The 72,089-nt window shown below is 43.2% G+C and overlaps 1 protein-coding gene across 1 annotated transcript; it reads left to right on the top strand.

Annotated features, from left to right (window-relative positions):
- Nucleotides 1-26,299: 26,299 nt before the first annotated feature.
- LOC124046531 (estrogen receptor beta-like) lies at nucleotides 26,300-61,988 on the top strand. The gene is made up of 9 exons (XM_046366990.1): nucleotides 26,300-26,709; nucleotides 26,912-27,042; nucleotides 27,292-27,408; nucleotides 27,560-27,883; nucleotides 49,326-49,464; nucleotides 53,769-53,902; nucleotides 60,271-60,454; nucleotides 60,647-60,897; nucleotides 61,021-61,988. Exons 1-8 carry the CDS (start codon nucleotides 26,300-26,302, stop codon nucleotides 60,870-60,872), a joined length of 1,665 nt encoding a protein of 554 aa, XP_046222946.1. The 3' UTR covers nucleotides 60,873-60,897; nucleotides 61,021-61,988.
- The last annotated feature ends 10,101 nt before the right edge of the window (nucleotides 61,989-72,089 follow it).

The raw sequence follows: 72,089 nt of genomic DNA, 5'->3' as shown, positions 1-72,089 counted from the left end.
GCATTAAGTCGTTTGGCAGAACGGATGTACTCAAGGTTCTTATGGTCTGTCCAAACGACAAAAGGAACGGTCGCCCCCTCCAACCACTGTCGCCATTCGCCTAGGGCTAAGCGGATGGCGAGCAGTTCGCGGTTACCCACATCATAGTTGCGTTCAGATGGCGACAGGCGATGAGAAAAATAAGCGCAAGGATGAACCTTATCGTCAGACTGGAAGCGCTGGGATAGAATGGCTCCCACGCCTACCTCTGAAGCGTCAACCTCGACAATGAATTGTCTAGTGACGTCAGGAGTAACGAGGATAGGAGCGGACGTAAAACATTCTTTTAGAAGATCAAAAGCTCCCTGGGCGGAACCGGACCACTTAAAACACGTCTTGACAGAAGTAAGAGCTGTGAGAGGGGCAGCAACTTGACCGAAATTACGAATGAAACGCCGATAGAAATTAGCGAAACCTAGAAAGCGCTGCAACTCGACACGTGACCTTGGAACGGGCCACTCACTGACAGCTTGGACCTTAGCGGAATCCATCTGAATGCCTTCAGCGGAAATAACGGAACCGAGAAAAGTAACGGAGGAGACATGAAAAGAGCACTTCTCAGCCTTCACGTAGAGACAATTCTCTAAAAGGCGCTGGAGAACACGTCGAACGTGCTGAACATGAATCTCGAGTGACGGTGAAAAAATCAGGATATCGTCAAGGTAGACAAAAACAAAGATGTTCAGCATGTCTCTCAGAACATCATTAACTAATGCCTGAAAAACAGCTGGCGCATTGGCGAGACCAAACGGCAGAACCCGGTACTCAAAATGCCCTAACGGAGTGTTAAACGCCGTTTTCCACTCGTCCCCCTCTCTGATGCGCACGAGATGGTAAGCGTTACGAAGGTCCAACTTAGTAAAGCACCTGGCTCCCTGCAGAATCTCGAAGGCTGATGACATAAGGGGAAGCGGATAACGATTCTTAACCGTTATGTCATTCAGCCCTCGATAATCCACGCAGGGGCGCAGAGTACCGTCCTTCTTCTTAACAAAAAGAACCCCGCCCCGGCCGGAGAGGAAGAAGGCACTATGGTACCGGCGTCAAGAGACACAGATAAATAATCCTCGAGAGCCTTACGTTCGGGAGCCGACAGAGAGTATAGTCTACCCCGAGGAGGAGTGGTCCCCGGAAGGAGATCAATACTACAATCATACGACCGGTGAGGAGGAAGGGAGTTGGCTCGGGACCGACTGAAGACCGTGCGCAGATCATGATATTCCTCCGGCACTCCTGTCAAATCGCCAGGTTCCTCCTGAGAAGTGGGGACAGAAGAAACGGGAGGGATGGCAGACATTAAACACTTCACATGACAAGAAACGTTCCAGGATAGGATAGAATTACTAGACCAATTAATAGAAGGATTATGACATACTAGCCAGGGATGACCCAAAACAACAGGTTTAAAAGGTGAATGAAAAATCAAAAAAGAAATAGTCTCACTGTGGTTACCAGATACTGTGAGGGTTAAAGGTAGTGTCTCAAATCTGATACTGGGAAGATGACTACCATCTAATGCGAACATGGGCGTAGGCTTGTCTAACTGTCTGAAAGGAATGTCATGTTTCCGAGTCCATGCTTCGTCCATGAAACAACCCTCAGCCCCAGAGTCTATCAAGGCACTGCATGTAGCACCCGAACCGGTCCAGCGTAGATGGACCGACATAGTAGTACAGGATCTAGATGGAGAGACCTGAGTAGTAGCGCTCACCAGTAGCCCTCCGCTTACTGATGAGCTCTGGCTTTTACTGGACATGAATTGACAAAATGTCCAGCAAGTCCGCAATAGAGGCACAGGCGGTTGGTGATCCTCCGTTCCCTCTCCTTAGTCGAGATGCGAATACCTCCCAGCTGCATGGGCTCAGTCTCTGAGCCAGAGGAGGGAGATGGTTGCGATGCGGAGCAGGGAAACACCGTTGACGCGAGCTCTCTTCCACGAGCTTGGTGACGAAGATCTACCCGTCGTTCTATGCGGATGGCGAGAGCAATCAAAGAGTCCACACTGGAAGGAACCTCCCGGGAGAGAATCTCATCTTTGACCACTGCGTGGAGTCCCTCCAGAAAACGAGCGAGCAGCGCCGGCTCGTTCCACTCACTAGAGGCAGCAAGAGTGCGAAACTCTATAGAGTAATCCGTTATGGACCGATCACCTTGGCATAGGGAAGCCAGGGCCCTAGAAGCCTCCCTACCAAAAACTGAACGGTCAAAAACCCGAATCATCTCCTCTTTAAAGTTCTGGTAATTGTTAGAACAATCAGCCCTTGCCTCCCAGATAGCTGTGCCCCACTCTCGAGCCCGGCCAGTAAGGAGTGATATGACGTAAGCAACCCGAGCTCTCTCTCTAGAGTATGTGTTGGGTTGGAGAGAGAACACAATATCACACTGGGTGAGAAAGGAGCGGTACTCCGTGGGCTGCCCGGAGTAACAAGGTGGGTTATTAACCCTAGGTTCCGGAGGCTCGGCAGACCAGGAAGTAACAGGTGGCACGAGACGAAGACTCTGGAACTGTCCAGAGAGGTCGGAAACCTGAGCGGCCAGGTTCTCCACGGCATGACGAGCAGCAGACAATTCCTGCTCGTGTCTGCCGAGCATGGCTCCTTGGATCTCGACGGCAGTGTTACGAGCGTCTGTAGTCGCTGGGTCCATTCTTTGGTCGGATCCTTCTGTTATGCAGGTGAATGAGGACCCAAAAGCGACTTGGCGAAAACAGAGTCTTTAATCCAGTAAAGGAAATATGCAATACTCCTAGACAAATCGGAGCGGTAAATAAAGCATAAAAAACAATTCCACTTGTAATGACGAGAACAGACTGGAGACTCGATCATAAACTGTAGGTTGCCTCGGGAAGGCACTTGACCGTAGCAGACTCAGACACCTGCTCACCACGCAGCATCTGAGGGAAACACGACACGACAGGGCGATACAAAGACACAGCACGGTGAACAATATACAAGGATCCGACAGGACAGAAACGGAAAACAAGGGGAGAAATAGGGACTCTAATCAGGGGAAAAGATAGGGAACAGGTGTGGAAAGACTAAATGGTTGATTAGGGGAATAGGAACAGCTGGGAGCAGGAACGGAACGATAGAGAGAAGAGAGAGAGGAAGGGAGAGAGAAAAAAAGGGAACGAACCTAAAAAGACCAGCAGGGGGAAAACGAACAGAAGGAAAAGCAAAATGACAAGACAATATAAGACAAAACATGACAACCTCTTGAGAGATGATTATTAGGCTAAACTCTGACTCTTATCTAAATAACAATGCAGTGCGCAGCATGGTAAGTGTTCATGTTTGTTTGTTGACCTGAACACTAATACAAAATAACAAGAGAATAAATGAAACAGTCCCGTAAGGTACAGATACAGAAAATAACTACCCACAAAAACCCTGTGGGAAAAAGCTACCTAAGTATGGTTGACAATCAGAGACAATGATAGACAGCTGTCCCTGATTGAGAACCATACCTGGCCAAAACAAAGAAATACAAAAACATAGGCAAAAGAACATAGAATGCCCATCCAAATCACACCCTGACCAAACCAAAATAGAGACATAAAAAGCTCTCTACGGTCAGGGCGTGATATTTATATTGTTAACATGTGTTATTTAAATGAGCGTAGGCCTAATATTGGTGCTGAATGGAATGGGCCAGAGGGTATGACGGACGTTTTACGTGCTTCTGACCAATCGTGCTATTTTGTGTATTTTTTTTCTCTGATCATAACTTTTTTTGTACATAATGTTTCCCCCATCGTTTCCTATGACCGGAAGAGATTCTGTAAATCAGAACAGCTATCACTAACCACGATGTGGACGAGGACTTTTACTTCAATGAGTCGGAGGTGAAAGTTATTGATCATCCCTGACCAGGCACCCTGATGAGACTATGGGGTGAATGAATAACTGGCCACAAATGGATGTTCAATTTCACTTCCTGGGTTGGTTATGTAGGCTTCTTGTAAACCATCCCTTTCTATTACATATAATAATACGATTGAATAAGATCTTTACAATTAAAACCAAAGTCTACTAGAATTCCAGTCATTCCAATAAATGTCAAGAATTGTCACGACTCTGACCGAAGGTGGCTCCCCTTCCCGTTAGGGTGGCACTCTGCGGTCGTCGCGGTCGTTGTCGCCGGCCTACTAGCTGCCACTGATTATTTCCTCCCCCTCCTTATGTGTTTATTGAGTACACCTGTTTTGAGTTGGGTATAATTAGTTAGGCTTTATTAGTCAGCCGGCCCGCCTGGTTCTTTGTGCGGGATTAATTATTGTGACCTTCTGTTTTGTAGTAGAGGAACGTGTTTGTTCCTGGTCGTGCATTTTGGTTGTGAGCACACTGTGTTGAGTTTTGTGCATTAAAGAGCACAGCATCGCGCTCTGTTTCCTGCGTCTGACTCCACACCCACGACACCTGGAGCGTTACAAGAATAGGACTTGGAAATATGGAAGTATAGATTAGCCAAATTATTTTACCTGAGCATGACGCCAAAACTAAGGAATTATTTGCGAGCCCTACTCTGCTGTTTGTGATTTTGTTGTCATGGAGGACTGATTGATTCACAAAAGTGTGAAAGTTTGAGCATGTGTCCATTAAGTTCATGGATAGATATAAATATATATATATCAGCATGAATTAGATTGAGCCATAAAAGCCCCACTTTTATTCCATGGGCTTGGATTCGCACTATGCAGCTGTTGCAAGAGCGCATTTTTCACTGGCTGTCCACTGTTTACAAAAACAATGATTGATAGCCAGTTTAAATGTCTTAAATTCAGCGATTATTTGGTTAAAAATACACATTTAGATTTGTGAACAGCCATCCACAACCGCAATTAGTAAGGCGAAAATTGCTAACAAACATCAATGCACTATGTAAATATCAATAAAAGTAAATGCTGTATCACTGTAGACTACACCACAACTGTCATCCTTACCTCCAACCTTTTATTCAAATTGGTATAATCCTTTGATGCCGACAGCAGTCGCACCATTGGAAGACATAGCTTGAACTTTAGCCTGCAAAAGCCTATTCCTGCTCTTTTCTCGCGATCCAACAAACACGTTTGGTGTGTCTTCATAGTGGTCTCAGACTCGCTCAGGTGGAACTCATTTAAATATGCGCCTTTTTTCAATGATGATTAGAATGTCATTGAGAAAACAGAGAAGTGTCAGATTTTTTTTCCGCAAATATCCTTTCTGAATTTAAAACTAATCCTCAAAGTAATCATCTAGTTTTTTAAAAGTATCGGTAATCTGATTACAATGTTGTTGCTGGTAATATAACGGATTACAGTTACTGTTTTTTGCATGTAATCCCTTACATGTAATCTGTTACTCCCCAACCCTGAATGCACTGTGTATATATATATATATATATAGCCTATTTAAAAGGAAAATAAGTTTAGGCGTAGCCCCAGAGATAGAAACTTTTGAATTAAACATTCAAATTACAGGGATTTTGCGCCATCAATCTCAACCACACTGCACACTGCCCTAACCCACCTGGACAATAATAATAATAATAATAATAATAATAATAATATATGCCATTTAGCAGACGCTTTTATCCAAAGCGACTTACAGTCATGTGTGCATACATTCTACGTATGGGTGATCCTGGGAATCGAACCCACTACCCTGGCGTTACAAGCGCCATGCTCTACCAACTGAGCTACAGAAGAGGAATACCTATGTGAGAATGCTGTTCATCGACTACAGCTCGGCATTCAACACCATAGTTCCCTCCAAGCTCGTCATCAAGCTCGAGACCCTGGGTCTCGACCCCGCCCTGTGCAACTGGGTACTGGACTTCCTGACGGGCCGCCCCCAGGTGGTGAGGGTAGGCAACAACATTTCCTCCCCGCTGATCCTCAACACGGGGGCCCCACAAGGGTGCGTTCTGAGCCCTCTCCTGTACTCCCTGTTCACCCACGACTGCGTGGCCACGCACGCCTCCAACTCAATCATCAAGTTTGCGGACGACACAACAGTGGTAGGCTTGATTACCAACAACGACGAGACGGCCTACAGGGAGGAGGTGAGGGCCCTCGGAGTGTGGTGTCAGAAAAATAACCTCACACTCAACGTCAACAAAACTAAGGAGATGATTGTGGACTTCAGGAAACAGCAGAGGGAACACCCCCCTATCCACATCGATGGAACAGTAGTGGAGAGGGTAGCTAGTTTTAAGTTCCTCGGCATACACATCACAGACAAACTGAATTGGTCCACTCACACTGACAGCGTCGTGAAGAAGGCGCAGCAGCGCCTCTTCAACCTCAGGAGGCTGAAGAAATTTGGCTTGTCACCAAAAGCACTCACAAACTTCTACAGATGCACAATCGAGAGCATCCTGGCGGGCTGTATCACCGCCTGGTACGGCAACTGCTCCGCCCTCAACCGTAAGGCTCTCCAGAGGGTAGTGAGAACTGCACAACGCATCACTGGGGGCAAACTACCTGCCCTCCAGGACACCTACACCACCCGATGTTACAGGAAGGCCATAAAGATCATCAAGGACATCAACCACCCGAACCACTGCCTGTTCACCCCGCTATCATCCAGAAGGCGAGGTCAGTACAGGTGCATCAAAGCTGGGACCGAGAGACTGAAAAACAGCTTCTATCTCAAGGCCATCAGACTGTTAAACAGCCACCACTAACATTGAGTGGCTGCTGCCAACACACTGTCATTGACACTGACCCAACTCCAGCCACTTTAATAATGGGAATTGATGGGAAATGATGTATATATATCACTAGCCACTTTAAACAATGCTACCTTATATAATGTTACTTACCCTACATTATTCATCGCATATGTATATACTTTACTCTACATCATCGACTGCATCCTTATGTAATACATGTATCACTAGCCACTTTAACTATGCCACTTTGTTTACTTTGTCTACACACTCATCTCATGTGTATATACTGTACTTGATACCATCTACTGTATGCTGCTCTGTACCATCACTCATTCATATATCCTTATGTACATATTCCTTATTCCTTATTGCATTGTGGAGTTGTAGGTTAGTCTAGGTAGGATAATTTAATTGTACCTAAACAAGATCAATAGGGGAGCTTTTTGAGCTGTGTGTCATGGCTTCCCTGTTCTTTCATGCACAATGATGAACGTGGCCATTAAGCTGCCTATCAGCTATGTCTATTTGTTCTCGTGGATTCATTTTGGAAATTGGACAAATGATCCACCTAGGACTATTGTCACTATGAATGGTGGGTAGAGGGCAAGATGGACCGTTAGACTGGTAGACTATACTGACCTGTGGTATAGTTAAGAAATAAGTCCTGAGGGGGTGTGGTATATGGCCAATATAACACGGCTAAGGGCTGTTCTTACACACGACGCAACGTGGAGTGCCTGGATACAGCCCTTAGCCGTGGTATATTGGCCATATCTCACAAACCTCCGAGGTGCCTTATTGCTATTATAAACTGGATTACCAACGTAATTAAAGCAGTTAAAATAAATGTTTTGTCATACCCGTGGTGTACCGTCTGATGTACCATGGCTGTCAGCAAGTCAGCATTCAGGGCTCGAACCACACAGTTTATAATATAAGTTAGCACACAGAGAGGCATAGCGCATAAAGGAGGTACCAAAACACCTTGATATAAGGGAGGTGCATGCAAGCAGATTAGGAAATTTGGCTAGGATGGAATAAATTATATAGTAAAACCTGCAATAAATTAATGTAAACCTGGGGAAGAAATGCACTACCCTCCCCTGTGCCCAATAAAAAAACGTACAAACCTCCCCAAAGCAAAGTTTTGAACCACCCCCCAAATAAATTGCAAGTTTCCTTCTCTGTTTTCCAGATGCCCTGCAAACCTCAGTGACTGGCACTTGGCTCAACTCACTGACTGGAAGAAAAGTCACTGTTCGCTGATTACAGAAGATCAAAATACAAAGTGACAGGTTGGTTTGATCAAACTATTTTTATTATTGCCATCTTTGAAATGAGAAACAAAGTTAAAGTAAAAAGACAAAAAATAGTGTGGTATGAAAGTGACAAGTTGTAGATGTTGTTGAAAAGGTAACTCACAAAATTGTCATATAGCCATTGAAATGACTAGCCTTTTACACTTGATTAAAGTAACTGTGTTAAAGCTATGTCAAATTGTACTTTTTATGTGTGATTTGGTAGGGTAGCCTATGCTATTCTGTTTCAAATCTATAACTGGTATTGTGCTCTGTAAATATCCTTGGGCTACTGTCAGGGAATCAATGAGACATTTTGTTTAGGCTACACTGTGATTTCGATTCACAGTAGCGGTAAGATTTAATACAGGTTTGGTGACAAACTGATAACAGATCTGGATTCATTAAGTTAAATAACAAGAAATATTATGCAATTGACTTGACACTACATTATTCTACTTTACTGTAAATAGTTGTATAGTCTAGGCTACTGCATAATTAATTGTATGCCCATTTTCAGTTCTATTATTTTGACATATTTACTCATGTCTCACAATATGCTGACTTTAAATAGCAAACTGAACAAGACTTTGACAAAAAGAAACACATTGGCAATTTGAGAGACAACCAGATTTATGTTCATTTAGGCTTTAATGAGGCATGCGTGAAATGAGCTGTGAAAACCAAAAGTTGGGTTTGTCTGTGGGAAATAACATAGGTTGACAAGACACCGGTAAGATAAGAGATTCATGCCTTTATGTTTGCATGCTTGCTTACTCCTCAATTTAAATAAATAATGTCCAGACTGTGTGAAATAGAGAATTCATGGATAGACGGGTAATTTGCTTTTATGAGTACCATGTTACAGATTCAGGTTTTTCCATTTATGTTTTGAGGTTGAACTTAAGCACATATAACATGTTAGCACATAGGCTGCACCGATTGGTGTCACCTCGTTAGTCAGTATGTGTTCCACCTGTGCTGGGTTGTCCTTCTCGTTAGTCAGAAGGAGGTTAAACCTGTGTTGGCATAGGTAAAATATTGGTGACAAACTGATAACAGATGTGGATTCATTAAGTTGAATAACAAGAAATATTATGAAATTGACTTGACACTATATTATTGGCTGGCCCAGTGCTCCCTGTTTTCGTTTTGCTCCACTTTTTGGTTTGCTTCCTTTCTTTAAGTTTGTAGTGGACTTTTCTTTTGTTTTCCTCTTCTTGGGCAAATTTAGTGGAAGCTCATGGTGGGTGTCTTTTAGATTCCAGTTGTTGTTGCTATTCAACTTTCAGTGGAATCCCCCATAGGGTCTTCAGAACCCCTCCTAAAACCTCACCTGTTTTGTTTGTGACTCTTTGTTAGTTCCTCTTCTGTTTTTGCCAAATGGGGATCGTAACAACCAACTTAGATCCCATTTAAAATGTAAAGTTACATTTTTGGATTTAGTATGGATTTATGATACAAAGGCAGAAAAATAGTTAACTCGCTAATTATAGTGTCGTTATCCTCGCAAGGGGAGGGTGCTATTATGAAATGATTTGTTCAACTAAATCTCTTTCTCTGAGCAATTGTATTAATATCAAATAATATAATTTTTAGCATAAAATATAGCTCAATATTTGTATTATTTATTTATACAGTATTTTTTGCTAATCTTTATCAAGGGTGCCAATAATAATGGACCCCACTTTATTTTACAAATATTATCCTTATCAGCCACTAGCTTGCATCCCATCATACATATTACCAAAATGGTAGCAAGTCCGTATTTGTTTCCCATATTATCTTATTTACTTGGTTCTTTTATCTTTTTATGCAGCAGAAGAATATTTTATATAAATAAACATGGTCTTGCCAATCCATTCATATAATTTCTTGAGCACTGCAAAATTTAAACTGGATTTTTACATCCTCTCTTGATAGATAGCCTTGAGAATGCTGACAGAGTAATAATTATCTTACTGTTACTGTGGGTTACTCTCATCCTTTTTACTTACAAATAACTCAACTGTGGGGGATTTAGTACATTGGAAAGTATTCAGACCCCTTGACTTTTTCCACATTTTGTTATGTTAAAGCCTTATTCTAAAATGTATTAAATTGATTTTCCCCCTCATCAATCTATACACAACACCCCATAATGACAAAAATTTGCAAAAAAGTATTTACTCAGTACTTTGTTGAAGCACCTATGGCAGCGATTACAGCCTTGACTCTTCTTGGGTATGATGCTACAAGCTTGGCACACCTGTATTTGGGGAGTTTCTCCCATTCTTCTCTGCAGATCCTCTTAAGCTCTGTCAGGTTGGATGGGGAGCGTCGCTGCACAGCTATTTTCAGGTCTCTCTGGAGATGTTCGATCAGGTTCAATTCCGGGCTCTGGCTAGGCCACTTAAGGACATTCAGAGACATGTTCCAAAACCACTTCTGCTGTATCTTGGCTGTGTGCTTAGGGTCTTTGTCCTGTTGGAAGGTGAACCTTTGCCCCAGTCTGAGTTCCTGAGTGCTCTGGAGCAGTTTTTCATCAATCCTGACTAGTCTCCCAGTCCCTGCAGCTGAAAAACATTCCCACAGAATGATGCTGCCACCACCAGGCTTCACCGTAGGGATGGTGCCAGGTTTCTTTCAGACGTGACGCTTGGCATTCAGGCCAAAGAGTTACATTTGCAAACTTTTCTAAAAACAGTTTTTTTCTTCGTCATTAAGGGGTATTGTGTGTAGATTGATAAGGGGGAAACTATTTAAACAATTCTAAACAACAACCATTCAAAACGTGGAAAAAGTCAAGAGGTCTTAATACTTTTTGAATGCACTGTGTGTCCTCCGAGGGTGAATGTGTGATTGTCCTTCTGCCCTGTTTGCAGCCTCAGCAGCATGTTGTCCAGTCTCTCCAGCCCCCGCCTATTCTTACCACCGTGGGGGCAGCTATTGACTCCCTGGTGCACAGGTGACATGTCTATAGTGTTGTCCTCCTCAAAGGCCTGAGAGCTAACAGTTGACCACAGTGTCCGAGAGCAAGAGAGAGATTGTTTTTTATAAACATAGGCCTCATTTATATGTAGGCCTAATAGTGCTTAACAATAATACATAATTGACAGTTACCTTCTTCTCAAAAAGCTTGGCTGAGAGGCTGTAGCATCACATGGTGGCTCCAACTTCCTTTGACTGCTCCATTTCAATATCATTCTCTTTGTCCTCATCTTCCCGAAGCAGTAATAAATCTTCAGCACATAAATAAGGAAATCGTGAATGGAAGGGAATTGTACAAGTTATCAATATGCTTGCAAGGTGACGAAGTTACATTTATTATCCAAAGGTTTTCACTGTAACATTTGAGAAAACATGTAACAATTTCATATTTGATAGTCCATAACTGAAATAATATGATAATGTATGCCTGTAAGTAGCAAAGTCACAAACCAGCTAGATCAGGATAATTTTGATACCAAGCAAACTACCAACCTGAGCTTCGAAACGTCATTATAGCTATCATCAATCAACGGTTAGGCTTCAGCCTTAGGCTACATGAATTCTTGCAATCAGCAGTCAGTTAGGAATCATAGCTATCACAGATTAAAAATAAAACATAATATATATAGCTATGTAGGTAGCTAGCTAATAATTACTGTAGCTACCTAGATAGCTATATTGGGATCATACATTTTACTGGTAAAAATAGCAATCCTGCATTAGGCAACTCTTCTGCCTGGCTGATCTAATCCCCAGCCAGTTCATTTTAGCTCGGTCTAGCTCATACCTAATAACAAATGCTCTTCAAATTGTCAATGAGTATTTAATTTTGTAAAGTTATCAATGAAGACATTGACAATACAAGACAAGAGATAGACTAGCTAGCTACCTTGCCTCATTTTGTCTGATTGTCTACTCAGCTTGTTAGCAAAACGTCTTTTCACAGACATCTTATCAATCGGAAAAAATATTCGAAAAAGTAAATATAAATACCAATATAAAAACGAATTGTACTGATTTTTAACTCAATATGTTCTTAATGACAGAGGTGTCAATGTTGTGAGAAACTTTCAATTCCACTAGAGGCTAGATGCCTCCCGGACATCATTCACTTTCAGCCTCCACACCAAAACTCACAATTTAATTTGCTCACCCCTATCAAGTGCGTATTGCTATCAGTTGTTACTATGGCAATTCAAGATGGCGCTACCCATACCCCTAATAAATGTTGTTCAAGATCAAAATACTTAAAATAGAGTGCTTGCAGTTGCATCAAAAATCACCTAGCAATTCCACCAGGCCATGTTGGAAGAGATGTCAGTCTGTTGGAAGTCCTCCAATCCCCCACATGGCTGGGTGTGTTTTGCTATCACCGGAAGCTTTGGGAAGATTGTCCACATTATTTAGTTTTTTTCTAATGACAGAGAAAACAGAGGCAGTGGGAGAACCTATTCAAATTATATTTTGAAAATGATAGCTACAGGAACTTTGTGTGCAGGCTAGCTCAAATGAGCGGCTAACATAATGTGTTTCCTAGCTAGCTTTACATTTTTTAGATGTATTTTTACCTTTATTTAACTAGGCAAGTCAGTTAAGAACAAATTCTTATTTACAATGATGGGCTACACCGGCCAACGCTGGGACAGTTGTGCTCTCCCAATCACAGCCATTGTGATACAGCCTGGATTCAAAGCAGGGTGTCTGTAGAGACACCTCCAGCACTGAGATGCAGTGCCTTAAATTAAACATCACCAGCTAGCTAACTTAATAGTAGCTACTTAACTATCTTGATGTTTTTATTGTTGCAACTTACAATGCCTTTGTAGCTATGTAGCTAGCTAACTAAAACCAGCTGTCAGAAGGGAGAGTAGGCTACTCTGGATAGGGCAGGTACCTTTGTGGGAGGACATTATGAAACAATTATCCAGTTCCAATCCTTAGCATGAAACTATGAGGACAGAGAGATATAGGAACATAATATTCAGTGCTGTCTAATTTGAGTATAATGCAGCCTGATTCGTTGTGATGTTTTCAGTGGCGACCTGTCATTTAGAACCCCACTTATTAGCAAAAAAATACAAACGGATGTATATATCTATATACACACAATATATATATACACAGTGCCTTCGGAAATTGTTCAGACACCTTGGCTTTTTTCACAATTTGTTACGTTACAGCCTTGTTCTTTTTTTCACCAATCTGCACACAATACCCCATAATGACAAAGTGAAAACAGAGTTGTCATTTTTGCAAATTTATAAAAAATAAATAACAGAGGTACCTTATTTACATAAGTATTCAGATCCTTTGCTATAATATATAATATATAATATATAATAATATATAATATTCTAAATTGAGCTCAGGTGCATCCTCTTCCTGTTGAGATGTTTCAACAAGTCTACATGTGGTAAAATTAAATTGATTGGACATGATTTGAAAAAGCACACACCTGTCTATATAAGGTCCCACAGTTGACAGTGCATATCAGAGCAAAAACCAAGCCATGAGATCGAAGGAATTGTCTGTAGAGCTCCGAGTCAGGATTGTGTCGAGGCTCAGATCTGGGGAAGGGTACCAAAAAATGTCTACAGCATTGAAGGTCCAGAAGAACACAATGGCCTCCATCATTCTTAAATGGAAGAAGTTTGGATACACCAAGACTCTTCCTAGAGCTGGCCACCCGGCAAAACTAAGCAAACGGGGAAGAAGGGAGGTGACCAAGAACCCGATGGTCACTCTGATCAAATCAAATTTATTTATATAGCCCTTCGTACATCAGCTGATATCTCAAAGTGCTGTACAGAAACCCAGCCTAAAACCCCAAACAGCAAGCAATGCAGGTGTAGAAGAACGGTGGCTAGGAAAAACTCCCTAGAAAGGCCAAAACCTAGGAAGAAACCTAGAGAGGAACCAGGCTATGTGGGGTGGCCAGTCCTCTTCTGGCTGTGCCAGGTGGAGATTATAATAGAACACGGCCAAGATGTTCAAATGTTCATAAATGACCCGCATGGTCGAATAATAATAAGGCAGAACAGTTGAAACTGGAGCAGCAGCACGGTCAGGTGGACTGGGGACAGCAAGGAGTCATCATGTCAGGTAGTCCTGGGGCATGGTCCTAGGGCTCAGGTCCTCCGAGAGAGCGAAAGAAAGAGAGAAGGAGAGAATTAGAGAACACACACTTAGATTCACACAGGACACCGAATAGGACAGGAGAAGTACTGTAGATATAACAAACTGACCCTAGCCCCCCGACACAAACTATTGCAGCATAAATACTGGAGGCTGAGACAGGAGAGGTCAGGAGACACTGTGGCCCCATCCGAGGACACCCCCGGACAGGGCCAAACAGGAAGGATATAACCCCACCCACTTTGCCAAAACACAGCCCCCACACCACTAGAGGGATATCTTCAACCACCAACTTACCATCCTGAGACAAGGCTGAGTATAGCCCACAAAGATCTCCGCCATGGCACAACCCAAGGGGGGGCGCCAACCCAGACAGGATGACCACATCAGTGAATCAACCCACTCAGGTGATGCACCCCTTCCAGGGACGGCATGAGAGAGCCCCAGTAGGCCAGTGACTCAGCCCCTGTAATAGGGTTAGAGGCAGAGAATCCCAGTGGAAAGAGGGGAACCGGCCAGGCAGAGACAGCAAGGGCGGTTCGTTGCTCCAGAGCCTTTCCGTTCACCTTCCCACTCCTGGGCCAGACTACACTCAATCATATGACCCACTGAAGAGATGAGTCTTCAGTAAAGACTTAAAGGTTGAGACCGAGTTTGCGTCTCTGACATGGGTAGGCAGACCGTTCCATAAAAATGGAGCTCTATAGGAGAAAGCCCTGCAGCTGTTTGCTTAGAAATTCTAGGGACAATTAGGAGGCCTGCGTCTTGTGACCGTAGCATACGTGTAGGTATGTACGGCAGGACCAAATCAGAGAGATAGGTAGGAGCAAGCCCATGTAATGCTTTGTAGGTTAGCAGTAAAACCTTGAAATCAGCCCTTGCTTTGACAGGAAGCCAGTGTAGAGAGGCTAGCACTGGAGTAATATGATCAAATTTTTTGGTTCTTGTCAGGATTCTAGCAGCCGTATTTCGCACTAACTGAAGTTTATTTAGTGCTTTATCCGGGTAGCCGGAAAGTAGAGCATGCAGTAGTCTAACCTAGAAGTGACAAAAGCATGGATTAATTTTTCTGCATCATTTTTAGACAGAAAGTTTCTGATTTTGCAATGTTACATAGATGGAAAAAAGCTGTCCTTGAAATGGTCTTGATATGTTCTTCAAAAGAGAGATCAGGGTCCAGAGTAACGCCGAGGTCCTTCACAGTTTTATTTGAGACGACTGTACAACCATTAAGATTAATTGTCAGATTCAACAGAAGATCTCTTTGTTTCTTGGGACCTAGAACAAGCATCTCTGTTTTGTCCGAGTTTAAAAGTAGAAAGTTTGCAGCCATCCACTTCCTTATGTCTGAAACACATGCTTCTAGCAAGGGCAATTTTGGGGCTTCACCATGTTTCATTGAAATGTACAGCTGTGTGTCATCCGCATAGCAGTGAAAGTTAACATTATGTTTTTGAATAACATCCCCAAGAGTTAAAATATTTAGTGAAAACAATAGTGGTCCTAAAACGGAACCTTGAGGAACACCGAAATGTACAGTTGATTTGTCAGAGGACAAACCATTCACAGAGACAAACTGATATCTTTCCGACAGATAAGATCTAAACCAGGCCAGAACTTGTCCGTTTTGACCAATTTGGGTTTCCAATCTCTCCAAAAGAATGTGGTGATGGATGGTATCAAAAGCAGCACTAAGGTCTAGGAGCACGAGGACAGATGCAGAGCCTCGGTCCGATGCCATTAAAATGTCATTTACCACCTTCACAAGTGCCGTCTCAGTGCTATGATGGGGTCTAAAACCAGACTGAAGCATTTCGTATACATTGTTTGTCTTCAGGAAGGCAGTGAGTTGCTGCACAACAGCCTTTTCTAAAAAATTTGAGAGGAATTGAAGATTCAATATAGGCCGATAGTTTTTTAAATATTTTCTGGGTCAAGGTTTGGCTTTTTCAAGAGAGGCTTTATTACTGCCACTTTTAGTGAGTTTGGTACACATCCGGTGGATAGAGAGCCGTTTATTATGTTCAACATAGGAGGGCCAAGCACAGGAAGCAGCTCTTTCAGTAGTTTAGTTGGAATTGGGTCCAGTATGCAGCTTGAAGGTGTAGAGGCCATGATTATTTTCATCATTGTGTCAAGAGATATAGTGCTAAAACACTTGAGCGTCTCTCTTGATCCTAGGTCCTGGCAGAGTTTTGCAGACTAGGACATCTGAGCTTTGACGGAATACGCAGATTTAAAGAGGAGTCCGTAATTTGCTTTCTAATAATCATCATCTTTTCCTCAAAGAAGTTCATGAATTTATCACTGCTAAAGTTAAAGTCATCCTCTCTTGGGGAATGCTGCTTTTTAGTTAGCTTTGCGACAGTATCAAAAAGGAATTTCGGATTGTTCTTATTTTCCTCAATTAAGTTAGAAAAATAGGATGATCGAGCAGCAGTAAGGGCTCTTCGGTACTGTCTTTCCAAGCTAGTCGGAAGACTTCCAGTTTGGTGTGGCGCCATTTCCGTTCCAATTTTCTGGAAGCTTGCTTCAGAGCTCGGGTATTTTCTGTGTACCAGGGAGCTAGTTTCTTATGAGAAATGTTTTTAGTTTTTAGGGGTGCAACTGCATCTAGGGTATTGCGCAAGGTTAAATTGAGTTCCTCAGTTAGGTGGTTAACTGATTTTTGTCCTCTGGCGTCCTTGGGTAGACAGAGGGAATCTGGAAGGACATCAAGGAATCTTGTGTTGGCTGTGAATTTATAGCACGACTTTTGATGTTCCCTGGTTGGGGTCTGAGCAGATTATTTGTTGCAATTGCAAACGTAATAAAGTGGTGGTCCGATAGTCCAGGATTATGAGGAAAACTAGGTCCAGCGTATGACTGTGACAGTGAGTGGGTCTAGAGACATGTTGGACAAAACCCACTGAGTCGATGATGGCTCCGAAAGCCTTTTGGAGTGGGTCTGTGGACTTTTCCATGTGAATATTAAAGTCACCAAAGATTAGAATATTATCTGCTATGACTACAAGGTCCGATAGGAATTCAGGGAACTCAGTGAAGAACGCTGTATATGGCCCAGGAGGCCTGTAAACAGTAGCTATAAAAAGTGATTGAGTAGGCTGCATAGATTTCATGACTAGAAGCTCAAAACACGAAAACGTCCTTTTTTTTTTGTAAATTGAAATTTGCTATCGTAAATGTTAGCAACACCTCTGCCTTTGCAGGATGCATGGGGGATATGGTCACTAGTGTAGCCAGGAGGTGAGGCCTCATTTAACACAGTAAATTCATCAGGCTTAAGCCATGTTTCAGTCAGGCCAATCACATCAAGATTATGATCAGTGATTAGTTCATTGACTATAATTGCCTTTGAAGTAAGGGATCTAACATTAAGTAGCCATATTTTGAGATGTGAGGTATCATGATCTCTTTCAATAATGACAGGAATGGAGGTGGTCTTTCTTTATCCTAGTGAGATTGCTAAGGCGAACACCGCCATGTTTAGTTTTGCCCAACCTAGGTCGAGGCACAGACACTGTCTCAATGGTGATGGCTGAGCTGACTACACTGACTGTGCTAGTGGCAGACTCCACTATGCTGGCAGGCTGGCTAACAGTTAGAGCCCTGTCTATGTTCATAGATAAGATGAGAGCACCCCTCCAGCTAGGATGTAGTCCGTCACTCCTCAGCAGGTCAGGCTTGGTCCTGTTTGTGGGTGGGTCCCAGAAAGAGGGCCAATTATCTACAAATTCTATCTTTTGGGAGGGGCAGAAAACAGTTTTCAACCAGCGATTGAGTTGTGAGACTCTGCTGTAGAGCTCATCACTCCCCCTAACTGGGAGGGGGCCAGAGACAATTACTCGATCTTTCTAGCTGATTTACACGCAGAAGCTATGTTGCGCTTGGTGATCTCTGACTGTTTCATCCTAACATCGTTGGTGCCGACGTGGATAACAATATCTCTATACTCTCTACACTCGCCAGTTTTAGCTTTAGCCAGCACCATCTTCAGATTAGCGTCGGTAGCCCTGCCCCCTGGTAAACAGTGTATGATCGCTGGATGATTCGTTTTAAGTCTAATACTGCGGGTAATGGAGTCGCCAATTTTTTTATTTTTTTATTTCACCTTTATTTAACCAGGTAGGCTAGTTGAGAACAAGTTCTCATTTGCAACTGCGACCTGGCCAAGATAAAGCATAGCAGTGTGAACAGACAACACAGAGTTACACATGGAATAAACAATTAACAAGTCAATAACACAGTAGAAAAAATGGGCAGTCTATATACAATGTGTGCAAAAGGCATGAGGAGGTAGGCGAATAATACAATTTTGCAGATTAACACTGGAGTGATAAATGATCAGATGGTCATGTACAGGTAGAGATATTGGTGTGCAAAAGAGCAGTAAAATAAATAAATAAAAACAGTATAAAAACAGTATGGGAATGAGGTAGGTGAAAATGGGTGGGCTATTTTCCTATAGACTATGTACAGCTGCAGCGATTGGTTAGCTGCTCGGATAGCTGATGTTTGAAGTTGGTGAGGGAGATAAAAGTCTCCAACTTCAGCGATTTTTTTTCAATTCGTTCCAGTCACAGGCAGCAGAGTACTGGAACGAAAGGCGGCCAAATGATGTGTTGGCTTTAGGGATGATCAGTGAGATACACCTGCTGGAGCGCGTGCTACGGATGGGTGTTGCCATCGTGACCAGTGAACTGAGATAAGGCGGAGCTTTACCTAGCATGGACTTGTAGATGACCTGGAGCCAGTGGGTCTGGCGACGGATATGTAGTGAGGGCCAGCCGACTAGAGCATACAAGTCGCAGTGGTGGGTGGTATAAGGTGCTTTAGTGACAAAACGGATGGCACTGTGATAGACTGCATCCAGTTTGCTGAGTAGAGTGTTGGAAGCCATTTTGTAGATGACATCGCCGAAGTCGAGGATCGGTAGGATAGTCAGTTTTACTAGGGTAAGCTTGGCAGCGTGAGTGAAGGAGGCTTTGTTGCTGAATAGAAAGCCGACTCTTGATTTGATTTTCGATTGGAGATGTTTGATGTGGGTCTGGAAAGAGAGTTTGCAGTCTAGCCAGACACCTAGGTACTTATAGATGTCCACATATTCAAGGTCGGAACCATCCAGGGTGGTGATGCTAGTCGGGCATGCGGGTGCAGGCAGCGATCGGTTGAAAAGCATGCATTTGGTTTTACTCGCGTTTAAGAGCAGTTGGAGGCCACGGAAGGAGTGCTGTATGGCATTGAAGCTCGTTTGGAGGTTAGATAGCACAGTGTCCAATGACGGGCCGAAAGTATATAGAATGGTGTCGTCTGCGTAGAGGTGGATCAGGGAATCGCCCGCAGCAAGAGCAACATCATTGATATATACAGAGAAAAGAGTCGGCCCGAGAATTGAACCCTGTGGCACCCCCATAGAGACTGCCAGAGGACCGGACAGCATGCCCTCCGATTTGACACACTGAACTCTGTCTGCAAAGTAATTGGTGAACCAGGCAAGGCAGTCATCCGAAAAACCGAGGCTGTTGAGTCTGCCGATAAGAATATGGTGATTGACAGAGTCGAAAGCCTTGGCGAGGTCGATGAAGACGGCTGCACAGTACTGTCTTTTATCGATGGCGGTTATGATATCGTTTAGTACCTTGAGTGTGGCTGAGGTGCACCCGTGACCGGCTCGGAAACCAGATTGCACAGCGGAGAAGGTACGGTGGGATTCGAGATGGTCAGTGACCTGTTTGTTGACTTGGCTTTCCAAGACCTTAGATAGGCAGGGCAGGATGGATATAGGTCTGTAACAGTTTGGGTCCAGGGTGTCTCCCCCTTTGAAGAGGGGGATGACTGCGGCAGCTTTCCAATCCTTGGGGATCTCAGACGATATGAAAAAGAGGTGGAACAGGCTGGTAATAGGGGTTGCGACAATGGCGGCAGCTAGTTTCAGAAATAGCGGGTCCAGATTGTCAAGCCCAGCTGATTTGTACGGGTCCAGGTTTTGCAGCTCTTTCAGAACATCTGCTATCTGGATTTGGGTAAAGGAGAACCTGGAGAGGCTTGGGTGAGGAGCTACGGGGGGGGCGGAGCTGTTGGCCGAGGTTGGAGTAGCCAGGCGGAAGGCATGGCCAGCCGTTGAGAAGTGCTTATTGAAGTTTTCGATAATCATGGATTTATCGGTGGAGACCGTGTTTCCTAGCCTCAGTGCAGTGGGCAGCTGGGAGGAGGTGCTCTTGTTCTCCATGGACTTCACAGTGTCCCAGAACATTTTGGAGTTGGAGCTACAGGATGCAAACTTCTGCCTGAAGAAGCTGGCCTTAGCTTTCCTGACTGATTGCGTGTATTGGTTCCTGACTTCCCTGAACAGTTGCATATCACGGGGGCTATTCGATGCTATTGCAGTCCGCCACAGGATGTTTTTGTGCTGGTCGAGGGCAGTCAGGTCTGGAGTGAACCAAGGGCTGTATCTGTTCTTGGTTTTGCATTTTTTGAACGGAGCATGCTTATCTAAAATGGTGAGGAAGTTACTTTTAAAGAATGACCATGCATCCTCAACTGACGGGATGAGGTCAATGTCCTTCCAGGATACCCGGGCCAGGTCGATTAGAAAGGCCTGCTCACAGAAGTGTTTTAGGGAGCGTTTGACAGTGATGAGGGGTGGTCGTTTGACTGCGGCTCCGTGGCGGATACAGGCGATGAGGCAGTGATCGCTGAGATCCTGGTTGAAGACAGCAGAGGTATATTTGGAGGGCCAGTTGGTCAGGATGACGTCTATGAGGGTGCCCTTGTTTACAGAGTTAGGGTTGTACCTGGTGGGTTCCTTGATGATTTGAGTGAGATTGAGGGCATCTAGCTTAGATTGTAGGACTGCTGGGGTGTTAAGCATATCCCAGTTTAGGTCACCTAACAGAACGAACTCTGAAGCTAGATGGGGGGCAATCAATTCACAAATGGTGTCCAGGGCACAGCTGGGAGCTGAGGGGGGTCGGTAGCAGGCGGCAACAGTGAGAGACTTGTTTCTGGAGAGAGTAATTTTCAAAATTAGTAGTTCAAACTGTTTGGGTATGGACCTGGAAAGTATGACATTACTTTGCAGGCTAACTCTGCAGTAGACTGCGACTCCGCCCCCTTTGGCAGTTCTATCTTGACGGAAGATGTTATAGTTGGGTATGGAAATCTCTGAATTTTTGGTGGCCTTCCTGAGCCAGGATTCAGACATGGCAAGGACATCAGGGTTAGCAGAGTGTGCTAAAGCAGTGAGTAAAACAAACTTAGGGAGGAGGCTTCTGATGTTGACATGCATAAAACCAAGACTTTTTCGATCACAGAAGTCAACAAATGAGGGTACCTAGGGACATGCGGGGCCTGGGTTTACCTCCACATCACCCGCGGAACAGAGAAGGAGTAGTATGAGGGTGCGGCTAAAGGCTATCAAAACTGGTCGCCTAGAGGGTTGGTGGCAGAGGATAAGAGGAGCAGGTTTCTGGGCATGGTAGAATATATTCAGGGCATAATGCGCAGACAGGGGTATGGTGGGGTGCGGGTACAGCGGAGGTAGCCCAGGCACTGGGTGATGATGAGAGAGGTTGTATCTCTGGACATGCTGGTTGTAATGGGTGATGTCACCGCATGTGTGGGGGGTGGGACAAGGGAGGTAACAGGGGTATGCAGAGTGGATCTAGGGGCTCCATTGTGAACTAAAACAATGATAACTAACCTGAACAACAGTATACAAGGCATATTGACATTTGAGAGACATACAGCGAGGCATACAGTAATCACAGGTGTTGAATTGAGAAAGCTAGCTAAAAACAGTGGGCGAGGCTAATCAGCTAGCACAACAAACAGCAGGTAAAATGGCGTTGACTAGGCAACTGGGCCGACAGATAAACAAACAAGCAGAATGGAGTACCGTGATTAATGGGCAGTCCAGCGTGCGTCAGCTATGTAGCCAAGAGATCAGTGTCCAGGGGGCAGCGGTGGATGGGGCAGGGGGCTGGGCTGGCGAGTGTTATCCAGGTTTTTTTTTTAAACTAACAATGACTAAATAGCTAGTAGCTAGTTAGCTGGTTAGCGTCTGGAGGTTCTTGAGTGTGTCATAAAAATAAAATTAAAATTAAAAGTAACAGCGATTCCGTACCACAGTGGGTGAGGCAGGTTTCCGGAAGGTATAAACAAAATAAAAATCAAAAAGAGATAGAAAGTAAATGGGTTCAGAGTGTTTGGGATGCGGTGATTCAGAATGACTAGAGTTTTCAATTTGTCAGAGCTAATGGTGGGAAGCTTCGGCGGGAGGAGTAGAGACCAGAGAAGACTCGCCCTCTGACTCCGACCCGCTGCTTAATGGGGAAAACCGGTTGAAAGTTTCTGTCGGCTGAATGAGCGACAACGGTTGAGCGTTCCTACAGCATTTCCTTCCAGAAACCATGAGAAAGTTGTCCGGCTGCGGGGACTGTGCCAGGGGAATTATACTACTATCTGTACTTACTGGTGGCACAGACGCTGTTTCATCCTTTCCTACACTGAAATTACCCTTGCCTAACGATTGCGTCTGAAGCTGGGCTTGTAGCACAGCTATCCTCGCCGTAAGGCGAGCGTCCGGAGTGAAAAAGTTGAGGGGAAAAAAACAAAAATATAAACATAAACGGTAATTAAAAAAGTAAAAACCGTAAAGTTGTCAGGTAGCAAAATAGGCAACAAAACGCACAGCAACTCGAAAACAAGTCTGTAAGTTGTGACCGGAAATGACAGAGCCCTAGAGATGATAGAGCTCTAGAGTTCCTCTGTGGAGATGGGAGAGCCTTCCAGAAGGACAACCATCTCTGCAGCACTCCACCAATCAGACCTTTATGGTAGAGTGGCCAGACGGAAGCCACTCCTTAGTAAAAGGCACATGACAGCCCGCTTGGAGTTTGGCAAAAGTCACCTAAAGACTCGAGAAACAAGATTATCTGGTCTGATGACACAATGATTTGGCCTGAATGAGAAGGCTGTAATCGCTGCCAATGGCGCTTCAACAAAGTACTGTGTAAAGGGTCTGAATACTTATGTAAATAAGATATTGCCCCCACCAAAAAATATATAGATTTGCAAAAAAAAATTAAAACCTGTTTTTGCTTTGTCATTATGGGGTATTATGTGTAGATTGATGAGGGGGGGAAAACTATTTAATCAAGTTTAGAATAAGGCTGTAATGTGGAAAAAGTCAAGGGGTCTGAATACTTTCTGAATACACTGTATATCTATAGCCTACATGTACTTTAAAAAATAAATATTTATATTTTAGCCTACAAGCCTCAACTTTAGGGCTTAACTGTACGTGCGCCAAATAGTCTACACGGCAATCTCCAAATAATAATTTTGGGAACAGGCAGAAAAAGTTACCGTGAATCCACAGAGGAAAAAGGACATTTTCCAAGTTTCATTCAATAAGACAAAAACTGCGAAAGGAGAGTTGAAAAAAGAGAAGGCAGGGCCAGACAAGTAATGTTTGGGTAAGATTTTATGAATTGATAAAATAGGATGATAGCAGTGTGGCTATGTTATGTGTGATGATTATGAGGCTCTATACAAATTCCACAGTCACAAGAAGGGACTTCAAGTAGGCCTATGGTATGTCAAAGGAACTGTAGCCTACTGTTCAGATGGGTTAAATGGCAACTGAAATCTTTACACTGACTGTAGATCTATAACCTCTCACATAGCCTTAATAATAACTCCTGCAGACTTAAACGCCATTCTTGCAGTAAATTATATACTAAATGTAGTCCAAATTTGGACTTGGGAACAGGAGTAGAAAAGTCTTTCTTTCTTTCTGCATCTTGAGATGCTGTCAGCATCATACAAGCTGATAGTATTTTAACCACATAAAATAGTCAGGTTTGCAGGCCTCCTTGCTCGCACATGCTTTTTCAGTTCTGCATACAAATTTTCTATGGAATTGAGGTCAGGGCTTTGTGATGGCCACTTTGTTGTCCTTAAGCCATTTTGCCACAACTTTGGAAGTTTGCTTGGGGTCATTGTCCATTTGGAAGACCCATTTGCGACCAAGCTTTAACTTCCTGACTGATGTCTTGAGTTGCTTCAATATATCCACATAATTTCCTTTCTAATGATGCTATCTATTTTGTGAAGTGCACCAGTCCCTCCTGCAGCAAAGCACCCACACAACATGATGCTGCCAACCCCGTGCTTCACGGTTGGGATGGTGTTCTTCAGCTTGCAAGCCTCCCCATTTTTCTTCCAAACATAACGATGGTCATTATGGCCAAACAGTTCTATTTTTGTTTCATCAGACCAGAGGAGATTTCTCCAAAAAGTATGACCTTTTTTATGGAGGTTTTGGAGCAGTGGCTTCTTCCTTGCTGAGCGGCCTTTCAGGCTATGTTGATATAGGACTAGTTTTATTGTGGATATAGATACTTCGTACCCGTTTCCTACAGCATCTTCACATGGTCCTTTGCTGTGATTGACTTGCACTTTTCGCACCAAAGTACCTTCATCTCTAGGAGACAGAATACATCTCCTTCCTGAGTGGTATGACGGCTACGTGGTCCCATGGTGTTAATAGTTGCATACTATTGTTTGTACAGATGAACATGATACATTCAGGCATTTGGAAATTGGTCCCAAGGATGAACCAGACTTGTGGAGGTCCACAATTTTTTTCTGACATCTTGGTTGATTTCTTTTGATTTTATTTTCCAAGGATGTCAAGCGAAGAAGGAACTGAGTTTGAAGGTAAGCCTTGAAATACATCCACAGGTACACCTCCAATTGACTCAAATTACGCCAATTAGCCTATCAGAAGCTTCTAAAGCCATGACATAATTTTCTGGAATTTTCCAAGCTGTTTAAAGGCCCAGTCAACTTAGTGTATGTAAACTTCTGACCCACTGGAATTGTGATAGAGTGAAATAATCTGTCTGTAAACAATTGTTGGAAAAATTAAGTAGATGTCCCAACCAACTTGCCAAAACTATAGTTTGTGAACAAGACATTTGTGGAGTGGTTCAAAGCAAATTTTAATGACTCCAACCTAAGTGTATGTACAAAAACAAGATCCCACAAACTAAGGTGGGAAAAAGGCTACCTAAGTAGGATCCCCAATCAGAGACAACGATAGACAGCTGCCTCTGATTGGGAACCATACCAGGCCAAACAAAGAAATAGGAAAACTAGAATGCCCACCTAAATCACACCCCGACCTAACCAAATAGAGAAATAAAAAGGCTCTCTAAGGTCAGGGCGTGACAGCCTGGACGTGTTTATGACTCTTTATGATTGTGCATGTCACTCATCAGAGGCAGAAAGGAAAGGCAAGCAAATGTATTGTGCATAATTTCCAGGAGGCTTCGATGCAATGATGCTTTCTCTTCCATACACTAGGCATGAATTCCATCTCACTCTGATCCATCTTAGCTGTGCTATACTCCAGGGGATAGAGAGGGGCAGACTCTAGCCAGCTAGCTAGCTATCAAAAACTTGTTAGCTACCTATCGTAGCCTGGCTTTTAGTATCCAGCTGACCATATTGAACAGAGCAAAAATCTATAAAGCTAGCACAGCTGAGTCACACACACACACACACACACACACACACACACACACACACACACACACACACACACACACACACACACACACACACACACACACACACACACACACACACACACACACACACACACACACACACACGCACAAAGCATGTTTCTTGAGAAGGTCTTCGGGGTGCAGAGGGAGATGCAACGTATGGACAATCTCGCCGATTCCAAGGATTATAACATTTAAGGCATATATTAATAAATTGAGGGAATTAATTTATATATTTAGGGAAAAGATTATTGAGGGAATTAATAAAAACCAAGGGAACAAATAAAAAAAACCAGAGGGAACTGATTAGCCTGGCTGTTTTCTTTCTTCATCACCATGACTCCTGAGGGACTCTTTAAATTAATTCAAATAATGATCAAATTGTTTTTGTTGAGGAGGATGAGTGAAGATAACATTATCGTTGAGTGACTTGGTGTGCACTTTAGAATATCTATGTGGTATGAGTGTGACTCCATATCCACTTTCTCTATCCTGCTCTCTATCCCACTCTCCATCCCTCCCTCCATACTGCAGATGGACTTCTCTCTGACCGGGCCCAGTGAGCTATGCAATAGACATCAGCAGCAGCAGCCACAACTTCAGCCCAATGTTCGCCCCATCATGGCCTGTTTTCCTGGGAGTGGGACTGACACTTCTCCCCTGCTCCAGGTCCAGAAGGTGGGCTCCAACAAGGCCCCTGGACTCCTGCCCACCATTTACAGCCCCCTCAGTGGCATGGAGAGCTCCAGCCTCTGCATCCCTTCTTCCCACACAGGCAGCAGCCATGATTACAGCCCTGTAGCCTTCTACAACCACTCTACACTGGGCTACAGCAGACCAACCATCTCTGACAGCACCTCTCTGTGTCCCCCACTCAGTCCCCACCTCTTCTGGCCCCCCAATGACCACGGCCAGCACAACATGCCCCCGCTGACCCAGCACTGTCCCCAACCCTTGCTGTACAGCAATCCCAACAACCCCGCCCCCTTTGAAGAGCCTAAACCCCACAACCTCAACCTCACCCCTAGCAGGTAGCTACGGTCTTCCAGCATCTGACAGTGACACACCCTCCGTTTGTATCTTTCAATCTTTACACCTGCCTTATTTGACCTTTGCTTGTCTCCTGTAACATCTCAGATGGGTAAACAAAAGGAGATAGCCTCTTAGCAAAACATAGGCAACCTATTTTGTAGTTTGTGTGTTAAACAGTGTGATTGATGTTCCTTCTCATAGCTCTCTCCTCCACACTACCAAGCTGCCGGGAAGAAAATTCTGTGCCGTAGGTAATGACTACGCTTTGGGTTACCATTACAGCGTGCAGTCTTGTGAGGAATGCAAGGCCTTCTTCAAGAGGAACATCCAAGGTAGGACCACCAAGGGAGCTGTGTGGTGTCATTACAGTGTCTCTGCCCTGGGAACTGGGGTCATGGTGTCCACTGTAGGGTCTGATCTCTGCTGAGACCTGATTATATCCTGTTTTTACCTACTGTACTATAGGTCTCCAAGGATTATCTGCAGTCTATTATGTAGTAATATGGTTTATTGTAGGTCGATCAGATGTGATGTATACAATTCAAGTAATATCTCCCAATGTCTAGCTCTATCTTTTCTAGGGCACAAGGACTACGTTTGTCCAGGGACTAACCAGTGCACTATCGACAAGAACCTCCGTAAAATGTGCCGGTCCTGCCACCTACGCAAGTGTTATGAAGTCGGCATGAAGAAGTGTGGTAGGCAGCCATCGTCCTTATCTACTCTCTCTCACTAGCTGGGTTGTGAAACCCAACCTCGTAGACAAACATGTGAGCTGTGAGCCTGTGAGCTTGTAGAAGTATATGTAGGAGTGAAATCCATCAGTTGTTTGTCTGTGATGTTGTTCAGGGATGAGGCCGGAGCACTACAGTTACATGGGGGCGAGGCACAGGCGTGTGCCTCAGGGGTGGGGTGCACCAGGCGGGCTGGTGGGGGTCGGTGCCAGGGCCCAGTGGAATCTGGAGGGGGGGTCCCTCCCCCTGTTGGAGGTGCACCACTCATCCCTGACCCCTGAACAGCTGATATCCTGCATCATGGATGCGGAGCCGCCAGAGGTCTACCTGATGGAGGACCTAAAGAGGCCCTTCACTGAAGCCAGCATGATGATGTCACTCACCAAACTGGCCAACAAGGAGCTGTTCCTCATGATCAGCTGGGTCAAAAATATCCCTGGTGAGACACCTGTGTGTGTGTGTGTGTGTGTGTGTGTGTGTGTGTGTGTGTGTGTGTGTGTGTGTGTGTGTGTGTGTGTGTGTGTGTGTGTGTGTGTGTGTGTGTGTGTGTGTGTGTGTGTGTGTGTGTGTGTGTGTGTGTGTGTGTGTGTGTTAGTGTGTGTGTGTGTGTGTGTGTGTGTGTGTGTGTGTGTGTGTGTGTGTGTGTGTGTGTGTGTGTGTGTGTGTGTGTGTGTGTGTGTGTGTGTGTGTGTGTGTGTGTGTGTGTGTGCGTGTGTGTGCAGCAAATGTTCAAGGTTTGGTTGATGCCCCAAGTTTATATGTGAGATAAGGTGGGTATGTCTAAAGAAAGAAAGACTACCTGGTTAGCTGTAGACCCTTCACACCCTACCCTACTTCTATATCTACTAACTGTGATCAGTACTGTACTAGTTGGCCCTTAGCCTTCTCATTAGCCCACGTACTGCAGCCAGCCATATGGCTGTGTAGTCCCGAGGGACAGGAAATCACACAGGCTATGAAGGGGTTACTCCTCCTCTCCTCTCCTCTCCTCTCCTCTCCTCTCCTCTCCTCTCCTCTCCTCTCCTCTCCTCTCCTCTCCTCTCCTCTCTCTCTCCTCTCCTCTCCTCTCCTCTCCTCTCCTCTCCTCTCCTCTCCTCTCCTCTCCTCTCCTCTCCTCTCCTCTCCTCTCCTCTCCTCTCCTCTCCACCCTGCTGCAGGGCATTGTTCCCCCCTCACTCAGGGTTAAAGAAGTGAGCTCAGCAGGTGCCCTCTCAGGGGAGATGTGTCTGAGTTCACACACTCTTTTGTCTGAAATGGGGCTTTGGGGGTTTGGTGAAATAAGGATATGTGAAAATTTGCTTGTATTGTCAGTTATAAAGAAGAACAAAACATCTACAGACTAGCTGTGCATTGTGGATTTGCTCCAGAGAGCACAGCAGTTTCATTTATGAAGGTGCCTCAGCATTTGGCTTTGTTCCAATATCCATCTTTCAGTACTTGTCCAGCTAAGACTGTTGTGCGCTTTAGGGTGCTCCTAGTCTGTCAGGGCTTTACTATGCATTTCATCTGTCCTTTATTAGTCCCTTTAAATGTACGGGCCCTTAGGGAGTGAACGTTATTTATATTAAGGGTTACATGGAGAAAATCGAAACTCTCTGAAATGAAAATGAATGGCCCTCCCTTCAGCAAAATATATTTTACCTAAACCCTCCCTGAACACTTCAAAAACAAACAAGTGACCCTCCCATATACCCAAAATAATTCTTAAAACAAAGTGGATAGCAGAGAACATGTCTACCGTTTACCCTCACTTCTTGGACAGACCAGAGCCTTTGTCCTGTAAGCATTACATGGCAACGCTGGAATTTTGATAGCACACAGGGCTGCGAGCCAGAAGGTTGTTGGTTCGCAGACCACTATGGACAAAAGTAGGGATAGAAATATCTCCTTCATTGTAAAAGCATTGCATGAATCAATCGTCGTATTTGCAGGTCCGAGAAAAAATGTCCTTTTATTAAAATTATATGTAATTCTGTGTAATTTTACATATTAGTTGAATACATTTTTAATACCACTCAAATGACCGAAATTACAGGCTAAGAATGGACAGAGAGATAGGCCTATGTGTTCATCTTATCATATTTCTCCAATGCCAAATGAGTGTCTTGTTTTCAACGAAACTGTCCCTGTTTAAATATAATGAAATCTGAAAATCAAATCAATCAAATGTATTTATCACAAAGTGCTGTACAGAAACCCAGCCTAAAACCCCAAACAGCAAGCAATGCAGATGTAGAAGCACGCGGCTAGAAAGTCATTAGGAATCTGAGCATGGTACTTTCGAAAGTTAGGCATACCTTTCAACCACAGATAGAGTAGGCCTGCCGATGCAGAAATATAAGCTTTAACTGCTGGCCTCTCTCCTACCGTGGCTTAACCCAGTGAGAGGTCACAAGAGTTTCTCTAAATGCTGTGTTTAAATATCTTCTATTGTACAGAAAGTGAATAGCTTAATCATTTGATAGTGACATAATTAGATTACCTCCCTGAATGTCAAAGAAACAAAACAATAGTATCCCCAAGTGCATCAGAGTCAAGTCTTTCCTGGGTGTTTTACAGCTTGTTTCTAGCATAAAGCATTGTGGATCAAAGCAATGTTATAGATCACTTTATATAATCAGATCTGTTTCATTTTCTTCAAAAATGTTAAAACTCTAAGGATCCACCCCTTTTTTCCATTTTCGCCTAAAATGACATATCCAAATCCAACTGCCTGTAGCTCAGGCCCTGAAGCAAGGATATGCATATTCATGGTACCATTTGAAAGGAAACAATTTGAAGTTTTTAGAAATGTGAAAGGAATGTAGGAGAATATAACACAATAGATCTGGTTAAAGGTAACACAAAGGAAAAAACAACCGTTCTGTTTTATTTTTTTTGTACCATCATCTTTGAAATGCAAGAGAAAGGCCGTAATTGTCACGATCGTCGTGGTAATCATACTTAGACCAAGGCGCAGCGTACGTAGAGTTCCACGTGTTTAATTAATTAAAACTCACAAAAACAATAAAGAGCAACGAAACGTGACGTTCTGTAGAGCTCACAGGCATCAACACGAAAACAAGATCCCACAAAACCCAGTGAGGAAATGGCTGCCTAAATATGATCTCCAATCAGAGACAACGATAAACAGCTGCCTCTGATTGGGAACCATACCAGGCCAACATAGAAATAAATCACCCACCCTAGTCACACCCCGACCTAACCAAAATAGAGAATAAAAAGGCTCTCTATGGTCAGGTCGTGACAATAATGTATTATTCCAGCCCAGGTGCAATTTAGATTTTGGCCACTAGATGGCATCAGTGTATGTGCAAAGTTTTAGACTGATACAATGAACCATTATATTTATGTTACAAATGTTGTATCAGGACTGCCCAAATGTGCCTAATTTGTTTATTAATAACTTTTCATGTTCAATATTGTGCACTCTCCTCAAACAATAGCATGATATTATCTCACTGTAATAGCTACTGTAAATTGGACAGTGCAGTTAGAAACCTCTTGGAGCTCCCCCCTACTTTGTCTAATTTCCGCCTGAAGACATACCCAAATCTAACAGCCTGTAGCTCAGGCACAGAACCAAGGATATACATATTCTTGGTGCCATTTTAAAGAAAACACTCTGAATTTTGTGTAAATGTGAATTGAATGTAGGAGAATATATCACAATAGATCTGGTTTAGATAAAACAACGAAAAAAACATGTTTTTTATTTTTGTATCATCATCTTTAAAATGAACAAGATAAAACAAACATTCAGATAGGATGATGGGGACAATTTCAGTGAAAAAAGTTTCAGAATGATAACTTCCAAAATGAGTGTGCTGAATGACATTTATCATGAAGTCACCCAGGTGTCCCACACAAGTAGCCCAAATGTACCCAAGTGGCCAAATTGGTGAAGGTATACATTTTGAAACAAATAACTATATACAAAATACCAAAATGGGATTCTAACACACCCCCCAAAAAATGTAGAAAAATAAACGAAAAAAAATAAATGGGGGAAAAAAATATTATTGATAAAAAAATATGAAAAATATATATATATATATACATTTACAAAATAACATAGGTAACTATTTACACACTTTCAATATTTGGAAGACCCTCAGTCCTCTATCAAATCAAATCTATTTATATAGCCCCGGCCTAAAACCACAAACAGCAAGCAATGCAGGTGTAGAAGCACGGTGGCTAGGAAAATCTCCCTAGAAAGGCAAAACCCTAGGAAGAAACCTAGAGAGGAACCAGGCTATGAGGGGTGGCCAGTCCTCTTCTGGCTGTGCCGGGTGGAGATCACAGTGGTTGTAGAGGGTGCAACAGGACAGCACCTCAAGCAAGGAGTCATCATGCCAGGTAGTCCTAACGCATGGTCCTAGGGCTCAGGTCCTCCTCCGAGAGAGAAATAAATAATTAGAGAGAGCATACTTAAATTCACACAGGACACCGGATAAGACTCCCATTCGGAGTCAGTGTCACTGTGAAAGAAAATGTTCAGTTAGAATAGTTTCACATATGAGCCCTGTATCAACAGGTATAATAAACAGATATATATAGAGTACAGGGAACATAAGGTTGAATACATTATTATGACCTGCTAGATCTACTGTCTCTTTTATATTATGACATTTCAGCTAGATCTACTGTCTATATTATATTATGACAGACCAGCTAGATCTACTGTCTATATTATATTATGACAGACCAGCTAGATCTACTGTATTTATTATATTACAACCAGCTGTATCTACTGTCTCCATTTCACTTTGGCCATTGTTGTGTGAGCCTGCCCCCCCCCCCTTTAATCTAAAATTGTGTGTACATCTGTATATCTAGACTTAGATTTAGCTTTCCCTGACTTAGTCACCATAATGATTGATATATAAACAGCTGAATCTGAGCGTTTACCAAACAATGCAGTGCTAATATGTTTCTCCTTCCGGTATGAAAGTTCAATAGTGAATGACTCACTTTACACTGGAGCTTACTACATGGGTTGGTCTTGCCACACATAAACATGGCCAATTGCCGTTTAGCTCAGCTCATTGGCTATCTACCCAGCTAGATTTCAAGATGATCAGTGGTCATTGGGTTAAAAGACAGTCAATCAACGAAACAGCGGGCAAATCATTGGTGCACTAACATGACTGGAAAAGTCACGTTCTGTGTGGGTTATTTACCTGGAATGTGTCTTCGAAAATGGAATGAGACGGAATTCACGAAACAAGCGGTTCACAAAATGTTTCGTTAGGCTATAAAAACGGATTTTATCAAACAACAGATCATTCATTGTGTAACAATGAGCATTGGAATTGCAAACAGACGAAGATCGTCAAAGGTAAACAATTAATTTTAATGCAGTTTGTGAATATGTTATGCCTGTGCTGGTTAAATTTATTTGTATTTTTATGGGGCTCTATGCTCAGATAATCACATCATATTCTTGCGCAGTAAATCCTTTTTAAAATCTGACAATGCAGTTGGATTAGCAAGATTCTAGGCTTTCAATACATGTGAGACACTTGTATTTTCATGAATGTTTAATATGACTAAAGTAGCGATCACCGTATGTTGTGGAATTTCAGCCTGCTAGCGGGTTCCGTGCGCAGAGAGATTAACAACAATATAAGCTTTCTGCAAATATCAGATATGTCTATGTCCTGGGAAATGTTCTTATTACTTACAACCTTATGCTAATCGCGTTAACCTACATTAGCTCAACCGTCCCGTGGAAGGGACACTGATCAGCTAACAAGCTAAAACCTAGCATACCCTCTCATACCCATCAATTTGAGTCTTGGTTAACGTTTAGTTAAAACGTTCCTGGTGGTGGGTGAAGGAATTGATATAGCAGCCTATCGCCTAATTCCATCTGTCTAACATGTAGGCCTACCTCTTATTTCTTAAACAGCAGGAAATAGGCTCCTTCACAAAGCCCTCTTGTTGTTAATAAAGTGTAATACAGCCTAGATTTATTTACAACGTCCCAGCAGCTATCTTAGAAATAAAACTTTGCTCCCTGCTTCTCCAAGCATTCACTTCGTAGCCTATAGCACTCAACCTCAACTCTGAACCTCAAAGCCAGTTCCACTGCGTTAAAAAAAAATTGTTGCCTCTAATCAGGGACTGATTTAAACCTGGGACACCAGGTGGGTGCAATTCATTATCAGGTAGAACAGAAAACCAGCAGGCTTCGGACCTCGTAGGATAAACACCTATGCCTATAGGCTATGTATCATTTGATTGAGACCACACTAAATTGCCTATAGGCGGGGTGAGTTTAGTTCAATTGAACGTTTGTTACGTTGCGTAATGGTTTGTACTGAAAGACACAAGATGGCATCGCCAAATTCAGCATTGGTGGCAGCACTTTTTAAAAAACTTTGTTTTAAACATCACTGGAAAAATATTTGGGAATGTGCGCAGTTGATTCATCTAAAATGCAGTGATACTAGCTTTGGGCATGGGGTCAATGAAACTTAACTTTGCTGTCAGGTGTGCTGTACCCGCGGGGATATGTGATCACCGAAGGTGGAGTGGGACCAGAGGACTCACCTACAGTGGTTGCTCCACTAAAAGTTTTTCTATTATCTGCAGGATTTGTGGTTTAGTACGGTACCCTGTATCACTACTTCATTGCTCCAGACCAGCGCAAGGGGAAGTTAAAGCACTGATTATGCTTTTGGGTCCTACTGTGTCTCTACAATGAATGGGTGACATAAACCTAAATTGAAACTGATAATTGTTCAGGACTTCAGTATTACTTACTAAAACTGTTGTTACACTAAGGTTTTTATTCTTTTATTTTGCTCTTACTGTAGTACTGTAGCCCACTCCTGACGGGTCACATTGTAAAGTTCCTGAGTGGCGCAATGGTCTAAGACACTGTAGGTTTTTGATTTCTTTCCCTCTAAAAACAGAAATAAATAATAACAAACTGGCTTTATTTACAAATTAGTAACAATGTCTCACCCCATGTTCAAGAATGGCCTTTTCTCAATAGTTTTACATTATTTGAAAACAAAATCTCCAGAATATTGTTATTTTTTAAACAAAGTGAATACTATTAATTTTGAATGATATAAAGGTCCCTTGGATATTCTCACAGATATATTATTAACCATGTTATTAGCAGAACAATATACACTACCATTCAAATGTTTGGGGTATTTAGAAATGTCTTTGTTTTTGAAAGAAAATCACATTTTTTGTTAATTAAAATAACATCAAATTGATCAAAAATACAGTGTAGACATTGTTAATGTTGTACATTACTATTGTAAATGACTATTGTAGCTGGAAACGGCTGATTTTGAATGGAATATCTACATAGACGTACAGAGGCCCATTATAAGCAACCATCACTCCTGATTAAAGAAGCAATAAAACTGTCAATCTTTAGACTAGTTGAGTATCTGGAGCATCAACATTTGTGGGTTCGATTATAGGCTCAAAATGGTCAGAAAAAAATACTTTCTTCTGAAACTCATCAGTCTATTCTTATTCTGAGAAATGAATGCTATGCAAAGAAATTGCCAAGAAACTGAAGATAAACGTACAACGCTGTGTAATTCTCCCCTCGCAGAACAGCGCAAACTATCTCTAACCAGAATAGAAAGGAGTTGGAGGCCCTGGTGCACAACTGAGCAAGAGGACAAGTACATCAGAGTGTCTAGTTTGAGAAACAGACGCCTCACAAGTCATCAACTGGCAGCTTCATTAAATAGTACCGGCAAAACACCAGTCTCAACATCAACAGTGAAGAGACAACTTCGGGAAGCTGGCCTTCTAGGCAGAGTTGTAATGAAAAAGCCATATCTCAGACTGACCAATAAAAATAAAGATTAAGCTGGGCAAAAGAACACAGACACTGGACAGAGGAACTCTGCCAGGCAACATGAGTCTCACTGGTGTTGAGTAATGTGCTGGTAAAAGTGGTGTGGGTCTTATTTATTTAGAGCATATTGAAGTTAGAAGCAATCGGATTTGAAGCAATAGCCTACAACTATTTTAGCACCATTGCATGCTGCTCTGAGACAAGCATGGGGACAGGTCTTGATAAATCAATTAGATTTTTATGTTCACTGAATCTCCGTTTGGGTATTGGTTAGAATACAATTAGGGTGTAGAAATGTTATGTTCTTAGTGTAACCTTTAACTAGGCAAGTCAGTTAAGAACAAATTCATATTTACAATGACGGCCTACACTGGCCAAACCCGGACGACGCTGGGCCAATTGTGTGCCTTTTGTGATACAGCCTGGATCAAATACGCACAATCCCACATCCATTACATTGTATCTTAGTCTCAGGGACGAGATCATTCTCCTCAAGGCCAATAAATCCTCTTACCTTCCGGACTGATCAGATTCAACACAAATATATCATTCTGACAAACAAAGTGGGACCTGTGTGATTTAGAGCCATAAACATTTTGTGTACTGACAATTCAAAGGTGCTTTGTCAGCAGTGTCACGCCCTGACCTTAGAGAACCTGTTTATGTCTCTGGTTTGGTTTGGTTTGGTCAAGGTGTGAGTTGGGGTGGGTATTCTATATTCTATTATTTGTATTTCTATGTTTTGGCCGGGTAGGGTTCGCAATCAGGGACAGCTGTCTATCGTTGTCTCTGATTGAGAACCCTACTTAGGTAGCCCTTTTTCCACCTGTCTTTGTGGGAAGACTTTGTTTAGGGCACATCGCCTTTAGCGTCACGGTTTGTGTTTGTAGTGGTTGTTGTTTCGTTCGGTGTAATTTTCCAAATAAAGTGACAATGTACGCTCACCACGCTGCACCTTGGTCCTCTTCTTTTAACGGCGGTTAAAAGCAGTCAGAGTTTGATATGGCCAAAATCAAGTCAAACTTAACTCAAGAACCTAAAAAAAACGAATCAATAAGGAATGTAAAATTACAAGGGCTTTATGTTTGAAGCAAACAATATATTGTTGTATTTTCAGATAGCTCATAGATTTATGGGATGTCAACCTCTCAGCAATTTAAAGGGCAAAGATAATGTAATAAGAACGCCGGTTTCCCGCGTGCCCACACAACATGGGGATCCTTTAGATAAATAGCCCAGTACTGTAACCTACTCCCGACCGTCAAGTTCTACGGTCGGGAGTAGGTTACAGTACTGGGCTAAAATAAAGTACTATGGCACTTAATGTGCCATAGAATTCTGCGGCACCATGCAAGCTGTGCCGCAGTATGCAGGAACTTTTATAGGACGAACCACTGTAGGAGTGCACCAAAGGAGGGGGGCTCCACAACTGCGCAGAGGCGATAGACTGGGGGTGCGGTAGTGTGGACCACGGGGCAGTGGAAGGTGAGCTGGCAATGCGTGAACATGGGGAGGGGTGCTCCATAGTGCACAGGGAGGCGAGTGACAAGTGGATCGAGAATTCAGCAAGGCCTTTGGGAAGAAAGGTTTACATTTTGTGCAATTAAATGTGCAAAGCTTACTACTGGAGATTGATGAGATGCGCCTGTTGGTTCGCAAATCAGAGGTGGGTGTCTTATGTTTTACAGAGACATGGTTGGATTAATCTGTTTGTGAAATTGAGATGGACAATTATTCTGTCAGGAAGGATTGGAACGGTGATGAGATATGTGCCTTTGTTTAGAACATTGCTTATAACATCAGATCGGATTTAATGATCTGGAGATTGTCTGGCTGGATATCTGCCTTCCCAAAACCAAGACGATTTTTGTTGGGGGTGTGTTACAGTCCGCCCAATCAGAATGCATTCTATGAAGGTCTTGTAATTGTCATGCTGGTGAATGAGGACCCAAAAGCGACTTGGCGAAAACAGAGTATTTAATCCAGAATAAACTTTACAAAACAAAAAGCATAATACTACACGTAAAGACAAGAACAGACTGGAGACTTGATCGAGAACTGCAGGTTGCCTCGGGAAGGCACTTGAACCTAGCAGACTCAGACACCTGCTCACCACGCAGCATCTGAGGGAAACACGACACGACAGGGCAAAACATAGACACAGCACGGTGAATTATAAATGAGGATCCGACAGGGCAGGTACGGGAAACAAGGAGTGAAATAGGGACTCTAATCAGGGAAAAGGATCGGGAACAGGTGTGGGAAGACTAAATGATGATTAGGGGAATAGGAACAGCTGGGAGCAGGAACGGAACGATAGAGAGAAGAGAGAGCGAGAGAGTGAGAGAGGGAGGGGGAGAGAGAGGGATAGAAAGAGGGAAAGAACCTAATAAGACCAGCAGAGGGAAACGAATAGAATGGGAAGCACAGGGACAAGACATGATAATAAATGACAAAACATGACAGTACCCCCCCACTCACCGAGCGCCTCCTGGCGCACTCGAGGAGGAATCCTGGCGGCAACGGAGGAAATCATCAATGAGTGAACGGTCCAGCACGTCCCGAGACGGAACCCAACTCCTCTCCTCAGGACCGTAACCCTCCCAATCCACTAAGTATTGGTGACCCCGTCCCCGAGAACGCATGTCCATGATCTTATGTACCTTGTAAATAGGTGCGCTCTCGACAAGGACGGGAGGGGGGGAGGGAAGACGAACGGGGGTGCGAAGAAAGGGCTTAACACAGGAGACATGGAAGACAGGATGGACGCGACGAAGATGTCGCGGAAGAAGCAGTCGCACAGCGACAGGATTGACGACCTGGGAGACACGGAACGGACCAATGAACCGCGGAGTCAACTTACGAGAAGCTGTCGTAAGAGGAAGGTTGCGAGTGGAAAGCCACACTCTCTGGCCGCAACAATACCTAGGACTCTTAATCCTGCGTTTATTGGCGGCTCTCACAGTCTGTGCCCTGTAGCGGCAAAGTGCAGACCTCACCCTCCTCCAGGTGCGCTCACAACGTTGGACAAACGCTTGAGCGGAGGGAACGCTGGACTCGGCAAGCTGGGATGAGAACAGAGGAGGCTGGTAACCCAGACTACTCTGAAACGGAGATAACCCGGTAGCAGACGAAGGAAGCGAATTGTGAGCGTATTCTGCCCAGGGGAGCTGTTCTGCCCAAGACGCAGGGTTTCTGAAAGAAAGGCTGCGTAGTATGCGACCAATCGTCTGATTGGCCCTCTCTGCTTGACCGTTAGACTGGGGATGAAACCCGGAAGAGAGACTGACGGACGCACCAATCAAACGACAGAACTCCCTCCAAAATTGTGACGTGAATTGCGGGCCTCTGTCTGAAACGGCGTCTAACGGGAGGCCATGAATTCTGAACACATTCTCGATAATGATTTGTGCCGTCTCCTTAGCGGAAGGAAGTTTAGCGAGGGGAATGAAATGTGCCGCCTTAGAGAACCTATCGACAACCGTAAGAATCACAGTCTTCCCCGCAGACAAAGGCAGACCGGTAATGAAGTCTAGGGCGATGTGAGACCATGGTCGAGAAGGAATGGGGAGCGGTCTGAGACGACCGGCAGGAGGAGAGTTACCCGACTTAGTCTGCGCGCAGTCCGAACAAGCAGCCACGAAACGGCGCGTGTCACGCTCCTGAGTCGGCCACCAAAATCGCTGGCGAATAGACGCAAGAGTGCCTCGAACACCGGGATGACCAGCTAACTTGGCAGAGTGAGCCCACTGAAGAACAGCCAGACGAGTGGAAACAGGAACGAAAAGGAGGTTACTAGGACAAGCGCGCGGCGACGCAGTGTGCGTGAGTGCTTGCTTAACCTGTCTTTCAATTCCCCAGACTGTCAACCCGACAACACGCCCATAAGGAAGAATCCCTCGGGATCAGTAGAAGCCACAGAAGAACTAAACAGACGGGATAAGGCATCAGGCTTGGTGTTCTTGCTACCCGGACGGTAAGAAATCACAAACTCGAAACGAGCGAAAAACAACGCCCAACGAGCTTGACGGGCATTAAGTCGTTTGGCAGAACGGATGTACTCAAGGTTCTTATGGTCTGTCCAAACGACAAAAGGAACGGTCGCCCCTCCAACCACTGTCGCCATTCGCCTAGGGCTAAGCGGATGGCGAGCAGTTCACGGTTACCCACATCATAGTTGCGCTCAGATGGCGACAGGCGATGAGAAAAATAAGCGCAAGGATGAACCTTATCGTCAGACTGGAAGCGCTGGGATAGAATGGCTCCCACGCCTACCTCTGAAGCGTCAACCTCGACAATGAATTGTCTAGTGACGTCAGGAGTAACGAGGATAGGAGCGGACGTAAACGTTCTCTTAGAAGATCAAAAGCTCCCTGGGCGGAACCGGACCACTTAAAACACGTCTTGACAGAAGTAAGAGCTGTGAGAGGGGCAGCAACTTGACCGAAATTACGAATGAAACGCCGATAGAAATTAGCGAAACCTAAAAAGCGCTGCAACTCGACACGTGACCTTGGAACGGGCCAATCACTGACAGCTTGGACCTTAGCGGAATCCATCTGAATGCCTTCAGCGGAAATAACGGAACCGAGAAAAGTAACGGAGGAGACATGAAAAGAACACTTCTCAGCCTTTACGTAGAGACAATTCTCTAAAAGGCGCTGTAGAACACGTCGAACGTGCTGAACATGAATCTCGAGTGACGGTGAAAAAATCAGGATATCGTCAAGATAGACAAAAACAAAGATGTTCAGCATGTCTCTCAGAACATCATTAACTAATGCCTGAAAAACAGCTGGCGCATTGGCGAGACCAAACGGCAGAACCCGGTACTCAAAATGCCCTAACGGAGTGTTAAACGCCGTTTTCCACTCGTCCCCCTCTCTGATGCGCACGAGATGGTAAGCGTTACGAAGGTCCAACTTAGTAAAGCACCTGGCTCCCTGCAGAATCTCGAAGGCTGATGACATAAGGGGAAGCGGATAACGATTCTTAACCGTTATGTCATTCAGCCCTCGATAATCCACGCAGGGGCGCAGAGTACCGTCCTTCTTCTTAACAAAAAGAACCCCGCCCCGGCCGGAGAGGAAGAAGGCACTATGGTACCGGCGTCAAGAGACACAGATAAATAATCCTCGAGAGCCTTACGTTCGGGAGCCGACAGAGAGTATAGTCTACCCCGAGGAGGAGTGGTCCCCGGAAGGAGATCAATACTACAATCATACGACCGGTGAGGAGGAAGGGAGTTGGCTCGGGACCGACTGAAGACCGTGCGCAGATCATGATATTCCTCCGGCACTCCTGTCAAATCGCCAGGTTCCTCCTGAGAAGTGGGGACAGAAGAAATGGGAGGGATGGCAGACATTAAGCACTTCACATGACAAGATACGTTCCAGGATAGGATAGAATTACAAGACCAATTAATAGAAGGATTATGACATACTAGCCAGGGATGACCCAAAACAACAGGTGTGAAAGGTGAATGAAAAATCAAAAAAGAAATAGTCTCACTGTGGTTACCAGATACTGTGAGAGTTAAAGGTAGTGTCTCAAATTTGATACTGGGAAGATGACTACCATCTAAGGCAAACATGGGCGTAGGCTTGTCTAACTGTCTGAAAGGAATGTTATGTTTCCGAACCCATGCTTCGTCCATGAAACAACCCTCAGCCCCAGAGTCAATCAAGGCACTGCATGTAGCACCCGAACCAGTCCAGCGTAGATGGACCGACATAGTAGTACAAGATCTAGATGAAGAGACCTGAGTAGTAGCGCTCACCAGTAGCCCTCCGCTTACTGATGGGCTCTGGCCTCTTACTGGACATGAATTAACAAAATGTCCATCAAATCCGCAATAGAGGCACAGGCGGTTGGTGATCCTCCGTTCCCTCTCCTTAGTCGAGATGCGAATCCCTCCCAGCTGCATGGGCTCAGTCTCAGAGCCAGAGGAGGGAGATGGTTGCGATGCGGAGCAGGGAAACACCGTTGATGCGAGCTCTCTTCCACGAGCCTGGTGACGAAGATCTACCCGTCGTTCTATGCGGATGGCGAGAGCAATCAAAGAGTCCACACAGGAAGGAACCTCCCGAGAGAGAATCTCATCTTTGACCACTGTGTGGAGTCCCTCCAGAAAACGAGCGAGCAGCGCCGGCTCGTTCCAGTCACTAGAGGCAGCAAGAGTACGAAACTCTATAGAGTAATCCGTTATGGATCGATCACCTTGGCATAGGGAAGCCAGGACCCTAGAAGCCTCCCCGCCAAAAACTGAACGGTCAAAAACCCGAATCATCTCCTCTTTGAAGTTCTGGTAATTGTTAGAACAATCAGCCCTTGCCTCCCAGATAGCTGTGCCCCACTCTCGGGCCCGGCCAGTAAGGAGTGAAATGACGTAAGCAACCCGAGCTCTCTCTCTAGAGTATGTGTTGGGTTGGAGAGAGAACACAATCTCACACTGGGTGAGAAAGGAGCGGCACTCAGTGGGCTGCCCGGAGTAGCAAGGTGGGTTATTAACCCTAGGTTCTGGACGCTCGGCAGGCCAGGATGTAACAGGTGGCACGAGACGAAGACTCTGGAACTGTCCAGAGAGGTCGGAAACCTGAGCGGCCAGGTTCTCCACGGCATGGCGAGCAGCAGACAATTCCTGCTCGTGTCTGCCGAGCATGGCTCCTTGGATCTCGACGGCAGTGTAACGAGCGTCTGTAGTCGCTGGGTCCATTCCTCGGTCGGATCCTTCTGTCATGCTGGTGAATGAGGACCCAAAAGCGACTTGGCGAAAACAGAGTATTTAATCCAGAATAAACTTTACAAAACAAAAAGCATAATACTACACGTAAAGACAAGAACAGACTGGAGACTTGATCGAGAACTGCAGGTTGCCTCGGGAAGGCACTTGAACCTAGCAGACTCAGACACCTGCTCACCACGCAGCATCTGAGGGAAACACGACACGACAGGGCAAAACATAGACACAGCACGGTGAATTATAAATGAGGATCCGACAGGGCAGGTACGGGAAACAAGGAGTGAAATAGGGACTCTAATCAGGGAAAAGGATCGGGAACAGGTGTGGGAAGACTAAATGATGATTAGGGGAATAGGAACAGCTGGGAGCAGGAACGGAACGATAGAGAGAAGAGAGAGGGGGAGAGAGAGGGATAGAAAGAGGGAAAGAACCTAATAAGACCAGCAGAGGGAAACGAATAGAATGGGAAGCACAGGGACAAGACATGATAATAAATGACAAAACATGACAGTAATTGTGTTGTCAAACTGTAATGGTTCCCTGGAGAAATAATTTTGTTTGGGTTATTCAATACTGATGTCTGCAAAAAGGATAGCCCAACCCACAATGCATTTATGCACTTCTGTAGATAATTTGCTCGGACCCAAATGATATAGATCCCACCAGGATATGTGAAACAGTGCAAAGTTCGATTGACTTAATATTGGTGTCTATGGAATCAGTAATCATTGTATTACATTTTGCACAAGGGAGTTTTTAAAGATATATTTTAGTGTCACAAAACTGTTAGAATCAGAAGACAAAAAAATACTGTGTTGAAATGTTTAGGGAGTAAGTGGGTAAAATTGACTGGTCACCTTTGCTGGGTAGTGTAGGTGTTGACAGTGCCTGTCAAGCCTTTAAATGTAGATTGTTTGAGGTGGTGAATGTGATGGCTCCCATTGGACGGGTCAGAGTAGAGCAAAGATCTATCCCCTGGTTTAGTCATTAGAATCTAGAATCTATCAAAGCAAGGAATAAGGTGATGTTCTCCTATATAAACGCCACAGAAATGGATGCACAGAGCAGGATGGAGGAAGCTAAGAGGGGTTACTTTGCCGATAAAATAATTGAGAACAAAAATGACCCTGAAAAGCTTTGGAAATCATTTAAGGATCTAGGCTGTAGTAGTACTACAAAAAACAAACAAAAGTGTTGGACTGAACATCAGAGGGGAGATGGTATATGAAAAGGCAGATTTGCCAATGAACTCTTTTTTTTCTGTTGCCAGCAGGCTGGTTAGCAAGCTTGATAGCAGATTTTACATGCTCCACAGCCACAGGTCTGGATAATATTCCTGCACGTTTTCTTAGAGATTCTGCTGAGCAAATTGCCCCTTCTTTTACACATATAGTTCATCTCTCTCTTGAACAAGGCATCTTTCCCAGGGACATGAAACAGGCTAAAGTTATACCTCTGTTTAACAAGGGGATAAAGTATGACCCTGGGAATTATCCTCAGTACAACATCAACAATCCTGGAGAGAGCAGTACATTAGCTAATGTATGAATATGTCAACAAACAAAGTCGAATGTATGATTTTTTGTCAGGGTTTAGAAAAACATATTCCACTGATTCATGTCTACTTTACTTGACTGACATCATCAGGAAAGAGATTGATGAGGAAAAACTCTGCTGACCTACAGAAGACCGATGAAACCGTTAACCACTGTTTTCTCATTTCCAAACTGAAGGAACTGGGGTTTTGTAGTATCCCTCTAGGCTGGGTAAAGTCCTACTTGTCAGGTAGGGAGCAAGAGGTTAATGATTTGTAATGGAAATGACCATCAATGACTCAAGTCAATTAGTAAATTAACTGTAGTTCAGAAGCTGCGCCAGGGGGCTGTCCCCGAGCACCTTTTATGCGAGGACATGATTCATCCTCAGCACAAGGGATGAGGTTTGGGTGAAAAAGAGAATGTGTAACAAGACACCTGCTGCTGATAAAGTTCTCAGAGGCTAATTCTGGGCGTTCACCCAAGAAGCTCAAAGTTCTCTCGGTTATTGTCTGCTAAAACACAGACACACACACACACACTGAAACATCATCCACTTGTGAACACAAAGGGAACTAATTATTAAACATGTCATGAACCAAATATGTATTACATTATAGCAACCAATACATACAATCATATAGCCAGGTTAAAATTAAAATCCACAACAGGGGAGCGTGCTCGGGCGTCTTACTGTTTTTACTTTACATAAACGATATGAAAGATGCTTGTTCTTGCCGACTTTTCCTTTAAGAGGATGACTCTACACTTCCGGTGTCTCATAAAAGTAAAACCGTTGGAGAGCATATTTAGCACAAAGCTTACTAACATTAGCAAATGGCTTGGAGATAATAAGCTACACTACATGACCGAAAATATGTGGACACCTGCTCATCGAACATCTCGTTCCAAGATCATGGGCATTTCATATGGAGTTGGTCCCCCCTTTGCTGCAATAACAGCCTCCTATTTTCTGGGAGATCTTTCCACTAGATGTTAGAAGATTGCCGCGGGGACTTGCCTCCACATCAGTGCCCGACCTCCCAAACATTAGCGAGGTCAGGCACTGATGTTGAGCGATTAGGCCTGGCTCGCAATCGGCGTTCCAATTCATCCCAAAGGTGTTTGATGGGGTGGATTTCAGGGCTCTGTGCAGGCCAGACAAGTTCTTCCACACCGATTTCGACAAACCATTTCTGTATGGACTGCTTTTTGCATGGGGCATTGTCATGCTGAAACAGGAAAGGGCCTCCCTCAAACTGTTGCCATGCTGTGGCATTAAGATTTTCCTTCACTGGCACTAAGGGGCCTAGCCCTAACCATGAAAAACAGCCCCATACTATTATTCCTCTCCCACAGAACTTTATCGTTGGCACTATGCATTTGGGCAGGAAGCGTTCTCCTGGCATCCGCCAAAACCAGATTAGTCAGTTGGACTGCCAGATGTTGAAGCTGCTCTAGAGTCCAATGGCGGCGAGCTTTACACCACTCCAGCTGACGCTTGGCATTGTGCATGGTGATCTTAGGCTTGTGTGCGACTGCTCGGCCATGGAAGCCCCCAACGAACAGTTATTGTGCTGACGTTGCTTCCAGAGGCAGTTTGGAACTCAGTAGTAAGTGTTGCAACTGAGGACAGCATTTTTATTTTACACGCTACGCACTACAGCACTCTGTTCACCCACGACTGCGTGGCCACGCACGCCTCCAACTCAATCATCAAGTTTGCGGACGACACAACAGTGGTAGGCTTGATTACCAACAACGACGAGACGGCCTACAGGGAGGTGGTGAGGCCCCCTCGGAGTGTGGTGTCAGGAAAATAACCTCACACTCAACGTCAACAAAACTAAGGAGATGATTGTGGACTTCAGGAAACAGCAGAGGGAACACCCCCCTATCCACATCGATGGAACAGTAGTGGAGAGGGTAGCTAGTTTTAAGTTCCTCGGCATACACATCACAGACAAACTGAATTGGTCCACTCACACTGACAGCGTCGTGAAGAAGGCGCAGCAGCGCCTCTTCAACCTCAGGAGGCTGAAGAAATTCGGCTTGTCACCAAAAGCACTCACAAACTTCTACAGATGCACAATCGAGAGCATCCTGGCGGGCTGTATCACCGCCTGGTACGGCAACTGCTCCGCCCTCAACCGTAAGGCTCTCCAGAGGGTAGTGAGGACTGCACAACGCATCACCGGGGGCAAACTACCTGCCCTCCAGGACACCTACACCACCCGATGTTACAGGAAGGCCATAAAGATCATCAAGGACATCAACCACCCGAACCACTGCCTGTTCACCCCGCTATCATCCAGAAGGCGAGGTCAGTACAGGTGCATCAAAGCTGGGACCGAGAGACTGAAAAACAGCTTCTATCTCAAGGCCATCAGACTGTTAAACAGCCACCACTAACATTGAGTGGCTGCTGCCAACACACTGTCATTGACACTGACCCAACTCCAGCCACTTTAATAATGGGAATTGATGGGAAATTATGTAAATATATCACTAGCCACTTTAAACAATGCTACCTTATATAATGTTACTTACCCTACATTATTAATCTCATATGCATATGTATATACTGTACTCTACATCATCAACTGCATCCTTATGTAATACATGTATCACTAGCCACTTTAACTATGCCACTTTGTTTACTTTGTCTACACACTCATCTCATATGTATATACTGTACTCGATACCATCTACTGTATGCTGCTCTGTACCATCACTCATTCATATATCCTTATGTACATATTCCTTATCCCCTTACACTGTGTATAAGACAGTAGTTTTGGAATTGTTAGTTAGATTACTTGTTGGTTATCACTGCATTGTCGGAACTAGAAGCACAAGCATTTCGCTACACTCGCATTAAGATCTGCTAACCATGTGTATGTGACAAATAAAATTTGATTTGATTTGATTTTGCAGACTCGTTCTGTGAGCTTGTGTGGCCTACCACTTTGCGGCTTCTAGAAGTTTTAGTGTTTGTCTATGTAGATTGCATAACTGTGTGCTTGATTTTATACACCTGTCAGCATTGGGGTGTGGCTGAAAAAGCCAAATCCACCAATTTGAAGGGAGATCCACATACTTTGTGTATATATAGTGTATCTCTGCACTTTGGTGAAATGGAGGCAATTATTTTGGGGTCCAGAACTAAATTGTGTAGGTCCTCTGAAATCAGAGCGGAGTTAGAGGGTGAGGTGATGACTACTAAAACCTCTGTTAGCTAGCTGGGATGCATCCTTGATGGCAGCCTGATAGGTGTGAGCATGGCCACTAAAGTCCTAGGGAAGGTTAATGCCAGGACTACATTTTTGGCTAGAAAGTCCAAGCTGCTTGATAAGGATTCCATGAGAGTGCTAGCCACTGCCCTCATTCAATGCCATTTTGACTACACTAATACTTCCTGGTTAGGGGCTTATATACGTTTCTGAAGGGGAAACTCAAAATATTCCACAATAAACTGATCAGGATAGTGTTGAAGGTGAGTCCACATACTCACAGGCAGGAGCTGCTTTCAGGAACTCAACTGGCTGCCTGTTGAGGCTAAGGTGTTCCAGATTAGACTGAGTTTGGTTATCAGGAGTATTGATGATTCTGCGCTCAGATATCTAGATGATTACTTTCCCCATGTTAGGGATGCACACAATCACAGCACCAGATCAGGTGATGCTAATGAGGGCTTATACAGGTTCAGGAGTAATGCTGGGAAAGATACTTTCTTCAATACTGGAGTCTCGGAGAGGAATGTGTTGCCTCTAACCATAAAAACAACATCCTCTCTGGGCAAATTTTTGTTTGATGTCTTCTTTGTATCTTGCGATGCAACTGCAATGATATCATAGATGTTGTTCTTCGTTTTTAGATTTTATTATCTCGCTGTAATACTGTTTGCAACCGTGTTGGATCTTACCTTGCCGTCTTGTCTCAAGAGGACCAGAATGGAAATAAGTCCCAGACGTTATCGTGTATTATCCTCAATGATTTTACTCATGTGCATGTATGGCTTTTCAAGTTTTGTGTATGCTTGTTTATTTAAATGGTAGAATTAATAAACAGAACTACATTTATATTGTGCGTCCAGTGGAGAATGAGAGATGAGGTACACATCGATATACAGTACCAGTCAAAAGATTGGAGACAATGACTCATTCAAGTTTTTTTTAAATGTAATTTTTTACTATTTTCTACACTGTCAAATAATAGTAAAGACATGCATGCTATGAAATAACACATGGAATCATGTAGTAACCAAAAATGTGTTAAACTAATAAAAAATATATTTGAGATTCTTCAAAGTAGCCACCCTTTGCATGGATGAAAGTTTTGCACACTCTTGGCATTCTCTCAACCAGCGTAATGAGGTAGTCACCTGGAATGCATTTCAATTAACAGGTGTGCCTTGTTAAAAGTACATTTGTGGAATTTCTTTCCTTAAAGCGTTTGAGACAGTCAGTTGTGTTGTGACACGGTATGGTTGATATACAGACGATAGGATAGCCCTATTTGGTAAAAGACCAAGTCCATATTATGGCAATAACAACTCAAGTAACTTTACTTTAAGACATGAAGCTCAGTCAATCCGGAAAATTTCAAGAACAAATTTTCCAATCCAGAAAATTTCCTCAAGTGCAGTTGCAAAAACCATCAAGTGCTTTAATGAAACTTGCTCTCAATAGGACCGCCACAGGAAAGGAAGACCCCGAGTTACCTCTGTGCAGAAGATGAGTTAATTTGAGTTACCAGCCTCTGAAATTGCAGCCCAAATAAAAGCTTTACAGTGTTCAAGTAACAGACTCATCTCAACCTCAACTGTTCAGAGGAGGCTGCGTGAATCAGGCCTTCATGGTCGAATTGCTGCAAAGAAACCACTACTAAAGGACACCAATAAGAAGAGACTCGCTTGGGCCAAGAAACACAAGCAATGGACATTAGACTGGTGGAAATCTGTCCTTTGGTCTGATGAGTCCAAATGTAAGATTTTTGGTTGGCTCCCACTGCATTCTGCAGAGATGCACCATCCCATTTGCGCTTAGTGGGAATATAATTTGTTTTTTCAACAGGACGAGCACTCAAAACACACATCCACACTGTGTAAGGGCTATTTGACCAAGAAGGAAAGTGATGGAGTGCTGCATCAGATGACCTGGCCTCCACAATCACCCGAACTCAACCCAACTGAGATGGTTTGGGATGAGTTGGACCACAGAGTGAAGGCAAAGCAGCCAACAAGTGCTCAGTATATGTAGGAACTCCTTCAAGACTGTTGGATAAGCATTCCAGGTGAAGCTGGTTGAGAGAATGACGAGTTTGCAAAGCTGTCATCAAGGCAAAGGCTGGCTACTTTGAAGCATTTCAAATAAAAAATACATTTTTGATTTGTTTAACACTTTTTTGGTTACTACATGATTCCATGTGTGTTATTTCATAGCATTGAGATCTTCACTATTATTCTACAATGCAGAAAATAGTCAAAATATTTAAAAAAACATTGAATGAGTAGGTGTGTCCAAACTTTTGACTGGTACTGTATATATATATCATAATAAGCAACTCATTCAAAAATACTGAAGAATATTGAAATTTCGTCGATTACATGACCCTCCCCTGGACTAGATAAAAAAAATACTAATCCCTCCCCTTGACTGAAATTGAAAAAGCATGACCCTCCCCCATTTTTCTCCCTTCAGAATACAATGAGCACTAACTCCCTCCACTTTCTTTTCATCTGTGCATGTGTGTACTATAGGCTTTGTAGAGCTGAGTCTGACGTACCAGATACACCTGTTGGAGAGTTGCTGGTTGGACGTGCTGATGCTTGGTCTGATGTGGAGGTCTGTCGACCACCCTGGGAAACTCATCTTCTCAGCAGACCTAAAGCTCAACAGGTACAAATTCCTGAATTTCACTTCTAAGCTCCAGTAAGAATAAGATGAGAATGATGTTGGTTACAGTATCTTCGCCCTTTAAATTGCTGAGAGGTTGACATCCCATAAATCTATGATCTGAAAATACAATAATACTGATTTTAATGTTTCCTTCCAACATACAGTCCTTGTATTTTTACTTTCCTTATTGATTTGTTTTTTTTATGTTCTCTAGTTAAGTTTGACTTTAAATTTTGGCCATATCAACCTCTGACTGCTGACAAATCATCTTTTGAATTGTCAGTACACGAAAGGTTTATGGCTCTAAATCACACATGTCCCACTTTGTTTGTCAGAATTATATATTTGTGTTGTAGCCCAAAAAACTATAACATTGGGGTTTGTTAAGCATTGAACGTTGTTTATTTAGTTGTAGTTCTGGTGTTGGCTGAATCTGATCAGTCCGGAAGGTAAGAGGATTTATTGGCCTTGAGGAGAATGATCTCATCCCTGAGACTAAGATACAATGTAATGAATGTGGGAGTGTGCGTATTTGATCCAGGCTGTATCACAACTGGCGCACAATTGGCCCAGCGTCGTCCGGGTTTGGCCAGTGTAGGCCGTCATTGTAAATATGAATTTGTTCTTAACCGACTTGTCTAGTTAAATAAAGGTGAAATAAAATGTTTACAAAAAAATGATGCATACTCCCACATACATTACACTGTAGCCAATAAATCCTCTTACCTTTCGTACCACTTGTCTATATGTGAGTGTGTGTGTACCACTTGTCTATATGTGAGTGTGTGTGTGTACCGCGTGTCTATATGTGACTGTGTGTGTACCGCTTGTCTATATGTGACTGTGTGTGTACCGCTTGTCGATATGGGAGTTTGTGTACTACTGGTCTATATGGGAGTTTGTGTACTACTGGTCTATATGGGAGTTTTGTCTATATGGGAGTGTGTGTACTACTTGTCTATATGGGAGTGTGTGTGTACCACTTGTCTACATGTGTGTGTACCACTTGTGTCGTGACTTTACTTTCATTAAGGCAGCAGACAAAATCATTTGTCCTCTCAGTGTGGAGGATTGGAATGTGTGAATGGGCCCTATGGAGAATCTTACTCAAAACAGTAACATGCAATAAATGGATTTTGGGACAATATATTCCATCAGCCAAAATGGTGGTAATAACGATAGATGGAATATGAAAATGAATGTCATTTTTGTTATGTTATTAAAAGTTAAATGACGAAGTTATAACAAAAACATTTTAACTTGAAGAGTTTCCATAATATGCACATGATGTTTACATATTGTACTTTTGGTTGGAAAAGGTCCAGATTAAAGAGAACATTTTTGTAAAATTGAACTGTGAATTTAGTTGTCTAAACTTGATTAGAGTATCTAAACTCTAATCAAGTCTAAACTTGATGTCTAAACAGTACAATCTTGATGCCTTGCCTCGTAACTACATACGCCCAGAGAACTTGCCATGAAGGCGGAAACACCCAATTCTACCCTGGGGTATAAAACATGTGAGTTAAGAATTTACACATCAGACTAGGTGACCACGCACTGCAGCCAAGGTCCGAGTAGTCGCAATCCCAAAACGCAACACGAGGTCTCAAGACGTTACTAGAGTAATTCCCTGGACTATCTATCAGGCAGCATGCCACAACGGAGACCTCCCGGACGCTCAGTAATTCCCTTGCCAGTGATGATTTTGTACAGCCTAGCCCGGCTTCCCGAGATCCCCGCTTACCTCCTCCTGAGCGCTATGTTGGGGACCCTGGAACCTGCCAGGTGTTTCTTTCCCAGTGCTCCCTCATCTTTGAGCTGTGCAGCCCTCTTCGTTCCCTTCGGAGGTGAGGAAGGTATTCGATCATCCGGTGTCCGGGAGAGATGCGGCCTGAAAGCTACTTTCATTACCTCAAGAACCAACCCCGTAGTGTGGCAGACCACACAGTAGAGTTTTGCACGTTGGCTGCCGAGAGTGCCTCGAACCTGGAGTCTGTGTTTGATAACTTTCTTCATGGACTATCCGAGGAGATTAAAGTTGAGCTCGCAGCTCGGGAGTTACTTCTGGACCTTGACTCCCACATAACCTTAACAATAAGGCTCGATGGACCACTTGTCTATATGTGAGGGAGCGGAGGAGGGATAAGAGGCCTGTTTTCGTCTCTACTCGTTCATCCACGGCTACTTGCTCGCCCCCGAAGAACCCCGAAAGTCCCCGACGCCTGCATTTCTGAGAGGATCCAAAGGCACTCGAGTCCCCTCGGGAATCATTGGGCACAAGTGACTCATTTTTTTACTGTGCCTACGAAACGGGGCAGAGCTAGGTAAGAGTACTATGCTGGGTCATACTGGGAGTTTTCTAACTCCCATTACTCGTACTCTCTTTCATGTTATCCTGCTGTGGGGTGACCCATCTAAATCTCTCCGAGTGCTCATTGACTCTGGAGCTGAGTTTTATGGACGCTACTCTGGTATCAGAGCTGGGTATCTCCACACAACTCCTCTCTGTTCCCATGGACGCCAGAGCACTGGACGGACGTACCATAGGCAGGGTCCCTCATAGTACGGTGCCCAGTAACCTGTGTGTGTCGGGCATACACAGTGAGTCCACACAGCTTCTTCTCATTGAATCTCCCCATGTTCCTGTTGTTTTGTGATTCTCATGGCTCCAGAGGCACAACTCCGTTATTGACTGGACCACTGGTTCTATCCTGGGTTGGAGCCCATTCTGCCACTCACATTGCCTTCAGGCGGCTTAGCCTGCCCCAGGATGTCCTCCTGTGGTCTCTGGTAAAGCCTCGGATATCTCGTTCCAGCAGAATACCAGGACCTTCTGGAGGTGTTCATCAGCAAGGCTTGCGCTCCTCCCTCCGCATCGTCCCTACGATTGCGCTATTGATTTCCTCCCGGGCACAACACCGCCTCATGGGTGACTATATTCCCTGTCTGGCCCTGAGACCAAGGCCATGGAGGAGTACATTTAGGACTTCCTGGCTGCTGTGAGCATTCATACTTTTGCTTCCTCTGTCGGCGCAGGCTTCTTCTTTGTGGGAAAAGAGGACAAGACCATGCGTCCATGTATCGACACCCGGGGCCTCAATGACATCACAGTGAAGAATCGCTACCCTATACCACTCCTCTCCTCGGCTTTTGAACCTCTCCAAGGGACAACCATCTTTTCCAAGTTGGACCTTCTGAATGCCTACCATCTAGTTCGGATACACAAAGGAGAAGAGTGGAAGACGGCCTTCAACACAGCTAGTGGACACAATAAGCACCTGGTCATGCCGTTTGAACTCACCAACGCTCCAGCAGTGTTCCAGGCCCTGGTCAATGATGTGCTCTGTGACATGATGATCTCTGTTTGTCTATCTCAATGACATCCGTGTTTTTTCCTGTTCTACTCAAGAACACGTCCTCCATGTCCGTCAAGTCCTTCAAAGCCTTCTAGAGAACCAGTTTTTTTGTGAAAGCTGAGAAGTGCAAATTCCACCACTCCACTATCTCCTTTCTGGGATACATCATCGCTGAAGGGAGTGTTCAGATGGTTCCTGAAAAGGTGAGAGTGGTGGAGGATTGGCCCCAACCCACATCCAGAGTGCAGCTGCAGCGTTTCTTGGGATTTGAACATTTCTACCGCCGCTTCATTCAGGCTACAGCACCCTGGCGGCTCCCCTCTCTGCACTCACTTCTCCTAAGGTGTTGTTCACATGGTCTCCTGTTGACAGGGCATTTTTGGACCTCAAGCGTCAGTTTACTATCGCCCCCATCCTCATCCATCCGGATCCGTCTGTCAGTTTGTGGTTGAGGTCAACGCTTCTGACATTGGAGTGGGGGCCGTCCTGTCCCAGCGGTCTGCCCAGGACCCAAAGCTGCATCCCTGTGCGTTCCTGTCCCATTGTCTCAACCCCGCTGAGAGAAAATATGACGTAGGACATCGGGAACTTCTGGCGGTCAAGATTGCATTGGAGTGGAGGCACTGGCTGGAAGGGGCGGAACATCAGTTTTTGGTGTGGACCAATCATAAGAATTTAGAATATATCTGCACTGCCAAGCGCCTTAATTCTAGGCAGGCCCATTGGCCTGTCTATATGTGAGTGTGTGTCTATATGTGAGTGTCTGTAATACTTGTCTAAGGATGTGCATGGCGTTTGAGTATAGTAGGTGTGCACATGTGCTGCTCTATCTATTTGCCAATCTTTGAGTTTACATGTCTGAACTGTTACACAAGTGTACATGTCTGTGAGTGTGTGTCTCTATAATACTTCTCCTTCACTCTGTGTGTGACTGTGTGCTTGTAGGGAAGAGGGGAACTGTGTGGAGGGAATCATGATTATATTTGACATGCTACTGGCAGCCACCACTAGGTTTCGAGAGCTGAACCTCCAGAGAGAGGAGTATGTCTGTCTGAAAGTCATGATCCTCCTCAACTCCAGTAAGTCAAATAATCAGTACTTCTGTACAGTGACATGTGGTAAGATCGGAGGCTGGGTAGGCACTGGCTATTATCAAAGCCAGATTTACTCACAAATAAACCTTGATGAAGCCCAAGTTCACCATACAACAGATAGCTCCAACATCCAGTGACATAGGCTATTAACCGAAATTGACAAACAATTTACACTCAATGTAAATACAGTACCACTGTAGCCAAGATACACAAGCAATAGCCTCCGATGGTGGCATATTTCATATCATCCGACAAAATGTATAACCAATAGGTAGCATTAAAATACCAATACAAGCACACATTTAATCCGAGTAGTTTGCAATGCAAACGCCTTAGCCTTTCAGAATGGATATACAATTCCTCCAATGAACCACATGCATCATGCACATACACACATGATAATAATAATAATATTTTGTGAAATATTATTATACACATTATACACACACATATATAATAAAGTTCTAACAAAATGTCAATATCAACAATCAAAATGACTGAAAAATGCAGTTCAAAAGATTAAAAGTGTCTCATCAAAACAAAATTCTAGCTTGATAAATCAAATGCATCAAAGGGATGTTGTCTATTTTCATGTTTCATGTTCATTCAACAGTAGCCTAACCCACAAATTGCAAAGTATTTAGGCTTAACTTTACCTGTAAATTAAGTCCATTCATCTGTCCTTCAGGGTGAACCTCTCTGTGACAGTGTTGCAGGGCCAAGGATGACAAAATGATCAAACCTTGCTTTCATTTGAAAGCTACAATTGTCCAAAATGTTATAAAACAGTCATATCTGATCGGCTGTCTGCTCTGGGTTGCTGTGTCTGTTAAGCCGAGTGTGGTGCATTCGAAACAGTCATCTCTGATTGGCTGTCTGTCCTGGGTTGCTGTGTCTGTTAAGCCGAGTGTGGTGCATTCGATCAGATGATTTTCTGTTCCTTCCTCTGATGAAAGTCAGGAAGCAGAGCTGTTGCTCTCCCTCTGAATTACACCAAAATTTCCTTAGAAAATTGTTTGAGGTGCAGTATACTACCTATATGTGAGGTTGTTTTTGCTAGCTAGGATGTGAGTACCTAATTATGTACAGTGCATTCGAAAAGTTTTCATACCCCCTTTAGCCTTGTTCTAAAATTGATTAAATTGTTTATTTCCCGCAATCAATCTACACAAAATACTCCATAATGACAAAACAAAAACAGGTTTTTAGAAATGTTTGCAAATGTATTAAAAAGGACAAACATGTCACATTTACATCTCAGTACTTTCTTGAAGCACCCTTTGGCAGCAATTACAACCTCAATTCTTATTGGGTATGGCTATACAAGCATGGCACACCTGTATTTGGGTTTCATTCTTCTCTGCAGATCCTCTCAAGCTCTGTCAGGTTGGATGGGGAGCGTCGCTGCACAGCTATTTTTAGGTCTCCAGAGATATTCGATCGAGTTCAAGTTCAGGCTCTGGCTGGGCCACTCAAGGGCATTCAGAGAATTCTCCTGAAGCCACTCCTGTGTTGTCTTGGCTGTGTGTTTAGGGTAGTTGTCCTGTTGGAAGGTGAACCATTTTGAGCCTGTAATCTAACCCACAAATGCTGATGCTCCAGATACTCAACTAGTCTAAAGATGGACAGTTTTATTGCTTCTTTAATCAGGACTACAGTTTTCAGCTGTGAAAACATAATTGCAAAAGGGTTTTCTAACGATCAATTCGCCTTTTAAAATCATAAACTTGGATGAGCTAACACAACGTGACATTGGAACACAGGAGTGATGGTTGCTGATAATGGACCTCTGTACAGCTACGGAGATATTCCATTAAAAATCAGCCGTTTCCAGCTACAATAGTCATTTACAACAATAACAATGTCTACACTGTATTTATGATCAATTTTATGCTATATTAATGGACAAAAACTGTGCTTTTCCTTCAAAAACAAGGACATTTCTATGTGGCCCCAAACTTTTGAATGGTAGTGTATATTTTGAAAGAGGTGTTGATCATCATTATTTGGCCCATATAGAACAATTAGCCAGATCTGTTTTTTGTCCAATAGGATATTTAAAATAATCCATCTTCCTTGAGGAACTGTTTGCACAGTTTTCACAATCGGATCAACATTGCTATTAATTAGTATTATTACCCCTTTTGAGTTTCTTCGCCCATGACAAATATTTTCCTCCCTCCCAGTTCTTTTCCCACCGAACCTCATCTATATTTGTAGAGTGAATCAATCAATCAATCAAATGTATTTATAAAGCCCTTCTTACATCAGCTGACAAAGTGTTGTACAGAAACCCAGCCTAATAGCCAAAACAGCAAGCAATGCAGGTGTAGAAGCACGGTGGCTAGGAAAAACTTCCTAGGCTGGAACCTAGGAACTTGAGGCCATTGCTCCCGGCGCTTGGTGCAGGCGTTTGACAGATGGAGAATCCCTGAACGATCCAGACAAGGGACGGAAGGTTGCTAACATTGACTTCGAAATCATAGTATTAGGCACTGCGGCCGCAGATACCCCCAGCGACGAAGGTGCAAGAAGATCAGGCTCCAGGACAGCGAAACTATTTGTTGTTTGTATCTTCTCTTGTTGGGAGTGTAGACTGCTTTGCGGGAGTCTGCAGTCTTCGGCCTCCATGGCTCGTGTTATGCAATCATCGTTGATTGCCTTGCTCCTCATGCCAGGCTCCTTCGACTCTGCTATCAGACGGGGAGCTCCGGGCAACACCGGCAAGTCGGATAACGACAAACGACAAGGCCGGAGATGCATCCAATAAGCGTGAATGCCGTCCAGCCACCGGCATAGAAAATTTAAACATTCCACTCTGTGTTTTCCCCAGTTTCTTACATAGGCTGGAGACCTGCATGATCAAGGAAGCCACCTTAAGCCTATAATTCTTGGCAAGAAGACCATTGCCACATTGGAGTGATCCGGTTTGTCCCGAAACTAAGCGCAGTAGATACAGCTTCTACAGTGCTTGAACATTTATTTCTCCAGACAAAGAGTTTGATTGCAAGACTTCGTTAGCTTGATGGCTAGCAGCTTACCGTACCTGTCAAGCAGGCTTCCACCTCTCTGTTAAGCGGGATTCCAGGACAAGAAATTGCGGTCCTAGCCTTTAAAAGATATCCGCGTCGCAGAATCCACGCAAGATCAATTTCGATATTCGAATTTAATGAATATAGGTTTAAGCCACGACTCGGTGAAACATAAGACATTACAGTTTTTAATGTCCAGTTGGTAGGATAGTTTCGATTGTAGCTCATAGAGTTTGTTTTCCGGTGATTACACTTTAGCCAATAGAACTGAAGGTAGTGGCAATTTACTGACAACCCTAAGATTCTTCACAAGCCACCAGGACCTTCTCTCTCTGTATTTCCGCCTTTTCTTCACATAAATGACGGGGATTTGGGTCTGGGCTCCGTAAAGCAGTATATCCTTTTATTTCGGACTCATTAAAAGAGATGAGTAATCACTGTTTTGAAGTCCAGAAGCTCTTTTCGGTCATAAGAGATGGTAGCAGCAACTTTAAATTACTGCACAACTTGTACTACGTTAGCCTAATATGATCCACTATCGCTAGCGATCCTAAGGAACAACCACACAAAGGTGACAGGAAAGGACAGTAAACGATGCAATGGAATTAATCAAAATGTAAGGAAACGAACACTAAAATCTGTGACAGTTATAAATGTACTTTATGTGAGTATATGTGACCGACCGGCTCAAATCCGTCTTATGTAGCAACATTTGAAATGTTTTTTTTACATTGGATAAAAGTAGAGACTCAGCTGTACAATTGTATGTCATGCACTACAGTTTAAGAACAATGGGATAGTAATTCTGCTTTGAAAGTTGATAAACTTGTAAAAACTCACTTTTGAGAAAATGGCCATTGAATGTTTTGGTAAACCTATTGGAGAGAGCTTTTTTGTCTACACACATTCAGCATCATTCAAACCCTCTTAAGATTTAGCCCCACCAATCTCTTTAAGGGTTGATCTGAGCAAAACCGCGACTCGTCAATGAAGAGCACTTTTTGCCAGTACTGTCTGGTTCAGCGATGGTGAGTTTGAGCCCATAGGTGACGTTGTTGCCGATGAGGTCTGGTGAGGATCTGCCTACAACAGACCTGCAAGCCCTCAGTCCAGCCTCTGTCAGCCTTTGCGGATAGTCTGAGCACTGATGGAGGGATTTTGCGTTCCTGGTGTAACTCGGGCAGTTGTTGTTGCCATCCTGTACCTGTCCTGCAGGTGTGATGTTTGGATGTACTGATCCTGTGCAGGTGTTGTTACACGTGGTCTGCCACTGTGAGGGCGATCAGCTGTCCGTCCTGTCTCCCTGTAGCGCTGTCTTAGGCGTCTCACAGTACGGACCACAGCTGCAGTCCTCATGCCTCCTTGTAGCATGCCTAAGGCACGTTCACACAGATGAACAGGGACCCTGGGCATCTTTCTTCTGGTGTTTTTCAGAGTCATTTACATTACATTACATTTAAGTCATTTAGCAGACGCTCTTATCCAGAGCGACTTACAAATTGGTGCATTCAACTTATGACATCCAGTGGAACAGCCACTTTACAATAGTGCATCTAAATATTTTAAGGGGGGTGAGAAGGATTACTTTATCCTATCCTAGGTATTCCTTAAAGAGGTGGGGTTTCAGGTGTCTCCGGAAGGTGGTGATTGACTCCGCTGTCCTGGCGTCGTGAGGGAGTTTGTTCCACCATTGGGGAGCCAGAGCAGCGAACAGTTTTGACTGGGCTGAGCGGGAACTGTACTTCCTCAGTGGTAGGGAGGCGAGCAGGCCAGAGGTGGATGAACGCAGTGCCCTTATTTGGGTGTAGGGCCTGATCAGAGCCTGGAGGTACTGAGGTGCCGTTCCCCTCACAGCTCCGTAGGCAAGCACCATGGTCTTGTAGCGGATGCGAGCTTCAACTGGAAGCCAGTGGAGAGAGCGGAGGAGCGGGGTGACGTGAGAGAACTTGGGAAGGTTGAACACTAGACGGGCTGCGGCGTTCTGGAGTCAGTAGAGAGGCCTCTTTAGCGTCCTAAGTTTTCATAACTGTGATCTTAATTGCCTACTGTCTGTAAGCTGTTAGTGTCTTAACGACCGTTCCACAGGTGTTCACAGGTATTCATTAGTTGTTTATGGTTCATTGAACAAGCATGTGAAACAGTTTTTAAGCCCTTTACAATGAAGATCTGTGAAGTTATTAGGAATTATCTTTGAAAGACAGGGTCCTGAAAAAGGGACATTTCCTTTTTTTGCTGAGTTTATTTAAAAAGAAAGCTGTGTTAGACAGGACTACCTACACATACTAACCAGCTCAAATAGACAGAAGCATGCTATATGGCAGACCAATCTGAACTCATCTCATGTTCAGCTCACTCATGATCTGTCTTTTTCTGTGGCTAAACCAACTAGGCTCGTAATTTAACAATGGCATACACATTTGTTATTAAGGCAAATGAAAATTCACATGTTCCAGAAGGCACTTCTGCCAATAAATATTTGATTTAAAACATTGTGTTCAAATGGTTCTCCGGTGAAGTAGAGCCCCGCGAAATATGCCTAGTTTCCTGAAACGGGTCACAAATCTGACGGTCAGTAGCGGTGTGTGGGTAAAATCACGGAGGAAGCCTCACCAAGCCAGTAAAAAATACATATTACAACCTATGTTGTGATAATTGCGTTGTTTGCTCTATAACCCATTCGTTCATACGCCACATACGATAAGGCCGTGACAACAAAAAGACAACAGTCACACATACCACACAAATTTCTCGACACATACCTTTGTTTCATCACAAAACTGAGCATCATCTGTCTGAAGTCCACAAAGCAAATATTGCATACAAACAGTTATCTCCAGCAGCATAGACAAGCAAGTTAATGTTTTAGACAGTTAACTTAACAATTACTGATTTACAACCACAGAGTTACCGCAAGTCAGCACAAAGACAACAGGAACATCGCTATTCCATCACTATTTCAACTTAAACATCATCAAATCAACAAGGCTAAATATACAGTACCAGTCAAAAGTTTGGACACACCTACTCATTCAAGGGATTTTCTTTATTTTGACTATTTTCTACATTGTAGAATAATAGTAAAGACCTCAAAATGATGAAATAACACATATGGAATCATGTATTAACAAAAAAAGTATATTTGAGATTCTTCAAAGTAGCCACCCTTTGCCTTGATGACAGCTTTGCCTACTGTTGGCATGTTTTTAAAACTCATGCATAAAAAGGGAATTATGTTCTATTTACATACACTTAACTCTGGTTGGAATTCCCCCTAAATGAAAAGTCAGTTTACATATGGTCTATGTTTGTGTCCACCTGTAGACATATGCTCTACCTCTCCGGAGATGGCAGAGGATCTGGAGAGCAAGGGGAAGCTGCAGCTTCTGTTGGACTCAGTTACAGATGCCCTGGTGTGGGCCATCTCCAAACAAGGCCTGTCCTTCCAGCTGCAGTCAACCCGCCTTTCCCACCTCCTCATGTTGCTCTCAGACATCTGCCACGCCAGGTAGACTACAGCTACATCAGCTACAGTTATGTATCACTAGCAGCAAAAAGAGCCTTCTTTAAGAGTCTACTTAGTTACTATCTGTTTAGACATTCACCAACACTTTTTTTGGATCAAAGTGGCATAATTGTATGTTTTTAGTTGTTTGTCAAAACTACATTTCCATGCTCCTCCTCTCCACTGTCTCATTAGTGGCAAAGGCATAAACCACCTCTCCGGCATGAAGAATAACAATATTGTGCAGCTCTCCGACCTGCTCTTGGAAATGCTCACCAACACATGCCACAGAAGCCGTATGTCCGCACCTCTTGACCCCTCTAATCACGACCTCACCGTGCTCCCAGCAGCCCAAGCCCCTGCCCCTACCCAGGCTTCAGCCTCTGCTGTGGAACCCCAGTTCCAGCCACATTCCCTATAGCCACCATCCCAAACACTTCAGAGCAGTAAGTAAGCCAAACACTTGAGAGCAGTAAGTAACTCATGAAGTTGGGTTAGCCACTGAAGATGTAGAATGTATATTTACCAATACTCCATGAATCATAATCCGATGTGTTCTCCTTCTCCAGGTATATCCACCCAGGGTGCTGGCCAGCTGAGGGTAGATGTATATCTCAGTGAGTGGGAAAGTGACAGAATACAGCGTGGGACAGTGGGACATGGGTGGAGACGTCCTGAGACTGTAAAGCACCCCACAGGGGTGACTGGGCTGAAAGAGAGGCCAGACTAGCACTAGGACAAGTGATGGATCTGACCGAAGTCCACTCTCTGGGACAGTGGACATCATTCTCAATAGACTGACAAAGAGAAACTCGTAGAAAGACTGCAGAATGTGTCATTGTGAAGTAAATGTCACAGTTTTATCCTTTTCAGATTTTTGGGATCTATGGAAAAGTATGATTTGTAACATTGAATTGACGTGTTTTTGCTTCATGTATTGTTTGTGATTTCCTTATAAATATGTAGTTGGTAAGTGTACTTATGCATCTTGATCATGCTCTGTCCCTCCTGTAATGATGTGGTGATTGTGCTGTTTATCTGATGTTCAATGTCAAAGCCATGTTTGTATTTATAGAAAACCCACATCCAGAGATTGTAATTTCAATTTAGACCCAATTGAATTTCAACCACACATCTTATTAAAAGCAGTGGTAAAATGTGAATGTAGTTATATTAACATGATCACAGATCATAGAAAACAATGTTTATTGTTAAGTATTATTATTGTTAACTATTCATCATCCATAAATAAGCATTAAAAATACATCTAACTATACACACCATTGTCTTCTCTATGTTCCATTGTACTACTGAGCAGTACAAAGTGACTTGACTATTTATTCTAATAATGGATAAGTGGAAATTAATTGTTTTACACTGTTCGCCGATCAGTTCCATCTTGACTATTGTCGTGACTATTGTCGTGACTTTACTTTTGATGACTGTCATTTGTGACTCACAACCTAGATTTGGTCTTATGTAGCAAAATTTGAAATGGTGTTTTTTACAGTGAATAAAAGTAGAGACTCAGAGCTACAAAATGGTATATCATACACTGCATTGTTGAGGAACAATGGGAAAGAAATTCTGCTTTGAAAGTTGATAAACTTGTAAACTCACTTTTGAGAAAATGGCCTTTGAATGTTTTGGTATCTAGTGAAGAGCTCTTCTTTATCTACACCCATTCAGTATCGTTCACACCCTCTTAAGCTTTAGACCCACTCATCTCACTTCGCACTCCGAGCGTTCAGAGTGCACACTTGACGCTCTGGCCGATGATTTGTTTACCTATGGATAACATGAAAGCAGCCTAACCAGCTCTACTGGCAACAATTTCAGTACGCTTTTTTGCAGACGTTTACTGACACCGGCCGTATTCAACGCGTGTTATACACTTTCGCTTAAGACATGTAGCTAGCTAACTAGGTAAACAATGAACCTAGCTAGGCAAACAGGGTGTAAGATCACACACATCACATAACGTTAACTGACGAGTCAGCCAGCTAACGTTAGCTAGTTAAACAACAATGATCAAAGTGCCAAATCATGTCATTACTACCCTGCATTAATATGCTGGGAGCTAACCATCCAGGTTCAATGTTAGCTAGCTAACATAAGGCTCTAACTACGAATCAAACAGCTGTGGGATACAAATAATAATGTCAGCTACATTAAAATGGCTCTTCTGTGAAGTTGTGACTTGTGACATACACCGAGTTTCTTGAAATGGGTCACATTTATCTAATCAACTGTGTTTAATTATTACCCGATTAAATGAATAATGTAACAATTAACTCATTAGGAATTTGGGGCAACACGAGAGCAGTTGTTTAAAGAGTTACCATCTCCCAAATTAAACTCTAAATGGTCTTTACCTATCCCATCCATAAAACAGTCAACGTATTAATCATAACCTCATATCATATAATTCTGAACAGTCGTAACATCCTGAATCTGCAAAAAACCCAGCCTTACTTATGATTCAGTACCACACAAGTTGGTTTAAGTATTTATTTACTAGCTAACTAAATGGTAACACAGGATAATCATACATTCTAAATACAGTAAAACAGGTCCCTAGCGGACTGACACAGTATGGTGGCTTTTTTACAAAAGACATGGAGAGGGTGAGAGAGAAAGAGAGAGGAACAGAGACATAACACTTTGGTACATTTAGAACTACTCTCGCAGTAATCATATACTTTGCACACGAACCGCCGCCCGTTTGGAGTAAGAAATCGTGAAGGTATTTACGTGTAAATGTCTTTGTTCACCGTGTATCTATGTCAGAACCAAGCCTTCTTAGGATGGGTGTTGGTACTTTCTGCGGCATGGTTGTAAGGCTCTGATTGTCCAAACGGAGTTATTTACCCATCTCTTCTAGTGTTGCTCTTCTCTGAAGTCGCCTAGAATCCGATGACCTGTCGTATAGTCCTGAACAGAACTACAGAGTTTATTTTACTTTCAATTCGCACTCGAAGCTGCTTATTTGAAGATAGCTAGACATCCATGTCGATGGTTCTCAAGGGTGATGAGAGTAGTAGAATACGACAATTTGAAGAGTAGTAGAATGGTACAATTTAAATGAGATTTACTAGATATTTTACTTAAGACAGCTATTCAGCTGTATCAGTGAATGTCCAGGAGGTGAGCTTCTCGCCTCTGACTCGTGTTGATATTCAGAGTTCGAACCACCTTGGACGTCAGCTGAAGCTACACACCTCTCTGGTCTCTCTGGTCTGAATGTCTTTACCTTTATGCACTCTGGTCAACAGGGGCGGTGCCGTCAGGCTGACACGCTCTCTGGCCTCACTCGCGGTGTGGCTACTTACTGTGCAAAGTTTATAGGAGACAAATGATCTCTTACGGCTTCTAAAATCACATTCATATCTAAAAAAAAGCTTTAATAATTTCCAACACAACATTAAGGATGGAGAATTCATACATATAGTGTACAGTATATGCTTTTCAAGTTACAGTATTTCCTTTATACATTTTTTATGAAATCACCAAATAACAACCCATATGACATTATTACTCTGTAAATCACCTCTGACCATTCCCCACGTTCTATGTTAGAAATATTGTTCCAGTATTTGCTTTACTTTTTAGGGCTGCAATACAATTAACGGGATCGATATGACAACAGCCAGTGAAAGTGCAGGGCGCCAAATTCAAACAACAGAAATCTCATAATTAAAGTTCCTCAAGCATACAAGTATCTTATACCATTTTAAAGGTAATCTTGTTGTTAATTCCACCACAGTGTCCGATTTCAAATAGGCTTTACAGCGAAAGCACCACAAACGATTATGTTAGGTCAGAGCCAAGCCACAGAAAAACAGACATTTTTCCAGCCAAAGAGAGGAGTCACAAAAAGCACAAATAGAGATCAAATTAATCACTCACCTTTGATGAACTTCATCAGATGACACTCATAGGACGTCATGTTATACAATACATGTATGTTTTGTTCGGTAAAGCTCATATTTATATAAAACAATCTCAGTATACATTGGGCGCTGTCACACCCTGACCATAGTTTGCTTTGTATGTTTCTATGTTTTGGTTGGTCAGGGTGTGATCTGAGTGGGCATTCTATATTGGATGTCTTGTTTGTCTATTTCTATGTCTGGCCTGATATGGTTCTCAATCAGAGGCAGGTGTTAGTCATTGTCTCTGATTGGGAAACATATTTAGGTAGCCTGGGTTTCACTGTGTGTTTGTGGGTGATTGTTCCTGTCTCTGTGTTTTGCACCAGATAGGGCTGTTTTTGGTTTTCCACGTTTATTGTTTTTTGTTAGTTTATTCATGTCTAGTGTCTTTATTAAAAAACATGAATAACCACCACGCTGCGTTTTGGTCCGCCTCTACTTCACCACAGGAATACCCTTACAGAAGCGTTATGTTCAGTAGGTCCAAAAACATCCAGTGAATTTGCAGAGAGCCACATCAATTTACAGAAATACTCATCATATGATGAAAATACAAGTGTTATACATGGAATTAAAGATATACTTCTCCTTAATGCAACTGCTGTGTCAGATTTCAAAAACAGCTTTATGGAAAAAGCAAACCATGCTATAATCTGAGTACAGCACTAAGAGAACAAATACATATATTCACCATGTTGGAGTCAAAAGAAGTCAGAGATAACATAAATATTCACTTACCTTTGATCTTCATCAGAATGCACTCCCAGGAATCCCAGGTCCACAAAGATGTTTGATTTGTTCGATAATGTCCATTTATGTCCAAATAGCTACTTTTGTTAGCTCATTTGGTAAACAAATCAAAACTCACGAAGCGCGTTCACTAGTTGCAGACGAAATGTCAAAAGGTTCTGTTACAGACCATAGAAACTTATCAAACAATGTATGGAGTCAATCTTTAGGATGTTTTTAACATACATCTTCAATAATATTCCAACCGGAGAATTCCTTTGTCTTCAGAAAAGCAAAAGAACGGGAGGTACCTCTCATGTGAAATGCGCGTGACCAGCACGTGACTGCTGCCAGACCTCTGACTCAATCCACTCTCATTCAGCCCCACTTCACAGTAGAAGCCTCAAACAAGTTGCTAAAGATGGTTGACATCTAGTGGAAGCGTTGGGAAGTGCAAGATGACCAATATCCCACTGTAACGTCAATAGGGGCTGAGTTGAAAATCGACCAACCTCAGATTTCCCACTTCCTGGTTGGATTTTTTTGTCAGGTTTTTGCCTGCCATATGAGTTCTGTTATACTCACAGACATCATTCAAACAGTTTTAGAAAGTCAGTGTTTTCTATCCAATACTAATAATAATATGCATATATTAACAACTCAATACTTTGTTATATACCCTTTGTTGGCAATGACAGAGGTCAAACGTTTTTTGTAAATCTTCACAAGGTTTTCACACACTGTTGCTGGAATTTTGGCCCATTCCTCCATGCAGATCTCCTCTAGAGCAGTGATGTTTTGGGGCTGTTGCTGGGCAACACAGACTTTCAACACCCTCCAAAGATTTTTTATGAGGTTGAGATCTGGAGACTGGCTTGGCCACTCCAGGATCTTGAAATGCTTCTTATGAAGCCACTCCTTCGTTGCCCGGGCGGTGTGTTTGGGATCATTGTCATGCTGAAAGACCCAGCCACGTTTCATCTTCAATGCCCTTGCTGATGGAAGGAGGTTTTCACTCAAAATCTCACGATGAATGGCCCCATTCATTCTTTCCTTTACACGGATCAGTCGTCCTGGTCCCTTTGCAGAAAAACAGCCCCAAAGCATGATGTTTCCGCCCCCATGCTTCACAGTAGGTATTGCTCCCACAGTTGATTTCTTCAAACCAGCCTGCTTAACTGTTGCAGATTCAGTCTTCCCAGCCTGGTGCAGGTCTACAATTTTGTTTCTGGTGTCCTTTGACAGCTCTTTGGTCTTGGCCATAGTGGAGTTTGGAGTGTGACTGTTTGAGGTTGTGGACAGGTGTCTTTTATACTGATAACAAGTTCAAACAGGTGCCATTAATACAGGTAATGAGTGGAGGACAGAGGAGCCTCTTAAAGAAGAAGTTACAGGTCTGTGAGAGCCAGAAATCTTGCTTGTTTGTAGGTTACCAAATACTTATTTTCCACCATAATTTGCAAATAAATGCATTAAAAATCCTACAATGTGATTTTCTGGATTTGTTTTCTCATTTTGTCTGTCATAGTTGAAGTGTACCTATGATGAAAATTACAGCCCTCTCTCATCTTTTTAAGTGGGAGAACTTGCACAATTGGTGGCTGACTAAATACTTTTTTTTGCCCCACAGTATATTACATGTAAATATGTTTACATAAATACCTCAAACTATAGACAACTTTAAAAAAACATTTGGAGTTGCTCCAGTGTGTGTTTGTCAGGCCTCCTACAGTGGGGACTTGAAAATACGAAGTCAGGAAGTGGGTGTTGTTGTCTCGTGGGAGGGGGGGCCGTTGGTGTAGCGCAGCATGGGGTAGAAGGAACGATCAAAGTTGTTGGACAGGGCACAGCTGTAGTCATCCTCAGACAGAGGTACCAGGCAAGCCAGGAGCATCAGGAAGAGTAGGTGGAGGGGGAAGGTAGCACACAGCACCCTGTAGAAGAAGATAGATGGAGAGAAAGAGGCATTAGTAAGTCTATGGGCATTGGAGTCAAATGGATGAAATGTTGGCTGTGGACAGTCACAGACACTGGCATGTTACTCACCAAATAACGTATTTATATCACTATTCAAGCCTTGTTATTATCACTCAGTTTTTTTGTTCCTACATGTTAAATATGTAAAAGGTGTGAAAGTTGTGAGCGAGCAGATGTTTCGATCGAAACACATACTATCTAAAGCGAGTGGCTCGGACTCCTGCTGCTCCCATTCCAGCTTTCTCCTACACACATACACAATAAATGAAGGTGTGGTGGAGGTGTGTCTACACCCATGGCTTATTCTGACCTTGACTTAAAACCTCTCTGATCTACCCATCCCGGATCCGGGAGCGTAATCATCGCCTCAAACGAATTAGCATAACGCAGCGGACATAAATCTTCCTACAAAATCTTCCTATTCATGAAAATCACAAATGAAATATATTGAGACACAGCTTAGCCTTTTGTTAATCACACTGTCATCTTAGATTTTCAAAATATGCTTTTACAAGCATTTGTGTAAGTTTATCATACTATGCTAAGTTTATCATACTATGCTAGGCTCTGCTGGCAGCAGGCAACATTTTCACGAAAATAAGAAAAGCAATCAAATTAAATAATTTACCTTTGAAGAACTTTGGATGTTTTCACTCAGGAGACTCCCAGTTAGATAGCAAATGTTCCTTTTTCTTTGCTTTTTTTCCATTTCTTTCCCAAAATATTATTTTTGTAGGCGAAATAGCTCCCGTTTGTTCATCACGCTTGGCTGAGAAATCGACCGGAAAATGCTGTCACTACAACACCAAACTTTTTTCCAAATTAGCTCCATAATATCGACAGAAACATGGCAAAATATGTTAAGAATCAATCCTTAAGATGTTTTAAACATATCTATTCGATAATATATCCGTTGAGACAATTGGTTTCTCATAAGTAGCGACTGGAAAAATGGCTACCTCAGTATTTTACGCAAGATTTTCTGCGGGAGACATCATGTGACCACTTGCTAAATGTGGTCCCTTACTTCTATTCTTCAACAGATATGCATAAAAAGACGTCACAATGCTGTAGACATCTTGGGGAATACGTATAAAACATAAGCTCATTCACAGCCATATAAGGAGTCAATGGCATGAGGCGGTTTCAAAAAATGCGGCACTTCCTGATTGGATTTTTATCTGGGTTTCGCACGTAACATCAGTTCTGTTGCACTCACAGACAATATCTTTGCAGTTTTGGAAACGTCAGAGTATTTTCTATCCAAAGCTGTCAATTATATGCATAGTCGAACATCTTTTCGTGACAAAATATCTTGTTTAAAACGGGAATGTTTTTTATACAAAAATTAAAATACTGCCCCCTAGTCGTAAGAAGTTCCCTCAAAAATCCACCACTCTATTGATAAGAGCAAGGTACTTCAACATATAAAAAGGTAACATATACCTTTTGACCAGTGAAGTTAATTAAATTACTTTGCACTTTATTTAATTTTTTACAATTTGCATCATGTTCAATTATTAGCCACTATCGGTAGCCAAAAACTTGTTCACATTTTTGATTGCCTTCTGTCGTGTCTTTGGCTATGCCGTATTAAGTGATATGACATGCTATTTTATAAAATCCTTTCTCCATAATTAATATTACCTGATTGAGCTAATCATGTATATGTAATTAACCTCTTGCTCCTACCTGGCACGCAGGCGTCCCATCTAGACATCTGGAAATGCAAATGCGCTACGCTAAATGCTAATAGCACTCGTTAAAACTCAAACGTTCATTAAAATACACATGCAGGGTATTGAATTAAAGCTACACTCGTTGTGAATCCAGGCAATAAGTCAGATTTTTAAAATGCTTTTCGGCAAAAGCATGAGAAGCTATTATCTGATAGCATGTAACACCCCAAAAGACCCGCAGGGGACGTAAACAAAATAATTAGCATAGTCGGCGCTACACAAACCGCACAATAAAATATAAAACATTCATTACCTTTGACCATCTTCTTTGTTGGCACTCCTAGATGTCCCATAATCACTATTGGGTCTTTTTTCCGATTAAATCGGTCCATATATAGCCTAGATATCGATCTCTGAAGACTGTGTGATCAACGGAAAAAAATAGCGTCTTATAACGTAACGTCATTTTTTTAAATTAAAAAAGTCGATGATAAACTTTCACAAAACACTTCGAAATACTTTTGTAATGCAACTTTAGGTATTAGTAAACGTTAATAAGCGATCAAATTGATCACGAGGCAATGTGTAATTCTATAGCTGTACGTCTGGAAATAATGTCCGGGTAAATCTCAACCAAAATATCCGGTCGGAGACCTGAAGAAATGGGCTGTCTCTTCTTCGTTTGACCAAGAAACAAAGCCTAGGCAAATGACAAGACTGTTGACATCGTGTGGAAGCTGTAGGAATTGCAATCTCGGCTCCAGGTAATTTGCTTTCCCATAGACAATTCATGCAATTGGCGCATTGATATATTTTCCAATTTTCAGATTTTCCTGCGCTTTTCGATGAAACGCACGTTCTGTTATAGTCACAGCCGCGATTGAACCAGTTTTAGAAACGTCTGAGTGTTTCCTATCCACACATACTAATCATATGCATATACTATATTCCTGGCATGAGTAGCAGGGTGCTGAAATGTTGCGCGATTTTTAACAGAATGTTCGAAAAAGTAGGGGGTAGGATCAACAGGTTAACTAGAGTGTCGGGGAACCACAAAATAATATTTATAGAGCCGTTATGTTCCGAATAAACTCTTAAAGACCTAGTAATATTTAACATCAATAGCAGTCAATATTAATTGTCACCTTAATTCAGTCTCATCTGAAAGTTGTAAATTCTTGGTTATCTTCACGAACCCTGGATAACAAGTTGAATCAGCAATACAAAATTGGGCTTAATTATTTATTTAATAATAAATACCTAACCAATCACACAGAATTACATATACAAATAATGAATCATACCTTGATTACAAATGACGTCATAAAGGAAGACGTCACAAGCGGGCAGAACAGATATGACAGCTGGTTACACAAAATAAAGGGGCTGGTTTTGAGTGAAAGAGCAGGAAGACTGAGGGACAAAGGGAGAAGCTGTGCTATCGTAAATACAGTATCTTATGCATTCTAAATTACCGCCCATTAGGAAAAGGAAAATGCAATAAATATTTACTCTGAGCTGTGCTTCAGTAGGTTGGTGGTAGATGGAAGTTTGCTGTGGGGGGTGCTGTTGGCCTGTGTAGGGGTAGCAGGTGGAAAGCATGGCCAGCCGTAGAAAAATACATATTGAAATTCTTGATTATCATAGATTTATCGGTGGTGACAGTGTTTCCTAACCTCAGTACAGTGGGCAGCTGAGAGGAGGTGCTCTTATTCTCCATGGATTTTAGTGTCCCAGAAAATTTTGGAATTAGTGCTACAGGATGCAAATTTCTGTTTGAAAAAGCTAGCCTTTGCTTTCCTAACTGACTGTGTATATTGGTTCCTGACTTCCCTGAAAAGTTGTATATCGCAGGGACTATTTGATGCTAGTGCAGTCTGCCACAGGATGTTTTTGTGCTGGTCAAGGGCAGTCAGGAGTGAACCTGGGGCTATATCTGTTCTTAGTTCTAAAATTTTTTGAAAGGGGCATGCTTATTTAACATGGTGAGGAAAGCACTTTTCAAGAACAACCAGGCATCCTCTACCGATGGGATGATGTCAATATCCTTCCAGAATACCTGGGCCAGGTTGATTAGAAAGGCATGCTTGCAGAAGTTTTTTAGGGAGCATTTGACAGTGATGAGGGGTGGTCGTTTGACCGCGAACCCATAGCGGATGCGGGCAATGAGGCACGGATCACTATGATCCTGATTGAAAACAGCAGAAGTGTATTTGGAGGGCAAGCTGGTCAGGATAATATCTTTGAGGGTGCCCATGTTTATGGATTTAGGGTTGCACCTGGTGGGTTCCTTGATCATTTGTGAGAATGAGGGCATCTATATTAGATTGTAGGACTGCCGGGGTGTTAAGCATATCCCCGTTTAGATCACTTAACAGAATGAACTCTGAGGATAGATGGGGGGCAATCAATTCAAATATGGTGTCCAGGGCACAGCTGGGAGGTAGAGGTTCTATAACAGGCGGCAACAGTGAGAGACTTATTTCTGGAGAGATTGGTGTCTATAGTCAAACCGTGTGTTTAGACAAATGAGAGTGATGGGTTCTGACTTCTAAACTTGAAAATATGAAATATCCTTATTCATGTCATTGAGGGAGAGAGGGGAATGTAGAACGTTTACATTCTGTCAGAATATGTTATTGTTGGAAATCAGGGATCCAATGAGAAGGAGAAGGGCCACAGTCTGCTACAAGTCAACAGGACAGCTGTGAGTTGGTGAGAAATTTGGGCCGAGGTCAGGTCAGATGAGGTAAGGAAGAACAGATATCACTAAAGTTCTGTCTAGCAACATAGGTGTATTGGCTGTTCAGATGTGGCGGCAGGGTAACCTAGTGGTTAGAGCATTGGACCGGTAACCGAAAGGTTGCAAGTTCGAATCCCCGAGCTGGCGAGGTGCAAATCTGTTGTTCATTGAAAATAAGAATTTGTTCTTAACTGACTTGCCTAGTTAAATAAAGGTCAAATAAAAAAATGTGTAGGAGACTCAGGAGGAAGGGTTAAATATCAGTGCTTGTGTGAAATGTCATTGTCTGGAGGGCTGGATATGGCCTGCAGGCTGTACTTTGCCACCCCCTTATTCTAGAGGGTAAATCCAGAGTGAATAGGTTAAGTCCTGGTAGTTAAGCACGAGCAGGGTGGTACCTGCATATGGTAAATCCAGAGTGGGGTTGGTTCCCTACTAGACCTGTAAAGGAGGGGTGAAAGTCCCAGCCGGAGTGGCCGTAAGGTGTGTATGGATAAATTGTTATGCTTCTGTACAGTAGGTTAGTACAGTAGGTTGAAAGAAGTAGTCAATGGAGAAGGACAACAGGAGGGAAT

This window comes from Oncorhynchus gorbuscha, linkage group LG10 (genome assembly GCF_021184085.1).
Source record: "Oncorhynchus gorbuscha isolate QuinsamMale2020 ecotype Even-year linkage group LG10, OgorEven_v1.0, whole genome shotgun sequence".
NCBI lineage: Eukaryota > Metazoa > Chordata > Actinopteri > Salmoniformes > Salmonidae > Oncorhynchus > Oncorhynchus gorbuscha.
The sequence above is the reverse complement of the archived record's forward strand: the minus strand, read 5'-3'. Positions and strand labels throughout refer to the sequence as shown.

Bases quoted from the DNA above. Each gene is read 5' to 3' on its own strand.
- LOC124046531 (XM_046366990.1), top strand. From the start codon at position 26,300: ATGGCCTGTTTTCCTGGGAGTGGGACTGACACTTCTCCCCTGCTCCAG. The intron at 27,409-27,559 runs GTAGGCAGCCAT...GATGTTGTTCAG, and splicing joins AGTCGGCATGAAGAAGTGTG to GGATGAGGCCGGAGCACTAC. The intron at 49,465-53,768 runs GTACAAATTCCT...GTGTGCTTGTAG, and splicing joins GCAGACCTAAAGCTCAACAG to GGAAGAGGGGAACTGTGTGG.